This window comes from Physcomitrium patens, chromosome 3, assembly GCF_059467195.1.
Source record: "Physcomitrium patens ecotype Gransden chromosome 3, ASM5946719v1, whole genome shotgun sequence".
NCBI classification, from domain to species: Eukaryota; Viridiplantae; Streptophyta; class Bryopsida; order Funariales; family Funariaceae; genus Physcomitrium; species Physcomitrium patens.
Window position 1 is genome coordinate 8610563 of NC_143412.1, and position 71439 is coordinate 8682001.

A 71439-nucleotide genomic window follows, 5' to 3' on the forward strand; every position below is an offset into this window, starting at 1 on the left:
ATCATTATCGATACAGAAACAATATTATACTTGTCACAAAATCATGTGAAATAATGACTATTGCATTGACATTGTGCTTGTACTCTTGATTGTTAAAAATACCTAGTCACATCAATCAATTTGAAATTTAGCAATGCAATGTCGAATTGACCTTAAATTAGATGACAATGGGAAGAATGCTTAAGCAAACTGTTTGGATTAATACTAAAAATGTAGTGAAGAGGCTTATATAGGTTTAAATTTATGCAAAAAGTTTGAGAAAGATATAAAAGTTGATATTTGTTAAAAAAAAAAAAAATTAATGTAACATTATACAACAATATTTTAACACCAAAATTTTAAAATTGGACACATAGATAAACTTAATTCTTCAATTGTCAATCTCTTCTTTTTAAGTTATTTGCAAGCGAGTTCTCTAGTAAATTTTTCTGAATTATATTTTAGAATTTTTTGTATTTGATGTGTAATTAAAATCATAAATATAGGTATTTTAATGTACTCATTATTGATTTATTTTTTAATAGAAAAGACAAATGTTGTTGTGAAAAAGATTTTTATTATAAAGACTTTTAAGTATCATGTTATTTTGGAAAACAAATAGATCATTTATTTCCATATTATTATTATCTATCAAAATAATTGTTATTATTATCTTTTTTTATAGATTTTTTTAAATTTAATTTATTTTTAATTATTATATTATTAAGCATCTAAAAATCCTTCATATTTTTGCCACACATAATAACAATATTGTTTGCTATTATTTATGTTTTATGTTTTTTAATTGATTTTTTTAATTATTATACTTGTGCTTTGAACATTTATTTAAATCTTTCAATAATTCTACTATCATTTGAATTTGCTTTAATTATATTGTATGATTCCTACATTATTTTAAAAAAATTAAAAATTAAAAAGTAAAAATAAAAACTAAACAACATACTTAAACATGAATCTATTATCATTAGAAAACAAGACTCTTTTGAAGTTAACAACCAATTGTAGCAGATACTAATTTAATCAATTTTTTTAGGAAAATGTTAAATTGATCCCACTTGCCATTATTTTGGCTCCACCATCAATAGTTTGCATCAAAAGTACATCATTACATAAATATAATAATACTTATGTTAATATTAAACTAAAAATAATATTGGCATGATGCAACATCTCACGATAAATATGATTGGATTCAAATGGAATTAATCAAAATAAATTTGTGTGTTAACATAATACATCTATAGAAACATAATTGATAAAGAATTTAGACTTCATAGCAACAATAAAATAATAACAATGGCTTTATAATATTCAAGTTAGTGAACTCTTTGCAGCTCTCATTTTACAATTTTCTCTTTGTCCTTCTTATTATTAAAATCTAATTTTTCAATTTGAAACGAGAGTCACAACCATAGTCTTTTGGCATTGTTGGTAAGCCATCTAATTACATGTCAGCTTTAACTTGCACACAAAGCTCTAACGACTTAGATGCTTATTGGAGATGTAGCTTCAAGGGACATTGTTATTGCTCTACATCTAAGAGACTCTATAAATCTAGTAGTCATGTATACTATCTATAATAGGTTTGTGCCGCTCATCTTCATGGTCATTTGCCAATCTACACCTTAATGAAAAACCTTCATTATGCTTCATTATGCCTACAAAAGTGATGAAACAAACAAGGTTAGTTGTCTTTTTTTTTGCTCATCTTTGATGTATACAATTAGCAAAAAGATATCTATATAATATTGTTATAGATTGCACATACAAGAAAAATTAGTTTTGAATGCCTACACTATATGTCATGGGAGTCATAAGCTTCAACACATCTTTTATTGTTTGGATTGCATTTTTTCAAAAAACACAACTTTTTTTTGTATTGGATAATAATGCAATTAAAATTAGTATATGAAAACTTATTACTTGTCAATATCTGTGCTCACAAAGACTTAGCATTCATAAATGCCATAGAAGATGAATTTCTCACATCCAAGGTTCTTCTTTGCATATGACATATTTAAAAGGTCATTTTGGCTAATCAAAAAATTTCTATCTCTCCAAAGATGAAGATGAGTGGACTATCTTTCTTGCAAAATGGACAATAGTAATAAATTATTCAAGAGAGGAGGATTTTGATGAATAATAGATGATCTTTTTGCCCTATGTATGCTCCCACTCCAACAAAAGAGGCAATTACATATCTTCAAAAAATATGGATTCTCTATAAGGAGTGATTTATCAAAATTTTAAAAAATAAAACTCTTTACCTTGGTTGCATCACTACATTGGGTGCAAAAAAGCAATACTTGCCTTTGAAGTTGCATGTAAAGTTTTATACAAAAGATCTTTGTAATATATAGATTTTTTTGTCATTCTTTTTTGAAAATTCAATCAAAGCAATGAAGGCTCAAGAAAACTCTAAGTGCTATATATATGCCACCATTACAATATCAAGCTTTTTAAGAGAGTTATTGTGCATGTAATAATGTATATATTGAATCTTATGCTTGAGCAATTTTAATTAGCTATAATTGTTTTAGACAACAACACAATTATATATATATATATATATATATATATATAGGTGTATTTACAACATTAATCCTTCCTTATCAACACCAAATTTAGAGGATGTTAAAATATGTAGAAACTTTGGCGATCAATAATTTCTATATTAAAAATGTGTTGGTCAATTTATTTGTGTTGACAACTTAATCTGCTATAAGGAAAATTGATGTTGCTACCAAATTAATTATTGTTCTTAAAGAAGTTGATTAGATATATGAACTTGTTGCATCATATAAATAGGAGAAGTTGGAAGAAAAGATCTTGGAGCTTGCTACAATGATAATAGCTTTCAAAAATTCTCTAGTAAGTTGTCCAAAAGGTTGTCATTGCAATTCAAAAAATAGAAAAAATACTAGTTCAATACAAAGAAATCCATTGCAATTTGAACATGTGAAAAAGGCCCAAGTACCAATGTCCACCATTGCAAAAATTGCAAAAGTATTGGACAAAATATTTGCACTTATCCATCCTAGAATATTCATGCTTCACCTCCATCCGCATCTTGAATGCCAACTATATTTGATTCATTGCCAATTGGACTTAGTGCATTATTGATAGCTTCCTATCTGGTACACTTAGATTAATAGTAGATGTATTGCATTTCAAGTGAATACACTAAAGATTCTAAATGATCTAGTAGCCAAATAGTTTGAACAGAATCAGAATAGAGTTCTATCTTAACAAATTAATATATTCTTCATTCTATTTATGAGCCAATGCAAGTTGTGTACTCATTCAAATGAAAGTGATTTGTATTTGAATACATATAAATTAAGTCAATGTTGAATTAGGTTTTATTTTGACTCTTCTATCTTATCAAAGCTTTGTTTGATATTTATGACCATGCTTATGTTCTCTCTTCTATTATAAGTGTGTAAAATTTGATGTTTGGAAGATCCATTGATGCCTTCTTGTAATATGAAAATGAATCAATATAATTCTTATTGATAATTTGTGACAATTAGCTATACAATATAAAATATCCAAAATATAATTATTTCAAAATAAAATAAAATTATGTTTTAAACAATGCTTAGTTTCATTCACTAATAAATATATACAAGCCAAGACCAAATTTTGTTGTTCAATTTCACTTATTGGAATTAAAACTTCTTCAGTTGGAAATATAAGCCTCAATCAACTCATGTGCCTAATCCTCATGGTGTATGTAGTCTCCATGGCATAATTTTTTTTTTATTAATTTTAAATTTATGATTAAATAGTAGAGATGTCATGGAATATAAATAAAATATTTGTATTGTTGATATATAGGGATGATAGTTGGAACCATGTTTGAGAAGTTTTAGAAGTTTCTAAAATTGGGACTAAGTTAGTAGACTATATAGGACCTACCATGAAACATTTTAGAAAGGACTTAGGATAGTTATCTAAGTAGAACCTCCCATGAAACATTCTAGAAAGGGCTTAGAATGGTTATTAAGATAGGGCTTACCATAGAACATTCTAAAAAGGGCTTAAGGAGATTATCTAAGTATGATCCATCATTAGGAATATTCTAAAAAGTTTCAGGATGATTGGACAAAGTATAAATAAGATTGGCTAGGGTCTTTTGGACATCTGATCAAGTATGGCTTTGGATCTTTTTTCTTGGTAAAGTTTGGTTTTGCATCTTTCTATTTAATTTTGTTCTATTCTATTTTTATTTGTTCAATTTTGTCTTTTGTGTCTTATTATGTTTAGTTTTGTTTAGTTTTATTCTGATTCATTTTGTCCTACTTTGTGGTGAGGTTTTATGTTGTTGTTGATTAAAAAGGTCTTAGACTCTTGAGATAGCTCAGTCCTATTTCAAGAGGTATTTCGTAATAATGAAGAGAAATAAATCTAATAGCTATAATGACAAAATATTAGAATTCAAATATACAAATTGGTCATTGCAAGAATTCAATACTATGAACAAAAACTTAATGCAGAGAAGGGCCAATTTGACTCATCTACATGAAGGCCCATATATACAACTACATGTATTCATAGCATTATATACTTCAGTGATTTAGACGGGTCTTCTTGTAGGTGGAATCTTAAACAACATTACTTCATGTTTAGACAAAGACTAACATGTTTGATAGTAGACTTCTTTGCTTTATATTTTGGACTAAATTCCATTATCAAAATCATGTACTAGAATTGAATTGTGAATCTATGACTTTCAAAGACAAATAGTAGGAGACATTGAGAGTGCAAAAGAGAATAAGAAAACCATGATCAAATTAGAGTAGCATGATATTGAAGATGATGAGAGTTTTTTTTTTTTTTTTTTTATTATTATTATTATTATTATTATTATTATTAGTCTTTCTTATACCTAATGCTAGGATTTAAGGTGATGAAGGCAAGAGAAATGGATTAAAATTAAGGTCGCCAAAATTTGGTTATAATTTTGTATTCTTATCTAAAAAAATCCTAACCATTCTAATTTCATTGAATTAATAGAGTTGTAGATACTGTAGGTATTAGCTAAAAAGTGGATATGAAAAAGATTTTAAATTGTCTAGGTCATGGATGTCATAGATATTGACTGAGCCGAAGACATCATACTTAAGTCACTTTGGTTATATAATGGATATTATTTGTCAACTTTGATGTTATAACACTATTCAATCTTGTATAAAATTCTTATACAATTTTGTGTTTAAATGGAGGTTAAAGCTATTCTAATGCTAGATAGTGCTTTTTGTAGTAAGAATGGTTCTTTGTAGATCGTTCTTGCAATGTGCTCTACTACCCACCATTCATGCCAATCTAGTTAGTCTTTCTTCCATCATTATATTGATGTGATTCAATGCTCATATCTAACAATGCATATTTGATGCAAAAACAAATTTTAAATGGTCTACTATATTAGCCATTAATAGATGAATACTTTAACTTTTCAAAAAAATTTATTGAATGCGTACATAATGTTCACCACCAATTTTTGAGCCATCCAATTTGCATGGTTTTACCAAAAAAGTATACAAGTTGTAGTATTAATTTGAAGTCCAAAAATATATGATGTGTTATGTTTATATTTTAGTTGGTAACACTTTTTTATAATTTCTCAAGTGCAATTGAGAGGCCTATTGTACAACAAATGAGTCAAATAACAAATAAGTTGATCAATTTTGATTTTGCTTTTGTAGCTCCTTCAAATGCAAGAGCATGATTTTCTTGGGTGGTACTATGGACTTAAGTGGGATAAGTGGTGATCATCATACAACCTAGTGAGACTATAGGTCGATATATCACATGTTGGTTTGTTGTATGATTCATCCATCTAAGGTTTCCATTGAAAAATTATGTATTTGCAATACACAAACTTTTGTCATTATCTTCATTGTGGTTCAGAAAGCTTGTTTTTAGTATGGTGAATTATTTCTCCATCTAATGTTTGGATGTTCTAATGTCGCATTACACATCCTTAGCAATGTTGCTTCAATCTAAAGTGAAGACTTTAGTATTGGCTAATGCTCTACAAGGCATAATTGGATTGCATTGAATTATGTTGAGTGCTGCTAGCAATGCTGCAACAAACTATAGAAATGGCATTGATAAAACATCTTTGATAAATTGAGTGTGCATGATTAATCCAATTTCAAAGCCAATGATACATTGCATTGTGCTAATAATGGTAATATTAAACTAGAATGGTAATATGGGTACTACCATATTAGCATAATGATGTACTTTTGGTAGAAATTGATAATGGTGGGGTCAATTTAACTTTTTTTTTATTATTTATTATTTATTTTAATTTACTTATGAACACCATCCTCAATTCTTTGTATTTAAACTTGAATAAACTTGTATTTAAATAAAAAGCATGAATGACATAAGTTTGTGTTATTCATAATGTCCTTTGTCCTTTTTATTTAAATAAAATTTGAATGTAAGATGAATATACAACATGAATGGCCAACTTTAATTGGAATAATTTACTTCTGGTTTAAGATAACAAAAAAATTGAAATTGTTTCTCAATCATGATTCAAAACTTTGAAATCATTCTTTTTTATTTGATTGCATTTCCAGAAGAAATTAAGAAAAAATTGCTCTTCAATTGTTTAGTTGTTAAAATTGACATAGCATTCATGTGTTGCAACAAAAAGAAATGGTTTCTTCTTCCATTCCAATCTCGTCCATTATCTGGGTTAAATTTCACTTTTCATTTCATCAACCTCTTACAACTTTAGGGTCTTAGTTGAAATCTCATAGAATATTAGGAACAAATAGGAGGCACGACCCTGAAGATTGCTCCCAAAAATGACTCTCGGTAAGCATGCTTCGCATTCTCTTTCTGAGTAATTTTCATCAAAATTATGAATAAATCTTTTCAAAAACATCTACATTTTGGACGACTCTTCGTCTGCTTTTGAGGTTTGAAATTCACTTCATTATTCCTCGGCTAAAACACTCAATATTAATTGGATTTGACCTTGATGACTGTAGCGGTCGAAATCCTAGAGGTGACGAAATAATTTGGAGGGGTAAATCTAGTAAAACTTGAAACCTGATAATCCTGGGAAGACGAAGCTGGATAAGGATCTAGGTCCAGCAAGTACACACTGATTTATTACTCGGCAGCTCGCTTACCAGAATATGATCAAGTGATTGACTTGCTCAATCTATTTTTAGCCCAAACCAAAAAAAAGACATGGCGAATCTATAATCTAAACCTGGAAAACCCTAGCAACTGCATCAAAGCGAGGTACTCGAACAATATCCCCCCAAGAGGCCATCGTGAGTGGGGTAGTAATAACCCTGCTGGAGACATCAGCAATGTCTTGCACTGTCAAGGCTTGAACACCCTGGATTAACTCAGCCACAGGCTTGCGGTGTCCGTAAGTCAAAATTTGACGGCCAATGTCTTCAGTAACAACAGCTCGCGACTCCAAGTTCATCAAAACTGCAGAAATGGTGCTATTTTTGGCACGTTGCAATTCAGCCTCTGACACTTTACCAGGAGTTGCAACAAGAGTCAATTGTTCACATGCAAGGTCCACGAGTTTGGGGACGAAGTCACCAGAAGAAGTGGCATGGATACCAAAGAGACCAGTGTCGTTGTAGATGCTGGAGAAGGCAGTGAAAGACTGCACCTGCTCCCACTTGTTCAGAACCTGCAAAAAAAAAAAAAACAAAGTCAATCAATCAATCAATCAAAACAAATCAAAAGGGAATCAATATTATGAATTCATTACAAGCTAACAAATCAGAGTGAGCATTTGATTACCCGAAACATAAACAGACTTCTACGAAATCAATGACCAGAAACTATCTTAAAGAAAGAGTTTTCACGATAAGATACTCCGGATAATATCTTACCCCAGTGTACAATCGAGAATACATTCCCTTTCCAGGACCACCCGCAGAGAAAGACCCTCCTCCTCCAAGAAGCTGCTGTAGGACAGTCACTGCATATGAATCCTTCTCGTTTCTCCATCCCCCAGGAACTTCAAATGCTATAGCAATGTGTGATAACGGAAAGTCCACAGACTGGCGCCAGTCACCACCTACATAATGAGTCTCCACAGGAATAGGCTGGTCGAAAGAAGGGAGATCAGCAAGCAAAGGTTCTGCTACAGAAAGCAGATCTTCGTGGTCCACACCGGAAGCTGCAAAAGTGAAAGATGTTAGGAACTGATGAAAGGATCAGTGACACTGCTCATCCTCAACTAAACCCTAGAATTACTAACAGTAGGTTGTTGGAATGTGAATGGACGTTTTAATAATAAAATTAATAATCATAACAACTACTCGATTCTAGGCTGAGGAATCAAATACACTCGGTTTACGGAGAAACAACATGGATTCTAAACTTCAGTGGTGATCTTAACTGAGGAAGGATCTTTCCACAAAGCCCCCTCGGAACGCTCCAAATATCGACCTAATTCTTCTCACACTAAATATCTAGTTTCTTTTAAACAAACATGGCTCCTCATATCCTTCAGTAATATACGCGCAGAGAAAGCAGTACTCAAAGCTAAACCCGCTGCATGGAACCCTCCTGCACATGCTAAGCGTAATGTTCATGAATTCTATTCCAAGCATACTTATAACCAGAAAACTATGCAAAATTCTTTTAGCTTTCCATAATTACATCGTAAATATAACCAACTGTACAACACCCCAAAGTTCAAAGGAACACTCCACACTAGACCCAAAAGATAAATCTCACGAGGAGCAAGAGCACTCGCTACAATCACAGCTGCCGCTCTCAAGGACAACGGACTCAAAGTGAAAGAGTAATTGACTCCCAGCAGCAAGTTCCAAAGGTAACAAGGGCACTCGAGTTCGACGAACTTAAGAATCTACATACCCGCCACCACAATCCTAGGTGCAGTATAATTCTCCTTCACAAAGTCGTGAAGAACTCCACCATTCAACCGCCCCAGGGAGGACTCAGGAGCCATGAGAGGTTGACCTAAACCCCCGACATATCCAGCCGAGTGTATAGCCTCATAAATCGCAACCTGCGGATTGTTCAACATCTCCGCTGTCTCAGATTTCACCTTAGCTAGCTGCTCTTGCACCTCCCATTCATTAAACAGAGGGTTCCTTACAGTGTCGACCAAAAGCTCAACCATCTCCGGCATAAATGTCTTGATCGCGTCTCCAGTGTAACACATCAACTCCCGGGACGCATTGGCAACGACATTCCCACCAATGGCTTCAACCTCGCGCACGAGACGAAAATGAGAGCGATTGGCGGTGCTCTTGAAGGCCATCCGCTCCAACAGATGCGACGAGCCAGTGCAGTACGGAGTCTCATTCTTCGACCCAGAATCGACGTAGATTCCAATGGTGGACGTAGGCCCAGCGATGTTCTGCGACGCGATCCTCACCCCGTTAGTTAGGGTTGTGACGTTGGTCTCACTGGGCTTGACATCTTCAGGCAAGGCAGGGGGGAGGTGTACGCCTTGCAGGGGCTCGTACAATGCAGGCACAGGCGTGGTGGGGCGCTCACCGAGCAACTTCGACAACAATCCCCCAGAACTGGACGCCTGCGCGGACTCCGTTCTCGGCACGGCATGGTTCACCGCGCTCGTGCGAAGTTGGCGCTGCGAATACTGCTGCGCCACAAGTTTCGCGAGCCGCGCCTTGCGCACTGCCGCACCCCTCATCGCTGCAACACGGCACAATCCAACGGAGCCGCAAAACAACGACAAAGAAAAAGCCGATCAAGGGAAACGGATCTCGCCCCGCCCTCGCGAAGCCAAAGCTACAACAAATACACACACACGCGCGCGCACACAAGCAAACAAAGAGTGCAAGCCGGGCTTCGTTACCTTTTCGTTTCTTAAGGGGACGATTTTCGATTTCGTTCGTCGGGCGTCGCGTGCCCTGACCTAGAGGTTGCTGGCTCAGTGGCACCGACTTTTGCACCTAATTCCACGCCTCGGTGACCCGAAGGGGTGACCTTCGTGTTCACACCGCCCTTGTGGTTGAAAGGGTCCCCCCTCCTCTTTTTCTTGAGCCAAGCTTTTCCTTTTTTATGAAGTAGAAGGATTTCGTTTGTCGATTTCTTTGTTATAATTGAATTCTCTATCTTGTTCCTCTTTCTTTGTTGTCTCTTAATATTAATCTTGGACATGTTGCTCCTAGTTTTGGAATTGGCTTTTACTTCTTATGCATTAGTAACTATCATGTTAAAAATGATGGCCTTGAACATGTAATTTGTATATCTAAATATACTAATTGCATATTATTCATAATACATAAGCTTAATGTATATTATGTTATTAGATTCTAAAGACTTCCATGGTCTTAAGAGACTTGGATGTATTTTTAATCTATTTGATCTTTTAGTCTACTTTTTTTGTTGTTTTAATAGATAAAATATATTTGTTTCACGTAAAATTTATTATTATTACATATTTTTTATATTACATATTTGATTATAAAAAATAGAATTAAGCAATAAAAATAGAACTTATCAATTATATTCTTTCACAATAAATTAACCAATTATATTTTTAATAGAACTAAAATAAAAATATATAATTAATAGAATATTTAATAATTCAAATTATAATCATCTTACAAATTAATGTTTTATTTTAATATTTTTAACACAAATATGTATAATTATAATTAGTATATTTAGATAAAGTATTAGATGTTATATCTAATATTTATAGTAATTAAAAAATCTTAGTCTTATTATTTATGTTATGTAAGCAAAACTATTAAAATTAAAATAATTTTAAAATAATTTATTTATAGATATTTGTTGATAAGATGTAATTTAAAAAATTTAAGATCTTAGTTATTATGTTTTTTTCTAAAAAAAAAATTCTAACTATTGACAAGATCATAAAAAATAGTTATTTTTTAATTGTATGATTGTCATAAATTTCATCTTTAACTTAATTTTATCAAAGTATCAATAGTACTTTTAAATGTCAAGGACATGAACTAAAAGTTGATGCATAAATCAATGAAATCAGTGACAAAGAAAGAGTGACAAAATAGAAATAAAGAAGTGCATATATTGAAAAAAAAACTAGAAAGGCTTATTGACAAAAGACAAGAAAACTTGAGACTCTTGAAACTAGACTAGAAGCAAGAAAGGAGTTGACAAGAGTGAAGAGGGCTTCACTCTTGTCTCTATATTATCTAATTAGGGGCTATGTGGCGATGTTTTATAGGACCTCTAATATGTGTTGACTTTGTAGGACACATGCCTTCACTTACAAGGCAAGTTTTTTTATGTGTGGACCACATAGTTAGCTTGGTCTTCAAGCTAACAACATGTATGGCACATGGTCAATTTGTTGACCACGTTTCCAACCCAAAAAGTCAATTAAAGACACCTAAAAAGTCAAATCAGCATCTATGAAGCTTTTAGAAAGCTTCTATAAAAGTTATTACAAAATTAACTTACTTTTACCTACTTTTACTTACTTCTACTTATTTATACATGTAATTACTAGCTTACATGCATATATCCATGACACTAAAAAAAAAATTAATAATTTAAAATGTTCATATTATAATATAATGCTAAAAGAATACTAATAAAATTAATGTGTAATAATATTAGAAATACTATTTTTCTTTTTTATTATTATAAACCACCACAAAAATAAATTAAAAAAACACAAGATTAGATGGCTAGTATTAAAGCTACATGATTTTTTGTTTCTTCATATTAATAAATAAATGTGATAATTAAGTTTATGTAAGAATATTTTAGATTATAATTAATAATTAGTAATGCATTCAAGATTGGTGTTGAATACAAATTATAAAGTTGGATAGAAATGCTAACAACACCAATACTTTTTTTTTAAAGAATATAATTTATATGAATTGTAATAATCATATAATAATAATAATAATAAATAATTTTATTAATATTAAATAATAAAGCCTTAAAATATAATCTATTTATAGTATATATATACATATTTATGTATATATCTAAATATATATTTATTTATATAACTATTGCCATTTGCTTATAATTTCTATTAGTATAAATTTAAGATTTTTATTTCTTTTGATTTATTAGTTTATAAATATAAGCTTATATTATATTATTTAATATTATAGGTTTTATAAATATAAGCTTATATTATATTATAAATATAAGCTTATATTATATTAAAAGTTTTAATTTTTTTTGTCAATATAAAACCTCAATCCCAAATTAAAAAAAGAACAACAACCAATTCAATTTAAATCTAACTTCAACTCTACTAAACTTAAATGTAATATTATTTTTATTATTTTGATGGTTTAATTTAATTTTTAAAATATTTTTTGCTAAAAATTCAAAATCTAAAATATAATTTATAATACAAATATAGAAAATAAAGATTTTAAAGATAAGATAGAGAGATAAATCCAAAAGAATAATAAATTACCTTATTAACTAATAATCTATGTACATTTTGAATCTAATTCTTATGAAATTGAATTTGAAATCTTATGTAGTTTGTATAGAATTTTTGTGGAGATGATCATTTAAAAACCTCCATTGTAAAAGTGACATAGAGGCATTGTTTACACATTAATAAAACCATTAAAGCCCATGAATGGTTTATATACAAGAAGAAAAAGAAAGCAATGCAAAGGAATTTTGTACTAAAATTTTATGTAGACTTGATCGAGAGAACTTTTTGTACTAAAACTTTCTATTTTATTTATCAATGTTTGTGTAGTCAATGCATAATTTTCTAATATATATATATATATATATATATATATATATGTAAAAATATGATCTTTAAAAAAATGATACAATTCATATTACACATATTTTATAATTTATATAAATAAATAAATGAATTATTTAATTAATAAAATAAAATAAAATATTCAAAAATGCCGAAAGAAAAGAAAGAAAATAAAATAAAAACTACAGATTCTTATCTTCTTTATGTTTCCTTTTCACCTAATTAACCATTCGTCTTGACAAATTTTAGCTTAAAATTGTTTTTTAGAAAATGTTAATTACACACATACGTGATTTGTTTTTGAATTATACCCCATCAATCACCCATTAATCATTGACAGCTTGTAATACATTTAATTCTTCAACTCAGATCTACCAAGTCTAAATAATTTCCATCAAATCAGGATAACTTCCCACATATTTATCATTAATTTGACTTTTCATCTCAACTTATCGAAATTATTTATATGATTCTTTACGACTTATAAGGAATTGTAGATGACTTTTAAAACTCATTGACCAGGCGCATGCGATGCATGAAAAAATAAAAGTAAAAATAAAATGTTAAGCACAGTTCAAAAGGCGATTTTCTGATACCATTTGTTTTTTTTGTTCGATCCAAATTCTCCAAGATAAAAGCACTTTCCTGCAAATTACAAATTACGAATGTGGGATTATGAAATGTGAAATTGTGAAGCTTCTGAATGTTGCAATCTTGCGAAACAGATGAAAAACAAGTTTAAAAGATCTTAGCAAACAGGAAACAAATCCACCAACAAGTGAACACAGTCCTGATCTCACAGTCCGAGAGGTAAATTAGAAAAGTCCTTGCAAATGGCATCCCATTGCTTCGTTTGTACTTCGTTGATACAAGAAGACGCTTCAAGTTAGTTTCTGTACCTAAACAAACTACTAGCAGCTTGTCACTATCTAAGCTGACAAATGGAAGGATTAACCAAGGCCTGAGTCTCCAGCCCCATTAGATGCAGAACGCTCCACGACACGGATGCCTGCGCCCTTGTCCCAATCCTCTGTCTTCATCGTCTCGGCCATAGCTTCTTGGCCTCGCCACAATATCTGTAATACCAGATGATACCACAGATAAGCAACAGACAAAGCAAAACTTAAACGAAATATTCAACAGAAAACCCTGACCATTGCAGGCCTGGCAATCTGATGTATGCGATAGAATTGTGATTAAAATGGTCTTTTAGGTCTTAAATCTTTGGATTCCTACAACATGTTTACGAAGAAGAAAAAGAAATGTTTGTTCTGAAGCAAGCAGAAAAGAAGGTAATTATTTAGATCTATTGATTACGATTAAGAGACGACGATAATATGATTATATCAAAGTCAACCAACCTTATCAGCAACACCAAACTCCACTGCTTTCTTAGGATTCATGTAAAAAGGCCTCTGCATCACTTTAGCAACCTTCTCATAGGGCTGCAAACCAAAAATATATCCAGTCATCAGAACGTCTTGTTCCTGGAGAAATGGATTTGAAATGTAATTCTCAACCAGGAAGCAAAACATATGAAGGTAACAGAATCTAGATACATGTCCGCCTTCATGGAACACACTACAGTTGGCTGGGCGAGGGAGTGGGCGTGGGAGTGAGAGAATTCTTACATTGCCAGTATGTTTTGCTAGTAACCCAACAAGTGTATCCCTGTTATTGATCAACTGCAAACCAGAACACAAAATCCGGGAATCAAACCAAGAAATTGCTAGAATATTTTACCCACGCTGACAAGCCTATACAATAGCAAAGGAAATTACGTCAACTGTCAACGTAAAAATGATCAAAAGAAAACACCTCTTTAGCTCTGATATGAACATCGATGGCAGACATCTGGCCAGTCGACGGTAATCTAGGTTGCTGGATCATAGCTGCACAAAGCTCAAGGCAATATAACAAGTAACAACTTCAGCAACATGTTATCTGTACTCTCCATCAGGAAAATTAACTTAAATGTAAAACATGTGATACAAAAACATGAAGATATTTGAAACTGAATTTTAAAGCGCCAAAAGAGAGCTGTAGCAGCCCAGGCCTACAGAATTTTATTCCAAAGGGAGAAAACACTGAACTGAATGTGCACTTCTCCGTTTAGCAACGGTCAAGCGACGATAAAAACAAATTAACAAATAATTAAATAAAATTCAAGAACAAAAAAAGTAGAAGATGGAATAAGAAAGTAAAATATGGATTAAGGAAAGTTGCGTCGCATAGAGCTCAAGGAGATAACTAACGTACCTGTAGCGTGAGGCATCATGTAGCGCATGCCCTTGTCCCCTGATGCTAAAAGCAAACATGCTTGTCCAATGGCAGCACCTACTGCTACGGTTTGAATCTGCCAAAAAGAAAACGAACTTGTGAGCCTGCGACTCTTGATGACCAAAGGACCGCACATTGAACACCACAATTTAGAGGAGCAACCAAAAGCTAGTGGTGAAGGATACATCTTCACCTGATTCCTAACGTTCATCAAGGTATCATAAATTGCAAATCCCTCTGTCTCCAAGCCAACCTGCGAAACAACACAAATACTCTCACCAAGGTGAGCTCAGAGGCTACAAACACCATTAAGATGTGTGGAGCCACAATGCATAATTTAATAGAAAGATTGAAAATGCACTATTAGAGTAGTCAAAGCAGAATTGAAGCAATTTCTAGTAAAATCGGTTGCAAATAAGATTCTGTGAGTATCTTAGATGCAGTTCACAATTCAAATATCATAAAACAGGTGGTTTACCGTTTCACCATCAGCACGAGAGGTTCCAGTAGAATTAATGTACACATAAATAGGTTGCCGAGGGTCAGCATACTGTAAGTAAAGTAATTCAGCAATCACTAGCTCCGTAACTGCAGGCACAAGCTGCTCCAAAAAAAATCCACATAAGACCAGAGGAATACAAAACACAGCTGAAAAATAACACTACATCTCCCAAAGAATGTGGTTAAGAAAAGTGATTCGAAAAGACTAAAATGAATTCCGCATTGATATTGTTTTAAAAAAGCTGTACGTGGTCTGAAAAATAGTTTGGTAAAGTGATAAACCCTAAATGCCGAAGTCAATACTGTCTATTCCAAGGTATTGCCGAATTCGAAACTCGCCCTAATTCAAGACGTAAGAAACTTACAGGCATTCCAATGTACACAATTCTGCTATGCAGGAGCAACGAGGGAAGATCCGGGGGTGGTCGACGGGGCCTGTGCTCGTTGTAGCCCGATGTCCTCTCCACCTGTTCACAAAGAAAAAATGGTTACACAGGACACGGTAATCCACGTACGTTGGTGCTTGACCTGTCTTATCAAAACCATGAAAAACCCGCTTCAAATAACCCGACGCACCTGAGCTGGAGCTGCCATCATCACCGGGTTCGTCAGAATGTCTAACAACGGAGGTCCATCAGAATCACTCCTGGCGCCAGCCAATTGAGCCTTTCCCATCTCAGTGGATGCCGCAGCCGCAAGCTTGGCAAGAAAAGGGTCATTGGGCGAATGAGGATGCTTCAAACCCAATCCCATAGTCACCCTCGCTGGCCTCGCTCTCGGCAACTTTTGCGACGTCCTCAACACGGAACCCATATTCGTTGCCGGGGTTTGCCATAGCCCCCGCAACATACCACTTTCCAGCACCGCCATGACTTCTCCCCTCACAGATTCGCTTCGTCACTCAACTGGGTCCCTTCTATTCCACTCGCTACACCACGAAGTCAAAAACCTCGTTAGCACACATGCACACAAAAACCGAAATTCCTCCTCCTCCTTATCATTTCACAAGCCCAGTCCTGAACTCACAGTCCTCCCTTACCAAACCACACAACAACGACGCATGCAAGCAAGCAAAAGCGCATTCGCAACGCTTCACAGAATGCTTTTATCCAATTTCACGAAGGTGGGTAGTGAATACCTGTAGAATCGATTGCAAAGCTCGCAATTCCAGCCCCTCCAGCGTCGTAATCCCACCTCCTCCTCAATCTCTCTATCGCTCGAGCTTCTGCGTTGCGTCGGCCGACGCTCGCGATGGTGGTGGCCTTGGGATGATAACGAACAGATTTCATTTTATGGATGAATTAGTTCCGTAATACATTCGTTGATCTTGGAATCGTCTAGATGTCTCCTTCCCCACCAAGTTGCTGGACAATATCCGTATCCTTGGATGGATGGATGGATGGATGGACGTGATGATGAATATATGGATGAATGAATTCTCTCTAACATTGTGTTGTTTAAACAATTGTATTAAACATGTAATTTTGAAATTCATTGTTTAAAATATTAAATAAATAAATAAATATTGAATGACTGTACATGTGCATTGAAAGATGGATGTTTTTTTGGGTTAATATTTGGTGGTATGTTTTATTTTTGCTTTCAACAATGCTTTCGATTCTTACCAAGTCAGAGTTAAAGTTTTTACTTCAATAACTTCGTTGCCTTGGTACTTGAAAAATAAGCTTTAGTACTGTGAGACAATTTTCGTGAATATCAAATTTTGTAAATCATCAATTACGTTGAAATTTTAAAATGGTGTGAAATGTTCAAGAAAAATATATTATAAATTTATTAAAGTATAACTTTTACTTTTATGCCTGTTAATTTGACATATCACAATAGTGTCCAAAAATATAATATAATTTTTTTATAATATAAATAACCATAAATCAAAGTGATGTGAATTATAAAAATTATGATTCTAAAAAATTACTACAATCATTAACTAACCAATTTAATTTATTCTTGTTCTTACTTATGTTGTATACTTTGATTGTATATAATTAAGAAGATGTTTTCCATATACATTACTTATAATCATAAATAAAAATTGTATTTCTATCTTTTAAATTTTGATGTACATTTGGTGCTACTTGCACATATACTTTTGATTCACAAAGAACAAGACATTTTATTTGGATGTGTAGAATCTGTCTATATGCCATTAATCAATCCAAAAATATGTGATTCTTGGTGTTAAAATACAAAATTGCTCACACAATAACGATGTAATGAAAGATTGATTTTATGAACTTTTATCTTTTATCTTTTGAACATACATGCATAATTGCAAATGATTTTTAAAATTATGCAAGAAATTATAGAAGAAATTATAATATATATATATATATATATATATGAAAGGAACCTGGTACACAGATTTAATGATTATCACAATAATTTGTTATCCATTGATGTCTGGTTTCATTACCTTCATTTTTTTTCTTTGGAAATAGAGTGAATGATAATCAATACTGATTTGAAAGAGAAAGTATTTGAATTTCTTTTATGTTAACAAATTCCGAAATCAATAAGAAAGTAAACGAAATAAAATGAAATTATTGAATGTTGTTGACGTAGTGAAAAAAAGCTTCATGTGTTGGATCAAAAAAATGTTTGTAACATTACATCTGTGATTTCCACAAATCCAATATTTGGCTTGACAAATGGTGGATACATATTAAAACAAGTTTAGTGATAGCCACTATAATTAAAATATTAATTTATAAATGTACTTTACACGTACGTAAAAAAAACAATTGCATTGTTAGATTAAAAACATTCACAATTATATTTTTAATTAAAAAACATTACTTTAACATTTTAAAAATATTTAAAAATATTATTTAAAAAGTGTTAATAATAAATAAAAATTTACAATTTAACTGTGATATACGTTTCAAAAACTTTTAGATCCAGATGACAAAAACCAAACAAAATAAAACAATGAATTAGATAGGCATGTTGATAGCAATTACAGAAACCAAGAAAAATTAACTACGTTTGAATACAATAATGACGATCAGAGACAATCAATTGGCCACTAAAATAATTCTAAAAATTTAAGATTTTATTCTTTATGAAATAAATGTATATATATATATATATATATATATATATATAAGTTAATTGGTTGATTCAAAATATTCTGATTTATGCAATTATATAAATATCAAAGTTCTGAATTGCAGCTTCAGCGTGGTGCAAATATACCTTTAATACAGATGGTAAAACTTAAAGATCAATAAGCCACACTATTGAAAATAAAAATAAAAGTCACAATTGGTTTTTCTTAGCTTTGGATAGAGAAACTTGGAAAACTTATGATATGCTCTATGAACATGTAAATCAAATGAATAAAAACCTAGATTACAAATATGTTTAAAAAAAAGTTAAAATGAAATGTATTTGTGTATAAAAGTTTAGTGATAGCCACTATTATGATGTGTTCTTCTTTTATTATTGCTTTATTAAAAATAAGCATGTATATGAACTAGTTTTTTCTTTTCTTTTCATTTTTTTCATTTTTTTTTTTTTTTTTTTTTTTTTTCAATTGAACATGCAAAGCATGAATGGGATGTGATTTATGCTAAGTATTAAGGATTTGCACACCAACCCCTACTTGCAGTTTAATGTTGCCTTTTTTTTTTTTTTTTTTTTTTTTTTTTCTACTTTTGCAGTAATTTCTGACATTTCAGATCAACAAGGCTTCAATATGGACTAATTTTGGAAACCATCTAACAAGATTTTCATGTGAATAAACAAAAATAAAATTTCAATGCTCAACAATGCTGTTGAAGCCATAGTGATTATTTTGTCTTATTATTTTATAATATTTTCTGTTTGTCTGGTTATTCCACATCTATTTGTCCATAAACAGAAAAAAAAAATCAAACAAAGGAAGACCTTTGTCCATCTAAACACACAACTCTAGTGCTTTTTCATGTCCTCTACAACATAAATAAATTATTAAAAATATTACATTCTTTTTTTTCTACCTATTTACAAAATCATTTAAGCAGCAAAGTCACAAATATCAATAAACCAAAATCCAACACTTTACATATTATTGGGTGAATGCAAATCCACAAACACAAAATAATCTCACACTCATGCTCATTCCCACACAATGCACCACTTTTCTCCACCCACGAAAGGACCAAATACAAAACTCTATGAACCACCTTTTGTAAAAAAAAAAGGACTAAAAAAAATGATCTATTGTACACTACTTATATTAAATTGGAAGTCTTTTGGGAAGTTATGCAGGACTTTTTGTTGGTTAATAATTTCTTTGATTTTGATCAATGATAATTCTTCTTTGTTTCTTTTTCTTATACCTAAGGTTCTTTATATATATATATATATATATATACACTAATGGAAACCCTTTCCATTGACCACAAAGTATTTACAAAAAAATACATATTAAAAATTATGATTGAGAGCTTCCAAGCTCCACACCTAGTGATCTTGCACTGCTACTTTGGGCAATATGCAGCAACAACATGCAAATTTTGATCTCTAATTGATCAAAAGTTGAGTTATTGCTTCACTTTTGATGAAAACGATGAGATATGTAGATAATTAGAAAACAATGCATCAATGGCAATGAGCTACACACCTACATAAGTGGCACATAAAAGCTTAGGAGGGAGGGGCATTCGGTGCCCATGACCACACTTGGGCCCTTTCACTGCAACGTCCCGCGCCACGCCGTCGCGACGGTTCACAGCCTGCGTTGCGACTTCGCAGTTAGAGCTGGGTTGGCTTCATGGCGTCCGGTGCCTTGTCGTCGATTGGGCTTCATGGCGAGGCTGGCAGTGATGGGCCGCAATCTGCCACTCAACGTTGCGGAGAAACCACACTTCCGATTTCGGTTTACTGTCCGTCGCAGAGCAAGGTGAATGAGACCGTTGCGCGAGTAGGAAGGGATTATGCTCCCCTGGGAATTCATGGACTCGCGTGAGTTCGTGGAATCGATCTTGAGGGTGCGGGGCACGGGCCGTCGCTCATTCCCGAAGACACGCCGTAAGCTCACAAGTACATCGAGGATGTCGTGCTGAAGGTTGACAGTGGTCCGTGTGTGACTTGTGTTGGCCCCCGAGTCGCTGGACATATTACTAGGATGGTGCATAACGGGTTTGAGTACAGTGACATGGAGGTCATCGTCAAGGCATATGATATGCTTAAGTCCATCGAAGGGTTGCCGAACCTGGAGCTGCATGAGCGTACAATGAGTGAAACAAGGGAGAGCGTGAAAGTTTCCTGATCGAAATTACTGCTGATGTTTTCTACGCACTGGGTGATCAGGCTGAGGAAGAGCTCGTCGATAAGGTTTGGGACAAGAAGGGCATGAAGTAAACGGGCAAACAGACAGACTGCTGAGTTGTCTGTGGTTGCTTCAACCATTGCGACGTCCCTGGACTTGCGATTCTTTCAGGTTAGATACGAATAGAACCAATGCGCGGACACATACACACACTCTCTCGTTTGTTTCATTTTGGTTTTTATCCACCAATATTTCCATTCTTAAGAGTCCAATGCGCAAAAGATTTCGGGTTTATCGAGTGGACTCTAGAGCTAATGCGAATTGTGGTGTTTTCTTCGGCAGAACTTGAATGACATGCAATGGTCTATTCTTCCTCAGCGTTTGCAATGTGAATTAGTGTAGATTTTTGAGTGGTCATTGCCGAGCGACTTTTATGGACTCGGTAATTCTTACGATTGCATCCTACCTAACATTGTCTTATTGATACTTCTCATGTCGACAACTGGCACTGCACATTCTAAAAAGGTTTGAAAAGGGAACTTATGGAGGCTGCCAAAGTTTTTTAAGGAAGTTGGTAATCTTTTAGCTGAGTTATAACTTAATAGAAAAAGATCTAATCGACAACGTCCGAAAGGCATTGTACGCCTCAAAGATTTGCGGTTACGCGCAAGGCATGAACCTCATCCGGGCTAAGTGAATCGTGAAAGGCTGGAATTCAAACCTCGCTAAACTCGCTCGCATTTGGAAAAGTGAGTGCATCATTCCAGCCAAGTTTTTGACTGCATCTAGCAAGCGTATGACAGGAACGCAAAACTAGCAAGCATGTTGACAGACCCCGAATTCGCGAAGGAGATGGGAGAAAGACAAGGCGCATGGAGAAACATCCTGTGCCTGGTAATCGAAGTGAGAGTGAACACCCCAGGCATGAGCGCTAGTCTCGGCTACTTCGACACGTACAGGCAATCTTGGCTTTCAGCAAATCTCTTAACCAGGTTCAGTGACTGCATCGATTCTTACACCTACGAGCGTGAGGTCATGTAAGGCTCCTTCCATGAGGAGTGGTACCAGATTGCGCTGAAGCTGTTGGGCGAGAGGGTGGTCATAGAAAGTGATCTCAAATTTTGTTCCACAGAGCAGAAGCACTAACTAGGTTCACGCACACATGTGCAACAAGCTGCTTGTATATTCACTGCCAATCCTTGTAAACAAATCAACATGGAGCTCGGGATTAGCTGATTCTGAGCCTGATCAGCGTTAGAGCACGCTGAGGGTAGAATTGTGAAAGTCGGTGGGCTTAAGTCCTAATTGCATTGCACCCTAGTTCTGGTACCTGCGCTTGTTGGTTAGCCTTCTGTTTGTCAGAAATGGGTTACATAAACTTGGCTTGTTTTGAGTCTAGTGCTTGTGATATTCCCAGGTTGATCTCACAGTATTGTGGGCACACAGAGACACTTTGGTTGATGGTCTGTGTAAGAAAAGTGTTACGGGCGTTATTAATTCTTTCATAAACATTGCTGTGTATCTTCGTTTCAAGGTTGTCTGCTGTTTCCTCCGAGCAGGGGCTCATGCAGTCAGCGAGACTCCGGTGATTCCAGTGGATTCAACGTACGAAGGATTTCTGGTTCAAATTTCAAAATGTTATTCCCATTTTTGACAATCAATTGCAACGAATAAAACTATGGTATCTGTTAAGGAAATCAAATAATTGGTTCAATGTTTGTGGATTGCAAGTATCACCCAGGTGTATTTTCACGTTTTTTTGTTGCTCAATGAAATCTATTATTTTTTAAAAAAGAGACGAAAAAAGAATGAGATTCTTGGGCATTTCAATAATTCTTTTCACTCATAATGATTTATATTAGTATTGAAAAAACTATGTGCTTAGATTTAGTGAAATATTTATTTGGCTGTTGTTTAGAATGTATAACAATTATTAGGCATTCATTTTTAGAAAGTTACTCAAACTACTTTGACATTGTCAACGTTAAATGTTAAGGTTGCACCTAGAAAATTAGGATTAACTCAGAATATGTAACTCTAGTAATGTAAGTCCTCATGAACTTGTATGTTCTGACAGCTTGAGTTGGCATGACCATAAGAGCAAAAACACCTGAGCGATGATGTAAGAACCAACGTTAAATGAACTTCCAGTCCACAAGCCACTAGGTCAGGATTTCGTATCAAACTAGGCTACCGGTCACAGAACCTGCCACATCCAGGGAAAGCAACGGAATTCGTCCTCGCCATAAGATGGCAAGAAAGATTTTCTGCACTGCGATATTTCCCGATCTACAACCGGATACGTGGAGTGTGGCAATCCTGTCAGCCCTTTCAAGTCCATGGACTTCGAAACTGCATCATCGCCGCAGGAACCAGGACAAGATGCCAGTTCTCCAGAACCAAGACAGTAACGGATTGGTTGCGACCCATTTCAGTGCCTCTGGACATGACATGACAGCATACGTGCCTTCAACCCTTAGAAGACGCTTTTTAACACTTTCCACCGTCACATTTCTCAACCCACTTACCTGTCACTGGTATGTGAGACCACCAATCTTCATAAATACATGAACACACTCATACCCTGTAATTTCATAATGCAGAGGAGAAGTTCAACCAGCTCCAATCATCACGCTACTCAGACTTGGATAGCACAAAGCCCTTGCAGGCATATTTTCAGCTAATCTTAAATTTTGAAGTACTTAGATTCAGGTGGAGATTAGGAAAACCTTAAAAAATGCCAAGATCTGAAACTTTCAGCAACTTAGATTGAACCAAACATGGTCAACCTAGAGCCACCAAATAAATGCAACATCTGCCTCCTAATGAGTTCGTATAGGATGCTAATACCTCACTACATCCTTTCAAGAAGGAAAACATTGCCTTTATCATCACGGCCTATCCGTAGACTGTCATCAATGTATGTGATCTCCAGCCAGCCTTCTGGATTGAAAATACTAAGCAACAGGTCGTAGTTCTTCTGAAACAAAGAAAGGAGTTGGTCTGGCACTAAAGTGGAGTTCTGAAATTTAATATCGACTCTCTGCACAAAACCATGTGAAACTAGTCAATGCAATCCTCAAGGTAGTGTTACATAAGTGACGAGGCTATGAACATTCCGCCCCAGTAGCTAATTAATGCTTCAGAGTGTAAACTTAATACATGCCAATTCGTGAGGAGGAAACAAAGTTAGTATATGCAAGTGGCAGTGTCTTTTATTCCCCTTCTAGAAAGAAAAAAACATCGCACAAATCGAAAGATCTCAAAAGGAACCAAAGTTTCTCACCGTGGGAGAGACAATCTTATATGAGGCTTCAATGGTGAAGGAACCCGATAGCATCCCGAGGCCCGCGACGCTGAAAGTCACTCTGTTTACGGCCTTCTCCTATCGCCATGTACATAGCACATTATCAGCACAATAACACGAAAGACAATCGATCTTCACTTTCACTGAACATAGGATAAGGATACAGAAGGTAAGAGGGGACCTAGAAATATGAATCCAGCTTTGCTTCAAGGTAGTGGGGAGAAGAAGAAGAAAACTTGTCATTCAGCGATAGTTTCACACAACAAACCTGATCAACATCAATAATTTGCACGAAGTCACCAAGATTGATGAAGTCACGCAGGCCGAGTTTTGTCCGCTTAGAGCCTAAAATTGAAATAGTACTGTACAAGAGTTTCCAATCGCCTTTCACCTGGTTAAGGCAGCCACCACACCAAACCCTGTAAGTAAAGTCCAATCTACTATCAACATGAAACGATTCTAAACCATCTCCAACAGAGATAGCCACAGACTACACACTATTTGTTACTAAGGAGCTGCAGTTAGTTAAAGTCCAAGTCCTTGGCTTGAGAGCGTCAAAAAATTCAAGGAGATTATTGTACACCAAAAGTTGAATTTTAACCACCCTGCCCATCAACTTGCCTCTAACCATGTTTGAGAACTGTCATGATTCAACGCCAACAGGCAGCTATGATCCACTCAGATTGCCTATGTCACCACATTCCAACACGCCATAGCAGCCACTATGCAAATTTTCTAGGTCACGCCATGGACTGTAAATTATGTGATGCGCTATCTATCAAACTAGACAAAAGATAATTTCCTGATAATATCAAACAAAACAGTGTTTGGAATGAAACCTTATCCAAATTGTCGGTTGGTCGAGGATCTGGATTAGCGGCCTCAAGAAGTTGCAGCAGACTTGCAATTTCTACCTTGCGAGCATTCTGAACTCCAAAAATGCCCCTGTTCAAGCCTGCGTACATGAGGCATTACACCTGCACTCACCCCACAAGTACATCCTACAACCTTCAAGCTCTCGCGCCATTGTACCCCCTATTTTGAAGCTCTATTTAACTCAACCAGACGGCAGGATGACTTGTAGTGCAGAGTACAAACTATTCGAAATAGCGTGAGCGGAGGCCATATACGACTAGAAAAAACCTATCCAATCGGAACGCAACACACCTCAAAAATTGCAAATGCACCTTAACCTCTACTCTACACTTGATGTTCCTTGCTTAGAGGATAAAACAACTTGGAAGAGGTGCACACCTTCTAGAGAATTAATCAATGCTGCCTTCAACTCTTCCACGGATGAAAAATCATCCATGCTAATACTCTCCGAGGCTGCAGTTTCAGGGCTCCGTGCCGCGACCTTGAAATTCTCGCCTCGCACTCGCACCCTGGAATCCTTGACATTACCCGAATTACCTCGAGCGCGCAGCTCGACAACAGTCTGCACCGCCCCCTTCCTCTGCAGCGCGCAAGAACGACTAGACATGGAAACCAGACCAGTGCCATTCGAAGGGGATACGCGCTGCGAACCATAATGATTGCTAATAGTGGGCGAAGCCTGCGACACTCCAAATCCTGAAATTGCAGCTGCCGTCATTGCTACGAGGGCCATTGCTCCCTCACTCTACCAAATCCCAACCCCACCTGCAACCACAACCCATTTTCAACCCAATTGCTCGCGCGAAAAAAAAAAAAAAAAAAAAAAAAAAAAAAAAAAAACGAGATAACCTCAACGATTCCTAAAACTCACAAATTTCAACGACTCAGGCGAACAAATGAGAAGCGAAAAACACCCAATCAAACAGCGGTACAAATTGTACGGTGGGACAAAGAAACATACCGAGAGAGCAGGGACGACGGGGCCAATGCGAGTCACCACAGCACGAGGGCCGAGCAGACGCGGGGAGGAGTGTGGAAGCAGCAACCAACAGAAGCTGGTCCCGAAGAAGTGGGGGTCCAAAATCGTTTTTCAGCGGACCCCATGAGCATCGTTACTACCACATAACGCGAGCGAAACGACAGCGCGCGATCCTCAGTGGCCACGACGATGACGAATCAGGGGGGCTCGCGCAGGGTGTCACGCGTGGGCGGGGCTCAGCCCGCACGGCCGCGTGCGCGCCAGCCCTTCACACGGGCTCCACCAGGCCACCTAGCCATCGGATGGATGGCCGCGTGTCCAACCGCAATAATGGATGATATCTCTCCGTCCATTTCTCCCTAGAAGGATCTTCCCCATCCATTAATTTATCCACGGCTCTCGACTGGTGCGACCTGCCGCCCTTCACCCGCGACCGGCAGCTGTCGGTGACATGATGTGGAAAAGGATGCAGTGAATATTAACACGTGTTGTGAAAGAATATGATAACTCTGAATTAAAATGCTTCAATGGATTTGTTGTTATTTGTAGATGTGGCACTACACACAACAATATGTGTGTGACTTATTGGTTATTGTGTGTATGCTCCATTGATTGCACATGGGTTCTGCAACCATGAAATTTTCAATATTTATACTTAGATGTTCAAATTTCTTGTTACTAGTTTATGGAATTTAGTTCGTTTTTGTTTAATGATATAAATTTAATTTTAAATAATGTGTTGATCTATGCATTTATATAGGTTAGAAAGTTGTTTGTCACCCACAATTTTTGTACTTCTTATAATTATCATGTGAATATGCTTAACACGATTGAGGAAACCTACTTGATAATGTCACATGGATTTGAACACAAAGCAAGGCTTATAAGTATGTTAATGTCAATAACCACAAGGCCTGAATTTCATTCACACCATTCCATAACTTTTTAAACACTTTTGAAATATGTTCTTTCAGGAATCTTTCATTCTTTTGTTCTCTGTTATTCCAAGAAAAAATTAATACTAAATGAAATAATAATTATCAAAGCACATTTTGTGTTACAGTCCTCAATCCTTCAATATAATATATTTTAAGAAATACTCCAAAAAGATATAAGCAATTTAATCATTTCATAAATTTTTTAAAAATCACCTTTGACTTAAACTACCCAGTTAAGCTATTTGGTTATAGTTCAAGAAACACAAAATTACAAAGATTTGAAAATTTTATAGGGATTCTAATGGTCTTATTTTTCCTAGTGATGGGCACCTTTGGTAACTCTTAACTTTTTATGATGACCTTTTAAAAAAAAATACTTTTGTTTTTTTGTTTTGTTTTGTTTTTGTTATGTTTTCTTTTGCCATTTTAAATGCATGACATCTAAAAGCAATTTTAAAATTCTCACTTACCAGAGGGTGTATTTTACGAAAATATTCAATTTTCTGGAGAAGTTTTCATACGACTTCTTATAAGAATCAACGAAAACAAACAAAAAACTCATCGTTTCATTACCACGTAAGCTTTGTGAGCGTTGACGTGGCCATCAGAGCTCTGAGGTCCCTAGTCCTGGCGCTTCGGGGTGATTGTGGAAACTGGAGGCCGCGGGCAGACGCGTCGCGACGCTGGACGCCAGAAGCCGCAACCGCAGACGCGCTTCAACGGGCGTCACAAAGTGGTCACCACCAGAACGGAAACACGAGGCGACCTTGCGACGCTGTAGAATGTCGCCGAAATTGTGTATGCGGCGCCCACACCGTCGAAGCAAAGCGAATGCGTGGACACGGACCAACACGAGGCTGCAATCCGACGGATGACCCCATGAAGTCCTGATGCTAAAATTCGGTGGAATCCGTCATACGGCCTCCCCACCCCCCGCGACCGGTTATTCTCGTTGCACTGTTGTCAAAATTCGCAATACTTGCCACGCTCATCCGGGTGGACCCGATTCATTGCCTGCGAATGAATCGACTCCGAGGAGTTGCGTTGCGCGTGGGAAAGAGACAGACAAGACAGTCAGCAGAAGCAGGAGCAGCATCAACAGCTGAGACGCGCGCGTTGGCGACGGGCGGAACTCCCAAGGGCGACTTGCAGTTTCCGGCCGACGCTGAGCTTTGGTCAGAACTCCATGACTGCGTCACTCTTCATGCTTTGCTAGTGCCGTGGGTCTTTCCTTGAAGTGCTTCGTTAGTGCTTCGGTTCTTGTGGCCTGTAGCGATGAAGAGGTGGTTGCCTTTTCTTATTTCCGGGGAGTACGTTCGAATTTTGTTAGCTGTTGCAGCTGTGTTAAATTGGGAATTGGGATCGATCACGTCGTTGCTTGGTTGTGAGGTGTCATCTTTATGGCACGAGAAAGGGTTTTTAAGTGGGCAGGTTGAACAAGGCAACGACTGATTCAGCCCTTTGTCCTCCGCAAATTTAGAATGTAAGTGCAAATGGTGTGGTGCCGTTGAACCATCACTGATGAAGATTGGAGTTCAATCAGATGGCACTATTATTTTGCTTGTATTTACATGTGTCTTTCGTTTTATAGAATCATAATCAGCTGAAGAATAAGAAAGTTGTCTTTTGGTTGGCTCTAGCCATGCCCGTGCGAGACGTTCATGTCAAATTGCATTGTTTTCTCGTTTGAAGTTCTGCTTGGGTGTGCTTGAGCAATAAAACCGCTGTTAAAGATTAACCATGTGTCACTCTTGATTAAAGACTTTATTCGTCAGTTTATTTGATTGAGCTCAACGTCAGCCTAATTACTCAAGCAGAACTTGGATCGGTAGATAGATTGGTTCTATTCTGGAAGACAAAAACGCATGGCTGAGCCCATGTATATTTATTTGAACAAGAGTGGACTATCTTTAATAAACTAAAAAGACTTTCGATTAAAAACTTGTAGCAAGGAGCTGGATTAATCCTATTCGTTTTCAATCCAAAAGCAAGAGATCCCAAGAGTTCGAATAAGCTTGAAGCCTTCGTCAAGTCTTGAAAATTATTGTTGATTTCTGCATCATCTTGTGACGGTCCGTTTCCAGGTCTGCATCAATATGGATGCGCCCAAAGTAGCGGAAGAAGTTGGTAATCTTTTGTTTTATGCAAGCAAAGGGAATGCAGCGGGCGTTAAGAAGCTGTTGGATCAAGGCATGCCAGTGGATGCCACGGATTATGACGGTCGCACAGCTTTACATCTTGCAGCAAGTGAAGGTCACACCGACATAGTCAAGTTGTTACTGGAATACAATGCGGACGTCAATCCAATAGATCGAAATGGAGATACAGTACGTTTATAACCTCATCACTTTTTCTCGAAGCACAGTGTTCTTGTTCAATTGTAGATGCCGAAAACTAGATTTGCCTTCCTAAGAAATTAATCCTTGTGGTTAACAAGAAGCAATATGTACTTGAATTTGACATGGGCGTTCTAGTCACACGTTGCTTTCAGCTTATAATCAAATGTGAGTACGATAATTGGAAAGCGTCACTTTTATGACAGAGAAATAGATAGACCAAAAGTTACAAAACTTGCACAGGAAGTATCTAGTAGGTTCTTGAGGATCTATCAGCACTAGGAACCTTGAAAATTCTTGTGCCTTTCAGCAGTTCAGAGCTAATGGAGTGTCCTGGTATGGGGACAGCCGTTGGCGAATGCGAAGGAGTATGATCACAAGGAAATCTGTAAAATTCTTGAAGCCCGACGCGGATATGTTAAGGTAAGAAGTAAATCACATGTTTCCCATCGAGCGGTTCTCTGAGGTGAGAGAAAACTGACTATCTGGGCCGTGTTAGCAAATTTATATTGACTAGCACCTCAATTGATGACCTAAATTCTGCTTGTGAATCAGATTCATGGTCTTGACGAATTCGAGATCTCTATCGCAGAGCTGAACTTGGATCAGGGCAAGTTTATTGGAAAAGTAAGTGCTTACTCCACCATTTCTCATAAGCGACACACTTAGCGCATACTTCGCTAGGTATTAATGCACTGTAGCTGTCCATAGAACGGCATCAGAAAAGGACTGAGTAAAGATGTAATCTGCCGATAAGAATTTCAGATTCGATCTTTGTAATTTTTTGATGTTGATTGTGTTAAGTTGCACTTTGGGCATCGAAGCTCTGCTGGAAAGCATTTTCTGGTCATCAGAGACAAAGTGTAATAATTTAAATGAATTCTTAGGGTGCCTTCGGAGAAATTCGAGTTGTGAAGTGGAGAGGCACAGTGGTCGCTGCCAAGACCATCACTGCTGAATTGTCGAAAGATCCTCAAATTGTGTAAGTTGTCAAGGGAGACGGTCAATATTTATCTTATCCAAGTAACGAAGGCAATTTACAAAACTTAAACACGCTTCACTGTAAGATTTGTGAGTTGCGAAGGAAATTCATTCGCCAGAAGCCGCTGCAGCGGAATTTAGTACCTAGGATGTTCATACGATGCCGTTGTGTTGAGGGTGCACCTAATCCACCTATCTTGATATTTGGGTACTGTGATGTTCAACTGGTTCCCTTGACACCTCAGGTGTTGATGGCAAGCAGGAAGGAGTTTGTAGACGAACTAGCATTGCTGGCAAATCTGTCGCATCCGAACATAGTGCAGTTCCTGGGAGCTGTGACAACACAGCGGCCAATGGTTATGGTCACTGAATATCTTCCAAAAGTAAGGAGTGATTCACTGTACGCTTCTGAAGTCTGAGTTTTGAACAAATTTTACACATCGAATGCGACTTGAAGTGGACTTGAATTCGGTTTATCATCGTATTTAACTATGTTTTGTGTTCACCTAGGGAGATCTACATGATCTTATGCAGAAAAGGGGAAAACTGGATGCGGAAACAGCTATTCGTTTTGCCCTTGATATTGCCAGGTTAAACTTTAACTCAGACATGTTTCTACATAATTTTGTGAAGTAATTATTCCCCTGTGTACTTGTCCTTAATTTCTGAGTGGCTCTCCTTGGAATCTCAGACATGTTTCTTCATAATTTTGCAGAGGCATGAACTATCTTCATGAACATAAGCCGAATGCTATCGTTCATCGTGATTTAAAGCCCAGGTACCTGCACTTCATTACCTGTCACCTGTTTTCCACCCTGTTGAGATCAGTCTAGAGTAGATATTACACTCCGTTATTGTATAAATGACCTTGTTCGTTTGTGGTATCATGATGAGCAGAAATCTCTTGCAACATGATGCCGGTCATCTGAAGGTAGCAGATTTTGGGTTAGGCAAGCTTCTTGATCCACTCACAGCAGATGCCAATGCTCTATACGAAATGACTGGCGAGACTGGATCTTGTAAGTTGATACTCCAATACGAATAGAATTGGTTTTGAATTTCACAACAAATTCCCCCTTTTCTATTTGTTTGGTTGATACATGATGTCAGATCATGGTTTGAAATCCCTAATGCTTATTTCCTTGCCACTCAAGTGCTGTCACTCTAGTTCAACATATGCCCTGAGGTCATGGGCCATTTTATTGAAGTTATTGCTAGATAATTGATTTCCATCATGTTGATTGAGCAGATCGATACATGGCTCCAGAGGTGTTCATGCACAAGCATTATGATAAAAGTGTCGATGTCTTCTCGTTTTCTATCATCGTTCAAGAGGTGCGTAGACCTGTTCAAAGACTCCTTCTATTGCATCATTCTTACCATAATTTCGAAAGGAACTTGAAAGGACTTGATCTGTGACACAGGAATTACATTTGAGAAAAAGCCAAGCTTTTGATGTACATCAAGAATGGAATTCATGAAAATCAACTGATAACAATTTGGTGAACCAGTGATGCAGTGTTGATATGCGTAGTTGTTGAATGTAGATGTTTGAAGGACAAAATGAACAAAAATATCAGCTGCCAAAATCCATTGCCATAGCTCGAGCTAAAAACCAGGAACGTCCAGTTTTCAACGCCCAAACATATCCGCCGGGAATGAAAAAGTGAGTGTTGTCAACTCTGAGCATGATTGTATAACTCGACACATGATTTTATAAACTGACATGTGTTGGCATCAATTGTAATTTTCTCTTCACCGAAGTGAAAGGAGTTGAATATGGGCTTGAGCTATAAAACAACCATCTCTAGAACACCTTCCTTCGCAAAATCGTACCACACAATGCAGATGTTTTTACAACGTATGCATGCTGATTTCCTCTTGTCGTGGCACATTTTTCCAGATTAATATGCGAATGCTGGGACATGAATCCGAGAAAACGACCAACATTTTCGGTCGTCATACAGCGGTTGGAAAAAATCCAACTGGAAGGTGGATTTCTCAACAGTGATGTAAACGAGAAGTTCGAGAAGAAAGTTCCGCAGAGGTGTACAATGATGTAACATTGCATTGAAACGTTGTACAGTCACAGATTACAAAAACAGTAATAATCTTCCAAAGTTCCATAAACGTACTGCGCAGAGCAGAAATGTAACAGTACTCAACGTCAGCATTGTCTTGGGCTTTAACAAATTGATTCAATTTGAGAATTTTCCGACATCGACATGTCTGTTATTTTCCGCCGTGAAACTGGAATTTGTTTTCGAGTTTTCTTTTCGCAGTGGTTTCCATACACCACTTGATTTGTGGCATAGAAAGACGAGAGTACGAAAAATGGGGTCAAGTTCAGAGAATTGTCATTCATCATGGAACTGGATATCCAAATATTCGAAGACGTAAATTCAAGTTAGGTTACATGTTCTGTTCGTAGTTATGTTGTACCTTAGTTATGTCATGAGGCTGCCTTATGATGTAGGGCATGCTAAAGTACTATTGACGTGTGGAGGGGTTCATAATTGGTAGATCGCATTCCGCGACACTAAATGAGTAGGTTGGTGTGTTGTAGCCCCGCGCATGCTTACTTCCGGAGTATCCGTAATCTTGCGCAGGCCAGCTTTACTGTCTCCCAAGCATTTTAAGCTAATGAGGCCATGAAGATGGACACGCCACTTCATGACTTTTAAATTAGTTGGATCTGTTCGAAAAAGAACGTAACCAATCCAGATTGTCATTGGTAGCTAAGCGAAAATGAGCTGCAGTATGTGGAAATGCAATGTACATGGGATTTGCAAATCCACAAGTCTGAAATTGGGCCGCTATCCTCCCTTCTTCCGTTACAATTCAACTATAGGTGAGGATTGTGGTCAAGTGCCAAATCTCATCTCGTCACACCAATGCTACGCTTGTTTGTGCATGGGGGGTCTGCGTTGCGAACTCCTGGTCTAATCGTCATTTCACCTTTTGCTCAACCACGTCGGACTAATCACGGACTGTCAAGTCTGCGAGAAATTGTTTTTGTCCACCAGACGAGAAACGTTGGTAGGTAATGATGCGGAATACCATTAAGGCACGATCCAGTTTGTAGCCCGTTCGTGTTTTGATTCAGAAGCTCTCTTGCTCATAGCTGTTCAATTCCTAGATTGTGGAAAAGTTGGGTATCAATCACGAGGATACTGTAACATTGTTAATTTTGAGGCAGATTGTGCACAATTGGTGTGTAGTTTTCTCCGGCGGCAGCATGTGCAGCAGACTTTAAGCTAACATCTGCAAATTCCAGACTACCTTCTCTGTGACCTGCATCCAGTGGAACTTAACTCCGTGATCACGCTCTCTGGATCTTTTCTTGAGCCCCCGACGTTCATGTCGATAGGTTGGCTGGAAATTTTCAATTTGCACGCTTCAATCGTCTTTATTTTGCAAGCATGAATCACCGTGTCACAACGTTTGGTCCGCCAAATTGAAATGTGGGTCATGGAAAGGGCTCACTCAGTTCCACGGAAAGTGCGAGAAAGTGGGCTGAAGTTGACCATTCTCAATTCCAGCATGGAACAAAACATTAAAAACTGTAATTGAAACTGATGACCTTTTTTCCTTTCCGTCCTTCCGAATTCCACCAGGTAGCTTGCCACATCTACTCACCAAGTGCGTGACTACAGGATTCATTAGTTCCAGCAATTGAAGATACACTACATGTCCTACCCATATATTCACATCTCATACGCAGAAGCTGATCCAGCCTAGAAAGAAGCGACAATCTGTTGCATGTCCTAGTCTTGTACTGCAAGGAAAAATGCTGGAGTACAAGTCTGCTTAACAGAAACATATCCCAGTCAGTGCTGGTGCACATGAGCCGACACAAAATGATCGAGGATCCGGTTGTTGAGCGACCTATCAGGTGGAGCGCGATTCAGCAACCGCTGAAAGTTAGATTCTAGACTTCCATTGCTCAGTGAGCCAAAGCACAGCTTTCGGATCCTAACAGCCTCAATCATCTTTTTCACTGCATCCACTGGTGGGGATCGCCAACCGAATCCACATCATATCAACTTCTGCAGAATCACTTTACATCGCAGCACACAATGGGGTAATCAGTGTGTGGAGTTGGAACTTTAAAGATCGGCACTTGTACTGGAGCATGGCTCAAGACATGCCGAGTAGCTAACCAAGATGTGGGTAGAAACAGCAGCTTGCACATGTACACTATATCCACTGGGCCAGTGTGCACAATGTCATGAGAGACTTGGAGTTTCTGGCGATCAAGGAGCTGCAATTTCTCCATGACTTCGCTTCTCTCATCGAATTGCGACAATCACGAGCTGTCGTCAGATCCGCAGCTGCAATCCCCATTGCAAATTGTGTGAATCTGATGTGGTGACACATTCGGCAGAGTTCATTTATGAGTTGAATTTGACGGATGTGTTTTGCTTTCTTCACAATTACAGTATGCATGTATGAATATATATATATATATATATATGCATATACAATAAAACAGAAATGTACTTAAAGAAATTTATTCTTAAACAAATGTATGTTTACTGTATTGTAGAAGCAAGACGACATGATCTTTAGTTAAAATCGAAGAAAAACCATACTGCACAAGTAATTTTTTGAATCATTACTGGAAATTAATGGAATAAATATTTGTGACAGTTCACGTTGCAACTGAGGCACTTGATGAATAATCTTATTTGTGATACTGAGCAACTACTATAATCACAATCAGAACAAAGCTACTGTGCAAAAATTTGTTTCATAATAAACATATTATACTAAGATTTGTTTTGTGGTGTGCCAAAACTAAAGTCATTCATTACACTGACTTTCCCGACTATTGTGTTGAGCATTCTTTATTACTTACACAATTTTTAGTTAGTCCAAGTTTTTTAAGAAAAGATTGTAAACTAACAAAAATGCAAAAGAAAAATATTATGTTTTATTTTTTAGAATTAAAAAATATTTCAAAATATTTCATGATAAAATGAAAATAAAAAAAATTCCATGCAAGATTTTTCATTATTAAAATAATAATTTAAGAAAAAAATTATATGTATATATATATATATATATATATATATATATATATATATTCCAATTCAAGCAATTATACATACTTTCTTGAAAGGTCATCTATCCTTTATATAACTTTTAAGTGGTTATTATTATTATTATTATTATTATTATTATATTAATAATTATTGGTATTATTATTCAACCATTTATAACTCATTTTTATATTTTTGACCTAGATGTTTAGAGAATTTTGGCATAAATATTATTCAATCATATTGAATATTTATAAAGGCCAATGCTAATGGCTATAGAAAACTTGGCAATAGCATTGTTATATAACATATTGTCTTGCTTGAAAATGCACCTGGCACTTAGTTGTAGAAGGTAAAAAAATAAAAAAAAGCTCCTAATTTTCTCAAGTATTAATTGTTCTTATTGTCCAACCTTGATGTTGATCTTCTAGTAGCAATAACTTATTACTGAATTGTTTACTTGTTCTATTAATTGACAATTTTTTTGTAAACTAAGCTTATTATGCCTTCATAAATTTTTCTTCAATCCAGCTCATATATTACTCAAGATTACAAAAGAAATTGTTGACTTTAATAATCAAATATTCAAGATCCTAATCTAATCAAATTTCAATAATCTTCCATCTAAATATTTAATTGATCTTAATTTTTTTTATAAAAAAAATAAAAAAAGTATATTTATTTCTAAAAATTCTAAAATTTTTGTCATAATTTTATTCTTTGATTAGCCAAAGAATCCTAGAAATTCCGTAGATGTACAATTTTATGCTTTGGAATTTGATTTCAACTCTAATTCACAATCAGCTCTTTCTATGTATTAGTTCTTAGTTTTTTTTTTTAAAGTTTTGCTATAAATTACTCTTAATTCCTTTCTAAAGATGCATATATTATTCATTTTTCTAATCTATTATATTTTGTCTTATTTATAGCCATACAAAGTAAGTAGAAGCTTTTTGTTATAAAAGACATTATTAACATAAATTTTTTTTACTACCTCTTTATCTTTAATCTATGTTTTGCTATTATATTTTTTAATTAGGCTCTTTTATTATAAAAATTATATATAATTTTTTTTTATCATATAGTTGTGTTATAATATGATAATATATTATAGAAATACCTTAAGGTATGCATGGATTAGAAGTAAGGCTTACAAATCTTAACTTTGAAGATTTAAAGATATTAATTATATATATGTATAACGTAAAGTATTAATAGCTTTGGATATACAAGGAAGAAGTTCTATCCTAAGAATTAAGATATTTTTTTTAAATTAAATGCTTTTAGAAAATAATATTAGACAAGATTCTAAAAAAAATACAAAAAATTGTTTTCCTTATCATTTATCTAATAAAAGAGCCATGTAACTAGAGTTGTAGTTATTCCAATCGGACTTAGATATTTTGTATGCTAAAAATAGTACAAATATAGCCACCATATTATTGTGTATTTTGTATCAAGAAGGTTGGCATACAGTAAGTCTTCAATTACAATTAATTAAGCTTTTTGAGAAAGACTTGATATATCTGAGATATAGGCAATAATGATTTTCACCTTAAAATAAGTGAAGGTACTTATATTATTCAACAATGAAGAGTAAGTTTGTTATTTTGATCTTTTAGGTTGAGTATTAATGATATCAATGATGGAGCTCACTTCCACATAATTTATTTCTCTAATAATAATTTTTTTGAAGCCTTAAATCATTCCAAAGCATAGCTAATTGACTTCTTTTGAAACATATCCTACAGATAGTGGATTGAAGAGCTTGATTGAAGAGCTTAATTTAAGTTTTTAATCTTTTTTTTTTCTTTTGTTAGTTGAATTACGATGGTATGGTCATAAACTAGAAAAGAAACTATGTGGATATATACTATTGTCTTACTTAATGTAGATATTATATGTACCTATATATGATTGGTATTTGTTTTAGACCAACAATAAACTTCATTAGCAAAATATAATTATATGATATAAGTCACATCATTCTATGATGTAATATTTAAGTATATTCTTCTAGTTTAGAATAAATCAATTTTGATTATAATAATGACTTCAAGGTTGATTGAGACTTAATAAAGACTACTCCTATTAAGACATAGTAGAATCTTGAGAATAGAGCTTAATATTGTGTGACTATATACTATTGTCTTGCTTTCTATAGATTTTTCATATAGCTACACATAATTAGTATTTATTTTAAATCAAAAATAAATTCTATTAGCAATATATAATGATACAGTAAATTTTACAAAAATTTATTGAAATATTTATTTTACAATAAATTTTATTTTACAATAAATTTTATTTTACAATAAATTTTATTTTACAATAAATTTTATTTTATTTTATTTTATTTTATTTTTTTATTATGTTTTTTTTGGTAAAATTAAGTAAAAAACTATGAATGATGTATATTATGAATTTATATCCAATTAGATTATTTTTATAAAAATAATAATTATGTTAATTCTTCATTTGTAGTTTTTTTTTTTTTTTTTTTTTTTTTTTTTTTTTTTTTATTTATCTTTAAATTTGATGTTAATTTCATAAAAAATTAGATAGCGATTTTTTAATTTTTTTTCTTTTTGAAAAACTTTTGAAAAAAAATACCAACCATTATCTTGAATTTAATTAATAAAAATTTAAAATATATTTTAAATAAACTATTTTTTGAATTATCTAAGTGATAAAGATGTTATTCTAAAATAAAATCATAGTGACTACAAATTTAAACCTTGTCAAATAATATATTTTAGACTTTTTTTGTTTAAAATTTCATAAATTTTATTTTATTATTCAAAAATAAATTATAATTTTTTGAAGTAGATCTTTCAAGTATTAACCTTTATTTTGATACTTAAGTTAAATTTTAATAACTCACTATATTTTATTATTAATAAAAAATTGATCAAAAAAATCTTATCTAACCTATTTTATAATTTATTTTATAAATATTTTAAGTCAAATACAATTTTAGATTAATATCTAAAAATTATAACATATTAAATATATATACATATATATATATATATATCTTAATTTTTTAAAAATTTAAAATACTTAAGATCTTATTATGAAGGTAAATTTCACCTTTCAATCCAAATTACAATATGACCTCAATTAAGAGTTCTTTATAATTGATGGTATGAATTAAAGCAAGTAAATAACAGAAATAAAAGAAGAATAAATATAAAATAAATGAAATAAATTTAATCAAGCAATTATACACTTCAAAACTTAGTCACATTTTATTCACTAGATTTTCATTCAATAAAAAGTAAAAGTAAAAAAATAAAAAATATATTCTTAAATAGATAATTTTATTAGGCTCATGCTATAAGCACATCTTAAGTTGCTACACAAACACATTATATTGCTATATGCACATCCCAAAAATATGAAGGCTTATGATTGATTGGATGCTTTTTTGGAGACTTTGCCACCTAACACAATTGGAGGAGAATTAATTAAGGAGGAAAGATTCTAGCCCTTTGTTTGATAGTCCCATTGATTAGTCAATAAATAGGGTTTAGATGTCGCATCTCTTATAGAAGCCTCCAAAGGCTTCACTTTTGGAAGAAAATTTGAAAGCTATATTTTTAGATGCATAGTCTGTAGTATAGTGTGGTGTTTTTAATTTGGAACACCACACTATACTACAGACTGTGGTATAGTGTGGTGTTTTTAATTTGGAACTTGGAACAAAAAACTTCCAATCCATAGAATCTGATGGAGACAATTCCTTTGATTATAATTTCTCTCCACTGAACTCACAACCTTGCGATAAACAGTGACTGGAAACTTCCATACATCATCAATCTTTCACAACAATTGATAAACTGTGATCCATAAATAATTTTGTAAATCGAATATTGATTCATTAAATCGATTTTTTTCACTAGAATCAACACTAACACAAAAGAAATAAAAAAACTAAGAAGAAGAGATAGCACCAAGCTTATCATGGCTCAGTACTATCATAGTCTGATCCTCGACTCATGACTATCACAGTCTGGCATTTTCTTCCTCTCTCCCATCTTTTTTATACTACCCCGAGATACCAACTCCTATACTACGGATGATAACTACTTTTCCTGACTATTCATCCATTCTACCTGCTGAACTATCTTTTTACTAGTTATCTATCCATGTTTACACTATACACTAGATATCTACATTCTGAAAATAACTACTTATTCTACATAGCACCACTCCTAACTATGTAGCATCTCCGCAAACACAATATTGATAAACAATTTTTTTATTTTTTTTATTTTTTTTATTTTTTATTTTTTATAATTGAATTATTTAATCTCTTCAATTTTTGGCGCTGGCTCCATTTGGTCTTCTTTCAATACTATATCTTCTTCCTTCAACTTATCATGAATCTCTGCCCTTAATTGAGTTGTTAAATCTTCATTATACGCTCCCAACTCTCGAACCTGAGCTTCCAATTGGAGTATTCTAGCATCTTTAGCTTCCAGTTGTTACTGCTGCTGTTGCAATTTCTCCTCTAATTTTCCAATTTTTACTCTCGTTGAGGCAGATGTCTATGATTGATCAATACTAACCAAATCACTCTCCAATTTCGATACTGTTTCCTTCAAAATAGCAATTTTTGCCTGTAGCTCATTTATTTTGTTTCGATATTGGTCACCCAATTGTTTCTTTTCAAGTTTCAATGCCTCTTTCTTCTCTCGTTTCATCTTCAACTGAGCGTTCATCTTCTCCTGCTCCAATCTATATGATTTGCAAGTTTGTAATAATTCTTGTCTTTATTTTTCCAAGATATGCTGAATCCTCTGTTTTTCCTTTGACCAGTTTTCCACTCTCTCATCTAATTCACGCTTCACTTGCATATTGGATTTCGATTCTATCTTAATGACTTGTTCCTGTTCCCTAATTTTATAATTTTTTTCCAATATTGTTTTCTTGCTCGCTTCCACTTGCCTTTTTAAGCTACCCTCATCTTTAAGCATACTCACCGTAAGTTGCAGCTGGGAAATTTGACCTAATATAACTTCATTAAGATTCCACCCTTCCGTTACACCCTGTTGAAACCCTAATTGGTTGCTTTCCCTTGGAACTGGTATTGGTGTCATCATCTCTATTGTCGACCAAATTGGAACTCGCTCTAGTGTAGATATTGGTCTTGCTTCCCATTCTGTCGCTCTATTGGATTCTCCCACTTCATACACCATTATCCCTAGACTAACTGTTCCCATTTGTAAACTTGGAAGTACTAGTTGAGATTCTTGTTTCAATGTATAATCAATCACTGAGTTTACATAATTTGAACATAATAGTGAAGCAAACTTCCCTATCTTCTGCTTAGCTCCCATTTCTACATGTATCCTTGTAGCCACATAAGCTGCCCAATTGAATACCATGCCTTTTAGTGTTCCTATCGCGGAAAACAGTAATCACTTTGTCATGTAGGTGGTATGCCGATTCAATGCTAACCGCTTCTTGACAAAACGCATCCATTCCATAAATTCGGGTGTAAAAACCTCCTACCCTTCCATCCTTGATTTCACTCAAGAGACAACATTCCTCCTTTGAAGTAGCTACTTGGCCTGAAGTCATTTGATGCATCTCCTCCCACCTCAAGCTCTCCGATAAGTAAATGCAAGACCTTGTGTAAGATATTCTCATCTATCCCAATCAGGATTCCTCTTACCACACTCAAACTATCTTCTGGATCATAATTTTCTATATATACTGCCACTCGTTCTACATCAATTGGTGGTAGTTTATCCAATCTTCGCAAAAACGTAAATAACTATATATTTTAAAACTCTTTTTGCCTTATCAATGACCAACAAATATCTAACTTCATCGGTTCTATGTTGGTGATAACTATAAGAGACGGCGATCCCAGATCGCACTTAGACCTCACATTGCGGTGACTTTCTGATCGTTCTAGTGCTCTCTTTGTTCTTTCCATCGACATTGTGAAAATCAAACTCTCAATACTTCCTTGTGCTAACACTATTACTGTCGTAAAGCTTACAGTTTAAAGTATAATGTCTGAAATTTACAACAATGAAACCTTCTATGAGTGCCCCGCTTCTAATTGCTTACTCGGGGTTCGAATGAAGAATGTCTAATCCAGTGTACCTTAATCTCACGTCTAATAAAAAATGTCTAATTTCCTAACTAGTCAGTTTCAGTACCCAAAACTAACCATCAATCGTTTTCTAACTATCACAACCTTTCCAATCTTGTCGGATAATCATTATTACAGAGATTCCCTCTTGCCACTGAGTAAATCCATCCCTGATTTACGTGTAATACAGACGTAACTGGTTCCTATTAACATGTGTTGTAAAGTAGATTCCCAAAAAATCTTCCAATTGAACTGAACCATTAGGAAAACCTTCCACCACCTGATATGGCCCATGTCATTGTACTTGAAATTTACTGGAAAAGTTGTTAAAGTGACTATCATAAAGTAGCACCAGATCATTGGACATAAAATATTTCGGCCATAACTTACTATCGTAATAATTCTTTCTGCGGCGCTGTGTAGCTTCTATGATCAAAAGAGCCATAGCCCGAGCTTCATCTAATTTCTTCAATTGGACTAACCTATATTGAAGAGATTCTCTGTCTCTCATATGTTCATCCAATGCAATTCATAAACTTTGGACCTCCAATTCATTTGGTAGAATTATCTCATGACCGTATATCAATTGAAATGGGATAGAATTAGTAGTTATTTTATACGCAGTACGATATGCCCATAAAGTTACAAATAATTTAATATCCGAATTGGTTTCCGCTGTCATATTGTAAATGCTTACAGTATGTAAAAATTAAGTAAAAAAAATTATATGTTGATAAATCTAGATGTATGTTAGAGTGGCTAGTAGATTAAATTAAAAGGAGTTGGAATAAGAAACTTTACTTTGTTTCTTTATTTCTTTTGATTTTGACATATATATATATATATATATATAGGACCTAAATGTTTAGTATGAAACCTTGGGAAAAGGTGGAAACCTAAGGATGAAAATCTAAACTAGTAGGAAGCTAATTGGGAGGGATGAAAGCAAGGCATGGTCGGATGAAGGCAAGGAATGGGGAACTTCATCCCTATTCGTCGAATACCATGCCCAATGGGCTTTGAGGAGGCTGCCCGCGACCTTATGAAGGGTTTCGGCGACTTCAAAGGAGGCATTCAGAGATTCGAAGCTAGGGTTGTAAAATTTAGGGTTTGGAGAACAATTTAAGTACAAAAATTAGAGGATTTGGAGTTAGGGTGAAAAAGTTATAACCATTTGAAGTTAAGGTATTTATTTAAGACATACTGTTACTCTTTTGAGAGTACAAGGAGTTTTACAGTAGCTTTTGAAGATCGGAAGGTGCAATTGGAACGGCGATTTTAAGGCCTACATTTTTCATGAAAGAATTATTGCTTTTGAAGTTCATATGAAGGAGTTGTAAGGAGTTGAAGACGACGCTTCCAAATCAAAAGCAGTAAGTAAGCGGGTTTGTTTGTAGTAATGGTTGGAGCCATAACTTGAGTTTTCGGACGAATTTTTGGATCAAACTTTTTGGAGAATGTAAAATTTTATGTTAAAAAGCTATACATACAAATTTCGTGGCATTTGAACTTATATTTTGTGAGATATGAAGAAAGTTGCATGCGGATGTATAAAGACAAGGGTTTGAAGCGACTGTTAGGGATTTCAAGATATCTCAAGATCTGCAAGGAATTTGCGGTTGAAAATTGTTGTAGAAGTTAATAAGAATACATCAGTATTTCATGTAAAATTTGAGTTTGTTTGGATGGTCGGATTAAGAGATATGAGGTGTTGAAGTTCGGAAAAATCTCCACATAAGAATAAACAAGGATTTAGAAGATTTTATCATATTTTGGAAGTTGTGGGTTACTTGAGGATTGTGTATTTGGTGTAATTACTCAAAAAGAGAAAAATTATATATAAACTTAGGGTTTCCCTTATTTTCAAGCTTGATTGAATAATTAGTGATAGCGAGAAGCTCAACGTTTTCTTGAGGCAAACTCTCTCTACCTCGACACCACTCCACAAATATTCTTTGTTAAGATATCGTTGGTCTTTTCTATTTGCCCATTGGCTCGTGGATGATAAGGCGTAATTTTGCGGTACTTGATCTCATACTTTGCTGTTAATGCTTCAATTGTTGCATTAATAAAATGTGTTCCGCGATCACTAACCAATTTTTTCAGACAGCCAAAATGAGTGATAATGTTCTCATATAAAAATGTTACTATGATATTGGCATTATCAGTTTTTGTTGCCATAGCCTCTGCCCATTTGGTGACATAATCGGTAGCTACTAGAATATAACATTTATGTCCATTTCGAGAGGCAGGTGCAATGGGTCCTACAAAGTCAATATCCCATTTTTCAAATGGTGCCTGTGCCAAAATTGGTACCAATGGCATTGCAGAAGTTCTAGTAGGGCGACCAATTTGTTGGCAAGGATTACAACGATGAACATATTGGTGTGCATCCGAAAACATTGTTGGCCACTAATATCCAGCCATTAAAGCCTTACGTGCGGTGCTATCACCCACAAAATGTCTTCCATAACTATCCAAATGACATCCTTCCAATATTGTACGAACTTCACTTTGAAAGATGGAACGGCGTAAAATTCCATCCCACCTTTGTTTGTATAAGGCATCTCCAATCATGGTATATGGCCCACTTTTTAAAATCAGATGCTTCTTTAATTTTTCATTATAGGAAATTGAAAAAGACTGAAACGTTAGATATTCGATCAATTCACCATATTCGGGTGTAATGACATCCACAGCGAATAGTTGTGGGTTCGAAAGAGCATCGTTTATCGATTCATTATCTATTATATTAGATAAATGGGATAAGTAATCCGCATTGGCATATTGCTTGCCGGGTCTAACGTTACTCGTAAAGTTGAATTCCTGGAGAAGTAACATCCATCGAGCAATTTGTCCACTCAATTGAGGTTTATTTATCATGTACTTAAGCGCATCATGATCAACGTGGAATACAAATGGATATCCAAGTAGATAGTGGCAGAATTTCTATATAGAGTAGATCATTCCAAGGGCTTTTTGCTCGGTACTATTATAATTTCATTCTACAGCAACGAATTGTCAGCTCGCATTATATATGGAATGATCTAATCCTTTTTCATCCTTTTGAATGAGAATGGATCTAATAGCAATATTAGATGCGTCCACATAGACATGAAATAATTTTATCCAACAAGGTGTTACAAGAATTGGGACAGATATCAATTTCTGTTTCAATTCATCGAATGCGAAAGTATAGTCTTCAATCCATATTGGGCTAGATCCGTTTGATGGGGGTTTCTTTAATAAGTTGGTTAACGGTTGACAAATAACTGCAAAGGATTCAATAAAATGCCAATAGTAGCTGACATGGCCGATAAAACTGCGCACGCCCGACACAGTATTTAGCTTTGATAAACCCAATATACGAATAACTTTATCAGGGTCCATAGCAATACCTTCAATAGATACAATATGTCCCAATAGCTTCCCCGATAGTACACCAAATTGACACTTCTCCGAATTTAAAGATATCCCATACTTGTCGTATTAATTCAAACAGTTATCCAGACATGCTAGATGTTCAGCCATTGTGCTAAATGTACAAAAATCGTCCAGAAATATCTCCATTGATAAACGTAGGTAATCTTGAAACGCTTGTATCATTACCCATTGAAAAGTAGCTAGGACATTACATAATCCAAATGGCATTATTTTATAGGTGAATGTATCGCAATCTGTAGTAAACGTAGTCTTCAACTGGTCCTCTTCGATAATTTTAATTTGATTATACCCCAAAAATCCGTCCAAAAATGAGTAACATTCATGTCCGACCACTGCGTCCAAAATATTATCTATAAATGGTAACAAAAAAATAGTCCTTCTTAGTAGCCACATTTAACTTTCAAAAATCCTAACATATCTTGATTTTTTCATTCTTCTTCAGTACCATCACAATTGGTGACATCCATGCACTATGCGGAATAGGATAAATAAAATCCATGTCGAGAAGTTTATCCACTTCTTCTTTCACTAAAAGGAAATATTTTGGATTAAGCCGGTGTTGTCTTTGACGAACTAGCATAACACCCTCCTCCAAAATAATCTAGTGCTTACACACGTCGGCTGGAATCCCTTTCAAATCGGCATACTACCACGCAAAGGTAGATTTGTGACAGACAAAAAACTATTTCTAAGCATCCAATTCTGTACCTATAATACCGATATATATTTTAATTAGTTATGACTTTCGTTGGTACCCAGGTTAATGGATTGACACACAGGGTCTTCTACAACCTCTGATTTAATTGTCTTCTCCTAATTTGAATATCTTATATTATCCGACATATGAGAACTACCCAATTCTGATTCCAATGTGCTGACCCTATTGACTATAGGATTGTTCATCATTCAACAATAGCATGATCGGAGTTTGCTGCATCGTCCAGATGAACAAAATATTCTCCGAGTCCTCCATATTGATAGGATACTTCTTCCTTACATATGCAAATTGGGTCATTGCCAACTTGCATTGTATTAGTAATTTCATCATGGTTATTCTCAGATTGACCTTCCTCATCAGATATCACTTCTGAGCCTGGAATTTGAGATTCTCCATGATATTGGACTGGATACATTTGCAAAACAATCGTTTTTCTTCCCTTTTTGATAGTTAGCATTCCACGGCCCGAATCATTTTTAGCTTTAGCTTGGTATAACCATGGTCATCCTAATAAAATTGGATATGATAATGTGGAACTTTGTAATCTAAAAATGATATAATCAATTTTATATACAATCCCTACTATAGCAGTGTCAATACTGCAAAGAATATCCATAGGCTTGATTCGATTGTGGTTAACCATTCTTAATACCAATGATGTGGATAATAACTGAGCTAAACCGAGATTTTCTATTATTTCTGCCATCATTAAATTTACACTTAAGCCTCCATCCACTTGAACTCCAGAAATAAGGACTCCATCAATGGATACACCAATAGTCGGTGCTCTTGGATCGGGGTTCAAACTGACTTTCCAAACTTCTTTAGATCGAGCTCTTCATTATATTAATGAAGAATTCAATGTAGATCAACATTCCGGTACTACAGCCAAAAGTTGCTTCATTATAATTGAAGGTTGAATAACATCCAAATCCTTCAGAATGTCGTAGGATTCCATATTGAGAGTAATTTCTAATGCTCTTTTATGTTTCATTGGTTTCAATTTTACTCCGTTTGCTAGCAATTTTTTCTTAGCGATTGGGATTACCACTGGTAACTTTACTAAGTTTTCTACCACTAAAGGTTTTTTTAATGCGTAAGATCTTTTATTGGACTGTACAAGTATTGGTACTTGGTCAATTGAGATCGATCTTGATGGTCTCGATAAATTGGCACTTAGAACCGAATTGGGTTCCTCAGTCTGTTGAAGTCTCAATATTGGGATACGTCCCAATACTGATATTGGTTCATTTAACCCCGTGGACGGCACTACTTGCTCTCCTACGATTGGTTCATCCAGGTCTTGAATTGGATTCTTATCTTTTTGTTGGCCTCTGGTAAGCACTGTGTTCACCACCTCGACACAATGTACTAGTGAGTCCTGTTGAATAGGACCTTTGTCCTCCGTCGGTTGGCTTGTTTACATTTGCTAGTCCCGATTATTATAATTAAAGGGTGCATTGCACTGCTAATAAGTGTGACCGGACTGCTTACAATTTCCACATATTGGAGCATAGTCATCACTGGTCCTTGGATTAAGACATTCACTTGTATAATGTCTGATTTGTCTGTAATGATAGCAACGAAGTGGTCTCCTACCAGCTCCTTCAAGGATATTGGGTGTCTCTACTGGTATATAACGGCTAGGTCTGTTCCATATTGGATGAGTAAAGGATCCCGGTTGTCCAGTTGGTACTGCAAAATCCAAATTTGATTGCTGAAAGGGTTGATATTTAGAATATCCTTGCTGATTTTGTACCATTCCTTGAGCATTGGTTTTGTATTCCTGATTGTATACGGAATTTTGAAATTTGGAAAAATTTCTATTCGACTTATTGGAACGATTCCCGTTCCAGCCAAACCTATTATTCGTTTGTACTTGATTGACATCCCACGAAGTTGGTTGAATCATGGTGTGTTTTCCAACTTGTTGTTTCCTTAAATTCTAGCAATTGGCAGTGGTATGCTTACTTCTACAAAATGTACATTAGACCGTCATTTGAGGTGGTGAAGAGCATTCAATTACCTAATGACCTTGTCCTTTACAATTGTTGTACAAAACATTGGATCACATATTGGTCGGTTCATACCTTTTTTCTTTATCCTTGGCCAGATTCACAGCCAATTCATCCATTTTTTTCATCAATGTTAATAGCAATGATTCATTAGGATCCCTTGATACCAATGCATTTGGCAATTCCTTCATAGGTATTGGTTTTTGATATGCGGAATAAGGCGCATACAGGTGTAATGATGATGGTGGTATAACCTGCAATGGGACAGCATCTACTATTCCCTATGGAATTGTACCATATTCATTCCTTCCCAAATAACTTTCTTATGCGTCATTCCAATTTGTCATTTGATAACCTCCTTGAGATGGAATCATCGTGGCTCCAATTATTAAGTTTTGGTCATAGTGACATTCCTTCTATACTTTTGCTCGCTCAAAAGATGATGCAATGGTGGCTGATTGGGCCTCCTTTACAAACATCTTCAATTCTGGTGGGTGTAGTCCATTAATCAATATGGACAACACAAATGATTTTGGCATTTGGTTATTTGACCATTTTTGAAGTATATCTGCTACACGACCATAATATGACTGTACCGCTTTCCCTAGTACTATTTTGTTGTTCATTAATTTTTCTCTAAGGCATTCTTCAAAACCAATTGGTCGAAAATGGGCTAAAAAAATATTTTTCAATGCCTCCAAATTGATAAATTGTCCCACAAGTTGGCGGTTATACCACTCAAATGCTGTGTCTTTCAATGTTGCTGGCAGCCATCTCACCCAAATATCTTTTGTTCTTCCATTATTGGCTACACACGTAGTCAAGAATTGTCATAAATATTGATCTGTATGGACTCCTGATAAACCTCTAAAAGTAGATAATAGAACCACGCTAGTTGTGCGATCTCCTGCCGCACCCATTTAGACTGCAATTGAAACTGCTGGTCTTTTGGACGCCATTAAAGATGCCAATGTTCTGCTCAATTTCTTATTAAAATAAAAACTGTCTCTCGTAAAAGTCTTTTTTGGACTTCCAGGCCTTCTCGATTGACTATTATTATCTCCAAATAATTTTATTGGTTGAATATGAGGTAAAAACGACGAGTTTTGATATACTATAAATTTATTTTATTAGCAAGTGATTTATGCCGATCTTCAAAACCAGTCTTATTACAATTGGACGTATCTCCAATTGAAAAAATACTCAATGGGGTACCTAATTCTTCTGTGCCTTCTTCACTTTTCATTAACGGCTTTGAGAGGTATGTTGGACTATTAGTAGCGCTCCCTGCGAGTGCTCTTGGCAATTTCTTTAACAATATGTACTTCTAAAATATTAGAGGATGATCGTCTTCAAGGTACGATCAAATATGCTGACAGGCATGCAACCACAACTTAATCCAACTTTGTCGATAGTTCTTTTTTAATTTACGATCTCGCTCGTTACGTAACAAATTTCTTGCTTGCGATCTCTCTGTTCTTTCCTTTGATTGCTTTATTATCTTTACTGTTAAATTCTCATTCTTAATAACCATATTCTTTCATTATTTCTACTGAGTATGCTTCCTAATCTCCTTTACTACTTCAATAGTTAATTCCTAACACTCAATAATGTTGTCAATCTCCGACAGTGGTGTCATATGGTGTGATTTGCTATCTGGGAATAAACTGGGTATCTAGCTGTAGAGAGTGTACCTTAAACCTTTATATGATTCTTTTCTTGGCTTCCAAAACTCCTTTACTTTTGTATAAAACTCCAAATATAACAAAATCCCTTCAAAACATATTTTTCCCGCGAAGGGTTTTTTTCGCCCTGAACTTTAGAACATCATAACTATTGATCTAACCGTTAAATTTTTTTCAAATTTAAAAGATAGGTAGAATTTACCCTTAACTTGTACCACAAAAAAAACCAACCGCAAGTTCACTTCCGATCTTCTGGCATCTAAGAAATCCTAGCAGACACTCCAAACCCTAATTTACAAGCACCCGAAAAATATTTTCCTTATATCTCGAAAATCCGAACTCCAAATATCATAAAACTTATGCACAAAGTTTACTAACATAAAATTAAACATCTCTTGAAATTTTGAGCCAAAACCTTGTCAAATTGCTCAAGATATAGCTCAAGAGACAAACACTAGTAAATCGGTTTACTTACTACCCTTATATTGCATGTGCTGATTTCAAAATCCAATAACTCCTTCATCCCAACTTAGAATCCAGTAAGCAGTATGTAAAAAGTATAGCCGCAAAAGTGCTCTCTCCAGTCGCGGTCGCCGATCCTCAATTTCCATCTGTATGCGTGCGTTATGCCCAAAAGAGTGACAGTAGGTCCAAAACTAACACCTTAACTTTGAGCGCCTATAACTTCTTCATATAAACCCCAAATGCCACAAAACTTGCACCAAAACCTTAACCAAAAACCTAAACCTTCTGACCCTAGCCTTCAAAGTTCGAATGGCTCCGAGAAACTAACCCTAATCCCTAATATGGCCTCGGGCAGCCTCCTCAAAGCCCATTGGTCATGATTTTTGACCAATAGGAATGGAGATTTTTAATTTTCATCTCCATTCATCTATATTGGTGCCCTAATTACTCCCTTTGCTACCAAAATCCTTCTTCAATCCTTTTTCTTATAAGATTTACATAATGTATGCTCTAAACACGAAATAAAAGAACCAAAATAAGTTTTCAAATGTCACCAATGTCTAACAAAAGTGACTCTAAATATTTAGAAGTTACTATCAACCAAAACCAATCTTAAAAGCCACTATCAAAAAGAAATTAAAATTATACAAATTCTATAGTAATCTTTTTAAACAACCTCTTAACAAAGTAATAATCAAATTATATTCTACAACCAACTAAAATCTATTAACACAGCTCTCACCATGTTACTTAATAAATTATATATTAAGTACATAATTACATTATTTTCATATAGTAGCCGAACCACAACATGATAGCGATGCCAAAATGTCATTGTCGTTTTACTTATTGTGGAAGAAACCTTCCAGAATAAACCTGTATAAGAGAATTCAAACACAGGGAAAGACCATGTATATGAGCTCTAATTGTTAAGATCACACAATTAATCACTATTGTTGAATGCTTACAACACCGAAGAACACTTAAATTTTCTTCCTACTATCCACTTTCTCATATCAATACGATAACAACCACGACATCAATTTCAGTACCATGTATAATTCACAAACACACAAGCATAACTCAAACCTTGGAACGAACAACTTTCAATCCACAAAATCTGATCGAGACAATTCCTTTGATTACAATTCCTCTCCACTGAACTCACAACCTTGCGATAAACAGTGACTGGAAACTTCCATATATCATCAATCTTTCACAACAATTGATAAACTGTGATCCATAAACAACTTCATAAATCAAACATTGATTCATTAAATCGATTCTCTTCACTAGAATCAATATTAACACAAAAGAAACAAGAAAACTAAGAAGAAGAGATAGCACCAAGCGTATCATGGCTTAGTACTATCACAGTCTGGCCCTCGACTCATGACTATCACAGTTTGGCATTTTCTTCCTCTCTCCCATCTTCCTTATACTACCCCGAGATATCAACTCCTATACTACGGATGATAACTACTTTTCCTAACTATTCATCCATTCTACCTGTTGAACCACCTTTTTAGCAATTATCTATCCCTGTTTATACTATACACTAGATATCTACATTCTAAAAATAACTACTTATTCTACACAGACACTCTAAATCCTAATTTATATGCACCCGAATACTATTTTCTTAATATTTCAATAATCCAATACTCAAATGTCATAAATCTTATGCATAAAGTTTACTAACATAAAATTACACAATCCTTGAAATTTTGAGCCAAAACCTTATCAAAATGCTCAAGATATAGTTCAAGAGACAACCACTAGCAAATCAGATTACTTACTATCCTTAGATTGCATGCACTGACTTCAAGATCCAAGAACTCCTTCACTTCAACTTGGAATCCAATAAACAGTATGTGAAAAGTATAGCTGTAAAAGTGCTCTCTCCAATCGCGATCGCCGATCCTCAATTGCTGTCTGTATGCGTGTGTTATGCCAAAAAGAGTGACAGTAGCTCTCAAATCAACACCTTAACTTTGAGCGCTTGTATCTCCTTCATATAAATTCCAAACCATAAAAAATTCTTGCACCAAAACCATAGCCAAAAACCTAAACCTTCTGACTCTAGCCTTCAAAGCTCAAATGGCCCCGAGAAACTAATCCTAATCTCTAATATAGCCTCGGGTAGCCTCCTCAAAGTCCATTGGTCATGATTTTTGACCAATAGGAATGGAGATTTTTATTATTCATCTCCATTCATCTATATTGGTGCCCTAATTACTCCCTTTACTACCAAAATCCTTCTTCAATCTTTTTTCTTATAAGATTTACATAGTTTATGCTCTAAACACCAAATAAAAGAACCAAAAGAAGTTTTCAAATGTCACCAATGTCTAACAAAGGTGATTCTAAATATTTAAAAGTTATTATCAACCAAAAACAATCTTAAAAGCTACTATCAAAAAGAAATTAAAATTATACAAATTCTATAGTAATCTTTTTAAACAACCTCTTAACATAGTAATAATCAAATTATATTCTACAACCAATTAAAATCTACTAAGATGGCTCTCACCATGTTACTTAATAAATTATATATTAAGTATATAATTACATTATTTTCATATAATAGCCAAACCACAATAGAACAATGTGTTATAACTCCACTTAGAAATGTAGCCCTTAATTGTTTTCCTTGAATACAACCTTCACAAGAAAGCATTATAGCATTGTGACTTATATGACCAAGATTTAATCTACTTATTATGGATTGAATCTCCTTCATGCTCTTGACATTCAAATGACTAAGGCATCAATGCAAAATGCCAAATTTATCTTGAACTTGAGGAAATTTTATAAATACCTCCACTTCAACTCTATTCACCTTTTTACACTTGATGACGTAGAGGTTGCCATCTCTAAAGCCCTTTGCAACATCATCTCCTTCCAATGTCTTCACAAAACATCCATTCTTATCAAATTATACTTTACAACCATGTAAAAAAAGTTTATTCACCAAGAAGAGGTTTTTCTTCAACTTTGGCACATGTAAGACGTCCTTGAATCTGATCCTCTTAGTTTGGCCTTTCACAACAATCTCTACTATAATAGAGCCCATTCCAATAGCTTGTACTAAGCCATTTTCTTCCATGAGTATATTTGTTGCTGAAATTTCTTCACAAGTCTCAAATAAACACTTGTATGGAGTCATGTACTTGGTGGCACCCAAATCAACAATCTACTTGGACATGGTAGCCATGGAAGTACCTTCACTTGCCATGAATGCATAATCATCACCTCCATATTCATCACGAGCATTGTTTATACTTTTTCTATCTCTTTTCTTAGCCTTGTAGCAATTTTTAGCAAAATGACATGATTTTCTACAAATGAAGCAAGTTCTTGCATTGCCATGTTGGTTAGAATAACTTCCCTTATCTTATCTTGAAAAGAGAGCCGAATCTTCACTTTGAGGCTCTTTTTCTTTCCTCTTAGTTACTTCATGAATAAGTCTAGCTGTTATATAATTCATTGTGAGCTCTTTTAGTTTGATAAACTTCAATGCTACAATGAGGTAGTTTTAGAACTCGTGAAGGCTCTTAAGCAAGGCCATAATAATATCACTCTCTTCTAAAGGCTTGTCAACAATTGCAAGTTGATTAGCAAGGGCCTTTACCTTATTGACATGAGCCATGAGGTCATCACCTTCTTCCATCTTGCAAGTGAAGAATTTCTTCCGTAAGAAGATGATATTGGATAACTTCTTACTCTCATATATATTGCAAAGGATCTTCCATGCTTTTGCTAGTCCTTTATAAGAGATAATGTGAGAAAATTTGGCTTCATCCAAATTGATGGCAATCATGCCAAAAGCCTTCTTTTCACGTCTTGTAAAGTCCTTCTCTTTAGTATCAACATGCATGCTTGGAGGCTCTTCACTTTCATCTACAATGTCCCAAAGGTCCAAAGATGCCAACAAAAGTTCCATTTTTACCTTCCAAGGATAGAAATTATCACCTTTAAACTTCTCAATTATTCTCAAACCTTCATCCTTACTAGAAGCCATGTCTAAGAACATGAATATCAAAAAATATCAAGAAAAAGAGTCTCTATGTACTTAAAATCATCAAAACAATTTTGCACTAGCAAAATCTCAGAATGCCCTCTTATAAAAAAATGAATGTTTCTTCACTCCAAAACACTCTCAACTCAACTTTCAAAGCTTCTAAGAAGTATATGGACTCCAATTAGCCTCACCATTAAGTTTTTTAACTCATAAAACTCACTTTCTCATTAAAAATTCCACAATATCAAAGACCCTATAAAGGTCTTTGTATAAGGTCTTAATTAATCAATTCTAGGAATTAAGAACCTTCAAATACATGTTAGGAATCTATAAGGCCCAAATCAGAACCTCCTCAAGGAAAAATTTAAGATTACATCATACAAATTCTAACATCACCAAACACCATAAGATCTATTCCACACAAGAGTAACAATCAGCAAATAACTTCAACTTACTTGAGAAGCTCAATCAAGTGTGTGTGGGTCCATAATCTATTAAAAAAATATAATAAGTAAGACATAAGTAAGTAGAAATCAGCAAGGTTAGACACAAGAGAAGTGTAGAATGAGATGCCTTTCATTTCCAACACCCTTTCTTATATATAGAATTTACATCCATTGTGGCTCAACTTCATTCTCATTCATCTTTACTGAACCCTAGATTCTACTTAACCTATCGACCACTCCAAACCCTAGCCACTACTAAACGTAGCTGCCATTATAAATCCTAGCTACTACCTTGATAACTTTCCTATTACCTTTTGCTGCCCTTTAATTATTAGCAATTTACGTTAGGTAATATATTTTATTTATCAAACATTTATTTTATTAGTTGCAGTATCAAATTTATATCTCGCATCACAATATCCAACCAATTTTGGATCTACAAATTGTGTGTAGTATAATCCCAAGTATTCATTACCTTTTAAATAATGTAGTAAATATTTGTTGCCATTATAATGTCATAGTATTAGATGTGTACTATGTCTTACAAGAACACGAACTGCAAATACAATATCCGATCTAGTAGCTGTGTCTAAATATGAAGTGCTCCAATCACTGCAAAGTATGGATATTTCTCTCCTAATACTTCTTCTTCCTCTTTGCACGGATAGTATGGTTTATGTCTATTGCGACCACATCCAACCATTGGTATAGATAATAGATAAGTATCAATCATATTGAATCTACATAAGATTCATCTAATATATGTTAGTTGGTAGAGAAAAATGCTACCATTTGTGAGATATATATTTTGAAGACCAATGCAGAAAGTTGTTTTTTCTAGCATTTTTATCTCAAATTCACATATAAATAGGTTAGTAGCTACAACACATGCAGATTTAATATCCACTAGATTAAGATCATCAGCATATACATCAATGATAAAAAAACCAGTTTTATCTTGTTTAATAAATAAACAAGGATTTTATGGATCACTTAGAAACTTATTTATAATTAAATAATCTTAAAGATGTTGATACCAGATGTGTCTAAATTATTTTAGACCATACAAGGCCTTCTATAATTTAATACCACAATATCGTCTTGAAGCAGGTGCATTTGGAATTCCTGTTTTCAAACCAGGTGGAACTTTCATATAAATGTTTGCATCAAGTGAACTATACAAATACGTAGTTACCACATCTATAAGACATATTTCAAGGGTAGCATGAACTACCATTCCAATAATATATCCAAATGTAATTGAATCCATGACTGAAAAATATGTGGATTCATAATCAATGCCAAACCGTTGGATAAATTTTTGAACAATAAGACAAATTTTATAGCAGGTTATTTGACCTTAAGCATCTCACTTACATATTAATACCATCTTATATTCCATAGGATGAGAAGTAAGAGTGTCTACAATTGGACCAAAGACTTTCTTCTTACATAAAGAATCATACTCCTCCTTCATAGCACTTTTTCATTTTAACTAGTCAAAGCTACGCATCACTTCTTTGATGATTTGAGGTTTAGGATCGTCTTCCTTGCAAGAAAGAGCTTCTATAATCATACATACAAAAGATTCATCTACCGTAATAGATGGTCTATCCCAAATATCATCTGTAGCACAATATAGAATAGATAATTCTTTACTTAACTCGATCTTATTCCTTCTAATTTGAAGATTATTTTTCATAGGAATTTAAGGTATATTATGCATGGATATATCATCATGAATTAGTGGTCCTACAAGATGAGTGGAAATTTCTTAAAAAATAATAATAATATTAGTCAATATTATAGCTTTCTTCTTACGTGGTTGTTTATCTGGTCCACAAGTTCTTTTAGTTGTTGTTATTATAACTTGAGGTATTGTAGTCAGTGGCATTGCAATCTAAGTAGGTGCATTCCGAACCTCATTAATAGGAACTCTTGTAATCGTAGGTGCATCATTGAAGCCATCATGTGTTTCATCTGCAATCCATTTTAGATGCAAAATCTTGGCAACTTCACTTTCAATCAAAGATGTCATAGGATCAAGATTCATTATAAACATTTTTGGTGCTTCAAATACAAGTACTTTATTTTTTTGTTGATTGAATATTTATTGTTGAAGAGATGGAAATACATTTTCTTGAAAATGATAATTTTGTAAATATGCACGTAATAATGAGCTACTTGATGGATCAACAATGCAAATAATGCTTGGTGAATTAAAACCAACATATATATCTTCTCGTCAATGAGCTCCAATGGTACACCATTGAGATTCTGGTATTGGAATCCAAGTACGAAAATCAAATATTTATAAGTGAGATATATTTGAAACACAACCCGAAATGAGTTCATGTGGTGAAACAATTTCAAGAGAAGAAGAGCGGAGGCGTATTAATGCTCCAACATGTAAAACTGCATGACTCCACATAGATGTAGGTAAATTTGTGTGAAGGAGGAGTGGCCGAATAATGAGTTGTATATGCTTTATAAATGACTCTGCAAGTCCATTTTGAACATGTTCATATGGAACACAATATGTCAACTCAATTCTTATTGCAATACAATAGTCTTTAAAAAACTTTAATGCATATTCTTTTGTATTATCCATATGCAATATTTTTATAGGATAATAAAAAAAATGTGCCTCAAAACAAATAAGCATAGATATAAGATTGGTTAACACCATGTTTCGAGTTGATAATAATAAAACATAAGATTTTTTATTTGATGCATCAACAAGGACCAAAAAATAATGAAATGGTCCCGATATTGGATTAATAGGACCACAAATATCACCATGCAACCTTTCAAGCATTGATAGTAATTCTTGTAGGAGTTTCAAAATTGAAGGTTGAGTAATCATCTTGCCTTGCATGCATCTTATCTTATATGCAAGTTTACCAAGTTGAAGATTTTTCAATAAACAATCGTCTATCCCACAAGATAGTATGTGTTATTGCAGAATCAATGAGTGCATCATTTGATTCATCATTAGAGGTTTTATCATTCATATAAGCCTCTAAATCATCAACACCAATTGAATCTATGGATGCATCCATGGTATGAACTTTACGAGCCTTAGCTCATACTTTTTTATTTTCTTGGAACATTTTAATAAAATATTTTGAAGTACAACACACATGTACTAAATGCCCAATTATTCCACATTTATAGCAAGAATGCATCTTTGATTTTTATTTTCTTCTATAATTAAAAATAGAATATTTATTCTTTTTATATGGATAGAAATGGTTATGACTATAATTGCCTTAATGCTTATGAGCACCTTTTCCATGTTTATATAATTTTTTCTTAGACTTTGAAATATTAACTGCATGAGATTTTAGAACTGTGGTTCGAATAGGACGAGCTTCTGCATTACATAAGAGTAGATGATTTTGCTTCTCCATAAGAAGTAGATAGGACATGAGATCAAAATGACTCTCCAATTTCATATTCCTATATTGTTGTGCAAACCCAACAAATACATGAGGAAATGTAGAGAGAGTTTTCTCAATCATTTCTTCTTCAAAGATGCTTTGTCCACATAATCGTAATTGTGAGACAATACTATATATTTCACTATTGAAAGCATTTAAATTTGGAAAATCTAAGATATGTAAATGTAATCAATAATGACGTGCATGTGGAAGGAAAATAGTCTTTTGATGATCAAACTTGGATTTAAGATTCTTCCAAAGTTTTATAAGATCTTCTATTTCTAAATATTGATATTGTAATGCAGGTACAAAATAACAAAGAAGGAGAAGAAGTGCTTTCTAACTGATAGTAGGAGGAATAGAAGTACTTATTATAGGAGATTCTTCAAACATAATGATATTCGAGAATTATTTTGTAAATAAATTTATTTTTTCTAGTTTTGTCTATGATAGATAATTATTTCCATCTACAATCAATAGTAGAAATAGAAGAGATTGAAAATGTTGGGATGCAATAGTAATAGTTGGAACCATAGTAGAAGTAGTTGAAGATGTTGAAGCACTTATTATATAAAAATTTGTAAAGAAAATACAAGATCAAGTAAAAAAAATGAGTAAAATATATTTTAAAATATAAAATCAAATAAAATAATAAAATTGAACTTAAAATCAAAAATATTAATTAATTTATTATTATTATTATTATTATTATTTTTGAACAAGGTTGTGGATTGTGGCAACGGAGTAGTAGCAGTAGGGCGGTGTCGTAATACATGAAGTCTTATTTGAGAATGCTCCGGACACCTCGCTATGGAAGGTAGAATGGAAATTGCAACAACAAAATCTTAGTTCTAATAGAATACTAACAATGCTAAACAAGTTTTAATTGAATTTCGAGAAACTTCAAAAGAATTCCAAAGAAATAATAAGAAATCTTAAAGAAATATTAGAATAATTACAAACATATCTCAAATACATCTCAATTCAATCTTAATTTAATCCTAGTTGAAATCTTATTGGACTTCATTCAAACTTTAGGCCAAAAATTAATGAAATCTTAAATCCTAAATAAACTCAAATAAAATCCTAAATTCTAAATCAAATCTTCATCAAACCCTAACCAAATCTTAAATCCTAAACTAAATCTCAAATCATAACCAAACTCTAAACCTTAAACCAAACCCTAAATCTTAAACCAAATCCTAAATCTTAAACCAAATCCTAAACATTAAATCAAATCCTACACCTTAAACTAAATCCTAAACCTTAAACCAAATCCTAAATCCTAAACCAAATCCTAATCAAATCTTAATCCTAAATCAAATCCTAACCAAATCCTAATCCTAAATCAAATTCTAACTAAACTCTAATCCTAAATCAAATCCTAACCAATCCTAACCAAACCCTAAATCCTAAACCAAATCTTAAATAAATCCTAATCCTAAATCAAATCCTAACCAAATCCTAATCCTAATTCTAAACCCTAAATCAAACCCTAATCAAATCTTAATCCTAAATCAAATCCTAATCAAATCTTAACCTCAAATCAAATCCTAACTAAATCCTAATAATTTCTACAATAAATTTAAACCTCAATAACTAATGAATGAACAATTGATTTTAAGTCAAATTTTACATACTTCTTAAAAACTAAGCTGAAAACAAACACAATTTTTTTAAAAAGGATCGAAATTACCAAATAGACAATAATCCCAAAAACATCCTCGAGTATTGGCTGGCCTCTTTCTCCAATCTTGATGCCAATCTCTTAGAGCCAATATCTCTCCTGTAGATCTATTACAAAACTCTTGAAACCATCCAAAATATAAATCCTATTTTATTTTACTAAACCCAAGTTATCTGAAACAAACCTTGACTTTGTAAAGCTCTTACAAAGTCAATATAGATCCAAATCGCTCAAAACCAATGCTCATTAAAATCCTATTAAGTCTATTCTCTAATCCCACTCTTTGATTTGCAAAAGAATCCCGAAGTCATCATCGAGACTCAATTTTGTGCCTCAGGGTCTCATTTTGATCCTGGTTCATAACCGGCCCTCTCTGAGTATCAATATCTAGTTTTTCTAAGTAAATTTTGCTAGAATTTATTCTTAACTTCTTACTTAAAATGCCTATATTATTTTTTTTCCAATCTACTTTGTTTTGCCTTATTTATGGTCCTACTAGTAAGTAGAAGTCACTTTTGTAAAAAAGTAGTACTACTACTAAAAGTTTTATTACCTTCTTATCTTTTATCCATATTTTTTTATTTTATCTTTTAATTTGGCTCTTCTATAATAAGATCCATATTATCATCTTTCACAATATAGTTGTGTTACAATACGATAGCGGTAGTGGCAATCAACAGCGGTAGCAGTAGGTAGCGTTAACATCAGCGACAGAGTTGGCAGCAGGCAATGTCAGCTATCAATGGCAAGCAGCGATGATGTCAATGGCAGGGTCAGCGGCAGGCAATAGTGGCAGTGGCGGCTATTTGGTGGTAGTTGGCAGCTATTTTGGCAGTTGTTTGGTAGTTATTTGATAACTGTTTGGGAACTATTTGGCAACTGTTTGGCGGCTGTTAGACGATTGTTTGGCGGCAACTAGGGGACGCAACATGAGGGAGGTAGGGCTGGAGCGAGTACTTCGAGAAAGCAAACAAGGCAAGGCAATCTAGCAAGCAACTAAGGTGTGAAGGGCCAGCAAGAAGTGTAGCAAGATCATCTGTCACACATCAAAGTAGTAAAAATCACACAAGGAGCAGAAGTAGCAATAGGTTTGAAGATTCAAGACTAGAGCAAAAAATTGTGATAGTGTATAGGAGCAAATTGTATTAATAACGCATTGAGAATGTTTAGAAAGAGTCAAGAGTAGTAGTAAGTAATATACACACAAGAGAGTTTCTAAAGAAAGAGAGAGCTTCACACAAAATCTATTGATATGGTTGTGTCTTGTATACAAAAGGAGTAGGGGAGAAGATAAACAGTTTCTTTCCACTACATTCCAAATTCTATAGCTATAGTGTTTACTATAGACTATAATAAATATTATAGAGAGTGCCAGCTACATTTAATGCTCTCAATGTATTGAAAGCAAGTTAGAAATCATCATTGCTAAGACTCTACAATTTAGGTTGGTCACTTGTCTTGCCCAATGACAAATAGCCATGTGATCTTACTAATCACATTGTCTCTAGCAATTACCTCTTTTAAATAATAAAAGTCAATAAAAATCAATTAACTATTAGAAATCACATATTATGAATTATGCACCATAGAATAGAATTGGTTCCCAAATTTTAAATTAATTATTAGAAGTTATTAGTTTTTTGGGATTAATTAGCAAAAGGAATTCTTGAAAAAAAAACAAACAAAAAATCCTTTATGTTAGTTTTATGAAAGCAACAATCAGCAATAACTATGGATGCAAAAGACTAGTAAACAGTAGTTCACAATCACTTTAATCCAATAAAGAATGATAAGTTTGTACCTTGATGTTGGCTATTCAAATTCTAGATATAAAAGTTCCTAACCATGCCTTACGAATGCTACCACAGAGGAGAAAATGACACTCCGATGCTTGAAAAACAAGTACAGAAGGAGAGAAGGAAAGGAGGAAGAGAAAACGAAGTGGGGGAAGGGGGGAATGAAATCCTGCTGCATCGGAAATGTTGGTTATTGATATGAAAATATTAAAGAAGAAATAAAATAAAAAATAAAAAAATGGCAGTGATTGGTCAGCTTATCCAATGGCCCATCCTGAGCTAGGATGGATGCTTCCGTGGCTGCGGAGTCGCGTGGCGTGACGCACGCGCTACGACTCGCCACGACTCGCCGTGCCTTGCTAAGCAATTCCTCCCGAGCAGTGCAATCTTTCTCACCCATCCTGGCTCAGCTCATGGTCCCCATCACTCGCCGAGACTCCTGGTGCTTGCTTGTCATGCCTGCTGGTTGACTTGCTTGCGCAGCATGTCGTGGGTGGTCAAACAGGCTGATTGATTGCTGCCAGACGTTGTCGCAACGCTCCCATCTCCTCACCGTAGCTGCATCCACTTGTCGTTGTGGGTGCCTCGGTGACCTGGTACATCCTGTTGGTTTAGCTCTTGACACTGTACACCTGAAGCTTTGGTGGCGGCTGAAGGACCCCGTGGGGCTTACAACGAAGGGGTGGACAATTTGACTCTGTGGAGAGGGAGTGAAGATTGTGGCAAGGGATCGTGCCAGAAAGACCAGGGAATTGTTTTTAATATAGCCCTGTCTCTGGGATGAGTCTATGAAGCAGTGCAGGCAATGCGATCAGGACGTGCCGATTTTTCGCTTTATGAGAGTCAGAGCTCACCACTACACTGTGACCGCGTTTGTGTTTGCAGCAAATTTGTGTCGTTTCTCGACGGGTCAATTGCGCCTCTTGCAGTGATTCCCAGCTTTTTGACTAGTAGTGGCCAGGTTAGTGGCATAACTCTTCTGCTGTGGATTTTCTTCTGATGGCGGACTTCTAAACTGGCCGTGGTTAATTGGCTCTGTGAGTGTTTCTGTTAACGGGGAGCTTTGCAGTGGCTGTAGCATGGTGTGATTGCAATTTGTGGACGTGGAACGGGAAAAAATGAGTGCTTCGCACGAGATTTACACTGATACTGCTTAACGGCCAGTTTGTACATTTGCTCACCCGATATTGGGAACAGGAAGCGTGGCCTCCATAAGGGTGACTACTCTCCAGCTGTTGTATCAACGTCGTCGAAATCTGCATACACCACATGTGCGAGGTCCGAATTTCGATTCGGATGTCACACCTCCAACATGCAAGGCCAGCGTGATTAAGTTCTTTGCGGTCGGCAGCGTGGAGGCTGCAGTGGAAGGTATCTTGTGGTGGATGGAACGGTCCAACGAGAACTGTAATGCACGTCACAGTTCGGAGGTTAAGCAACCCAGTTACGAAGACATCGATCAAACTAGCAGGGAAGAGACTGGGGAGCAACAGGCGAAGGAATGGATCACAAGACATCAGGAAAAGACATCATGTACTGTGCTGGGCAATCCAAGAAATGTCCTCGGGGTCATTGGCGCCCTGAAGAAGACGAGAATCTGAGGAAGCTTGTTTCCAGATTTGGGCCCCAAAACTGGAACCTAATCGCCCAGAAACTCCATGGTCGATCAGGTGAACAGTCTTCAGAAGGATTTGCAGCAATATCTTTCCACTGTCGCTGTGATGTATTTCACCTCCGTGCACAGTTTCTCACATTGTGTGTGCGTGTGTGCGTGCGAGCGAGCGGGTTTCATCAGGGAAGAGCTGTAGATTAAGGTGGTTCAATCAGCTAGACCCACGCATCAACCGTCGCCCCTTCACCGACGACGAGGAGGAGCGCCTTCTCGCCGCGCATCGCTTCCACGGCAACAAATGGGCCATGATTGCGCGTCTCTTCCCGGGCCGCACAGACAACGCAGTCAAGAACCACTGGCATGTGGTCATGGCACGCAAGTTTCGGGAGCACTTGCGTTACTCCGATTTTGAAAGGACTCAAGCGCCGCGACGAGGAATTCGACCCAGGCCGTCTCCATGCTATCATGTGAGCTCCCCGAAGGCGTGGATCGTGAAGAACGCTCGAGGAATCTCCAACGGTGAACTCCAGGACGCTTCTCCAGCCCTGCAATACCTGCACAGGCCCTTAACTCCCAGCCGCAACACCACAAATTTTCCAGTTTCTATTACTTCCTCAGTCCAATCCGTCTTCACATTTCCAGAAACTTCCGGATCAGTCCATGACTTATCCACTAACTCTCACAGTCCCCGAGGTACATGTTTCCAACCCTCAACGCTGTCTAGAACCTCTCATAATGTCATGTCAAGCATCCGCGAGAGATTCGAGACTGTACGTAACGGCCTCACTTGTGCTTACCTGGATTTTGGTGCATAGACTTGGCACAGGCCTCGATGTACGACCTCACAGACACTCACCTCAGCACTGGGTTCAAAGACAAATCAGTGGATCGTGCCCCCGCACAGATCACAAAGTCCTTCTCGGCTCGCGAGGAGCAGGCTGAAGGGCGTCGCACGCGCGTCACCGCGGACCCATGCGGTCATACAGTGGTAAATCCATCCACCAGCATCCATCACCACCGAAGACAAGAATGTAAATCATGCTACCGCCTCAGGACGCGTTCTTCAAGCCGAAAGGGTGCCCCCACTGCCTCATTCATCGATTTCCTGGGCGTTGGGGCGATCTGAGAGACTCTTGAACTCTCGTCATGAGCAACGCCAGGACTTCGACACAAGATCGATGGTTTTCCCTGTTGCATATAGAATCAACAAATCCCAATTTCTTACAGTCCATTCCGCAACCCAGTTTTTTTTTAACTGTGTTGTTGTCTGTCCATCGCCGCCTGTGGAGACGATGCAGAGCTTCGGCGATGGTGTGTCTGGATACGGCGCTGCAGCAGCGTCCATCTCCACAAGATTTGAGTTGGTGACTGTAGTTTTGTAATATTTAATGGACACAAAGCTCTCCAAAGCAGAGTTCAATTGCCAATCCAGAAACTTATTTTTATGATCAAAAAACACTTTCTTTGGATAGTAGTTTCTGGGTAATAGTTTCAACTGTTCATGAATGAATGCATGCAGCAAAAGAATTAGGACTGGTAGAGTGCATTACTAGACACATGCTGTTAAATTTGAGGGTGAGGAACGAATAAACGCTGATTCAGAGAGAGCTTTTACCACCATAAAATGGCAAAGTGGTACTAGAAATGCATGAAAATTTGTACCGAAGATGTTGGTGGTTTGAATCTCAGCTATAAAATCCCACCTTGCTTAATGAAAACTAGCACAGAGTCTTCTTGTCGTTGCAAACTGTAATATAATATTAAGAAAATTACATCAACTTCTACTGAAGTCAAGTCTTGAATGTTGAATTATGTGGTGTATTCTTATGCTTTTCTTGCCTTTTAGAGGAACTAGAAAACAAACTATGGATAATTCATGTTGATCTTAATTATGTTTATGGTTTTTAAATAATCACAAAATATTTTAAATCATTCTTAAAATCGATTTTTTTTTCTAATAAGAATATGAATATTATAAATATTAACAATTTCTACACACTTGCAAAATTTTGAATGGCAACAGAAAGGCAAAAAATTTATGTTACTTCTTTTTAAACATTACTATCATGACAAAAAACTAAAACTTTATTATTTTTCGGGAGAGTATATATAGATAGAATGATGACTTTAGTAAGTTTATTGAAACCAAAGTATAAAATTTACGAATTAATATTTTGATATATGGCAATATATTCAAAAAATTACAATAGTTACAATATGATGTACTATTAACATCATATTATTTAATAGAGATTTACGACATAAAAATAAAATATTACCAATTGTTTGGCACTATCCGTATCACTCTCTCAACCAATTAATCAACTTTTTAGAAATAATTTAACACATGTATTCAATCTTACAAGTTGAAATTTATCTTAAATCCATTTTTTTGTACCATTGAATGATACTTTAAGTTATATTTTTTTTATATGACATTTGGTAAATATAAAAAAGTGTATAATAATATATATTTTTATTGTATAATTCGTCAAATTTAATACAGGATGAAGACTTGACATTATTCAGCTTATCTGGAGAGGTATACTCATTTGTTCTTAGACTGAATTTAAATAAATTTCTAAAAATCACATCAATATTCAATGTGAGTTCAATCAAATGTAATTTTAGTCTCTATTACTCAAACACAGTTTTTAACACACTGAACGATCAACTTGACATTAAAACCAACGCTGCAGACATGAGGAACAAATTTTTGTAATTATGACAGTATGAACTACAACTATAATCTCACAGGCAACACTTTTGAAGATAACTTGAATCAAATATGAAATATAAAAAACGACGAAAATGGAAACGACTATGATTCCTTACGGAATGAATCAACAAAATAGATTGTTGATGATAAGAATAAAAAATCACTTGCTGCTATCGCATAGCACGAATGCAGAGCTCTGAATAGCTAAGTTTCAACCCAGATACTTGCACTCTTTCCCAAAGCCTAAGCAGTAATAGAAATTCTAACTGAGGAGCAGGCAGAAGAGGGCAGAAGATGGCAAGAAAAAACATGAGGATTTCCTCTGTAAATCTAAGTATAAAAAACTATCAGTCATACTAATGAAAAACAAATCTCTTTCACTGCACTTTAGAGGGGAATTCAAGGTTCGTTCAGAACGAAAGACGCCACGGAATAAGAAGCAAATAACATGCCATGGAGGCTATACAGAGCATGTCATCCTATAACAGGGCAGGTCATCGACACAAATAAAAGAGAATAAAAAATGGGCATGTCTAGAAGATCTAGATTTCATAGGCATCAGTACATGCAAAATTGAACAAGTTAAAAAAATTATAAAAGTATAAATAAAAAATACCCTACACAAGCTCAATGAATGCCATCGGTGCATTGTCACCCTTTCGTGGCATTGTCCGAATGATCCGTGTGTATCCACCGTTTCTCTCACCATATCTTTCAGGCACTTCAGCGAATAGTGAGTGCACTAACTGCTTATCGTAAAGAAAGCCTAGGGCTTGCCTTCTCTGGTGAAGAGAACCTCCCTTCGCAAGAGTGATCATGTGGTCGACGTACTTGCGCATGGCAGTGGCGCGAGCGCGAGTAGTTTTGATCCTACCGTGACGGAGAATTTCGGTGGTTAGACCTCTGAGAAGAGCGCGTCGCTGGTCAGCAGGCCTGCCGAGGCGGTGAATTTTGCGGCCGTGTCTCATCGCAAACCACTTGGCACCATTGCTGATTCCTAAACCCATTACACCCAAATTGACGTCTGCGGAAGAATAGTAGCACGGGATTAGACCTAGTTCCCTACGCGTGTTTCACCAGTGCACTGAAACGATACATTGCTAGGAGCGGTGTCCATCAAGTCGAAGTGATAAATGCAACACCAACGCACATGTTATCCACAAAGTGTGTAACGTATCAAACATGTACATAGGTTGGAGTACCACATTCACGACAGGCATGGTATAACGGAGCTCAAAATATACTCGTATGACTGAAATTGAGTCGATTTCAGTCAAGCTCTCAAGTATCATCACTACGCACATTGAACCCTCTCTGTGCGCATTCCGGAAACTAATTCGCTTCCTAATTAAAAGATGCAATGAACTCAAACTCCAAGTCGACTTCCTTAATCCAAACTCTCGTCTCCAACCAAAAACCGCAATCAGACCAGGGGTATTACACGGTATGTCAAAAACCATAAGAGATTGATCCATCAACACCCCAAGCAATCACAGAAACACCACTCGATATAAACAATCAACAAAACCAGTGCATCAACCCCACGGATTCGCCCGAGCGGCTCACCCTACAGGCCTGGAACTCACCAGCACGCAGCTGCAACGCATTTTGGTTCCTGAGCCCATCAAAGGGCTGGAATCCAACACACTTCGTCGCGGTCATTGGCTTCAGCGATACGGAAGCGCTTCGCCTCAGGTCCACTCCAGAGGCCGCGCGTGAACAGACGCGTGTGCTTCTGGTCTTGGAGGAGGGGACAGAGGGCAGGGCGGCGTTCAACGCCGCCATAGAGAAGGCGGTGGTCGCATCCATGGCCAAAGCGATGCAAGGAGATGGCGAGTTCAAAGGAATCGATGCTACAGCGGGGCAGCAACGGAGACAAGCCCGTCTACGCTTCAGCGTACTGTGGATATAGAGCGGGGCTCGTAGGACCGCAAAGACGACGCGGTCTTACGCGTCATCGTGGGTGGATAGGGCTCCACTCTGCGAAGGGCAGGGTCTCCTATTACCGTTGAAATCCGATGTTCGTGGCCGTGGGGTGGTTCTCCATCCCGCCCTTCCCCTGAATGGAGTTACGTGGCATGACATCTCATCGCCTTCTGTGCCTACGTGGAGGAAGATACCCTCTAACTTTTGTGTATAGTTGGCGCTTGTTTAATTGCTAGACCATTTGGAGTACGAGCCAACTGATCACATTTTCTTAATGTTGATGAAAGTTTAAATTGATATGATAATTGTGATATTATTGTTAGTTGTAGCAAGTATTGATTTTTGTGGGGTCTATGGTGGACTTGTTATCATTTACATGAATTAATTCCAATTGTTACCTATGATCATTTTAAAGAATTATGGGATGTTATTTTTAGTAGACTTATGTTATTCACATACTGCCAGATTGTAAACTAGCTGGATATTTTTATTGCTTCTGTTTGCTACATACAATTTAGATGAAGCAATGATCTTGCTCATAAACTAGCAATGTATTAAGGTAAATTTTTATTAATATATTTAAAACTTATATGAACATATTTTATAGTAAATTTATTTGTATTTATACATATATTAATAATATGAATCAAATTAACAATAAATTTTAGTAGAAGAAAAATAATATCTTAACAAAATACAACTAAATTTCACATATTAAACTTATAGAAATATTTTATATTTTTCTTTTTTCTTTTCTTAAAAAATAAATCTTTGTCATAATATTTACACCATAAATTAAAGAACTATCAAAGAGACTTCTGTTGTTTTGTAATTTTTCAAAAATACACACATATGTTTGTGGTTGTAAAACATATATACAAAGTACCTATTAACTTATTCATTTACACAAACATCCTTTGTATTCAATTTTTACAAACATCATAATAAACTTATGATAAGATTGAAAAAAACAATATAGTACAAAAAACCACATTGATATCAACTTTGACATGTCTAATCCAAATCATCTAAGTATAAGAATGTAATACAGAGGAATGTATATATTTTAATATGAAAAAAAAATCAGAAAAATAAAAAAAAAATGTTACTGCTAGTCTTGCTATATTTTAATTCAATCTATAAATTTTTATTACAACACAAAAAAAAATTAGATGTGATAATGAATGATATACTTGAAAGAAAAGATGTATATGTAAAAATAATATGATGGCATTATTTACTTGCTAGATTGATAATTTAAACCTACAAGCAATGTGTAAAATGAAACATAAAGAGCTTAGGAACCTTAAAATGTAATTGCAGCATGCTTCAATAGACTGATTACATCCCACGACCTGAGAGCTGCATGCTTTGTTCCTCAGCCACCTCAGCAGCATAGGCAAGGAACTACATCTTGTTCTTGTTCTGTTGAGGTAGTCCAAGTTAACTAGTGCCCCATGTTGAGTGACAAGCTAGCCAAAGCTGTTCCACATCCTACCAGGGTACACCCACAACTTCCATTCATTTCCATCTCAGCAATTTTAAGCACTGTTTAATTCTCTTTTTAAAGTCCTTTTCATCTTTCTCTCAAAGTACTTGATCACTATTGGTATCTTACAAATATTAACCTTAAAAGAGAATTTATCTCCCACTTAAGACTGCATTTTCAAATAACTTCACTCATAGATTGCACCTTGTGGAGCATCAAAAACCAGCCTTGATGAGGTTGTCACCCTCTTGGACATCCTATTCTAAGGAACTTGGGACTAGCACATTGTAGGAGGCACTTCTTTAGACTATAATTTGAGGCGTGAAGCACCTCAATTTTCAAGTTGGACTCTTTCCAATTCCCTTGCCATTACTAAAGAAATCTTGGTTAGTTTCTTATCATTTGCTTAGCAATATGTTTAAACTCATCAGATAGTCTTTTTTAATCAAAGATATGTTGCACGTCATTTTTTTTTTCCTCTTTTAGTGTTTTCAAATAAGAGAAGGAAGGATCTCCTATGGGATCCAAATCTGAGAGATACAAATCACACACTCAACATAATTCTAAGGCAAGCTTGGATCACTTGATTTCGGATCGTGTCACCATGCTATTCAGATTTTTTTTCTTATATTTTAGCCAATCTAATCTTATAAAATAAATTTAGTTGGCTAATTTCACTCAACTCTTCTTAAAATTAAAAGGAGTTGGTGGGTGTTGCAATGACATTATTGCAAAAATGTCCTTTGACAAGCCTTACGCACAATTTACATTCAAAAACTTGATCATTCACAAAATTCTACAATTCACACTACACATTATATTTTGATGAATTCTTCACTACTACAAGAATTAAGATATTTATTGTTGAAAGATTTATTTTATTATTCATAAAATTTCAACTCATAAAACTTCTTCTCCAAAACAAAGAAGAAGCTTCATAGGATCTCAACACAAATTCACTTAAAGAAATGTAAAAATCATTGTTCAATGTATTTTGCGTTTGAACTTATAAGTGTCTTACGCATTTTTACAAAAAAGCTACAAAATAAGTTCAACCACTAAATAAAGTAGTTTTTATAAATAAAATATTCTCAAAAATTTTGTTTTTAATAATTTTCCTTCAACCATATTTGATAAATCTTTTCATGCAAATATTAAATATTTTATTTTTAAAAATCTCTTAAGAATTACTATTAAATCCACCACTCACTTATAATAAAGTACTAAAGGGTATGTTGGGTGCAATCCATTTTAATGCCAAATGTTAGAATAATGTTGATAAATTTCACATTATTCGGCCACATCTTTGTACTTGCCTTTCTACAAATACCTTTCTTTCAATTTAGTTAAAGTTGTCCAAATTCTTTTATGTTTTATCCACAAATTTTTATGAAATTCCTTAAGAATCATTTTTTGAGTTTATAAGTCATATATAATCCATTGTGGTAATTCTCTTCTCTTCTTTGGATGTTCCATAAATATCCATTATGTAAAAAAAATATTTATAGGCTTTCTTATAATTTTATTTAAATTCTTGTTTTATTCAATCTTCTTGTTGCATTAATATAGTTAGATACTTCCCAAAATTTCTCCATTCACCTTCATATAAATCTCTTAAAAGTAATTCTAGTGATGTATTTAAACATACACCTTCTTCTTTTGATAATATATCAATATAAAAATTTGCACTTACATCATCTTTCAAATCAATCATATCTTTTTCATCATGACAACTAAATTATATTTTTTATAATGTACTTAAATTTTGGATTCATAAATTTGATATATGCTATTTAATTTAATATAGAAACATCTAAAATTAAATAATTTATAATCATGCTTAATAAATATAAATATTTTTTTTCTATAACTGCTAATGTACCAACCAATTATTTTTTTTTATATCGACATTTTCAAATCTTTATTGATAAATATAAGAACTTTCGTGCATGTTGCAAAAAAAAATATCAAATTTGTTTATTTATGCTATTGGCATTGCAAATGGTAGAAAGAATTTAAGTAATATTCTAAATAAGTATCTAAATTATAAAGACATTTTTGAAAAGAATAATGGAGATTTTTTTTGTAAGCATTGTCCCTATGATTTTTTAATTGATCTTTAAGAAAGAGCTTAACCACTATTTAGACTAATCTACAGCTTATTATAAAATAAATTGGATACATTCAAGGACAATATTGACAAGAATTTGGTTAAAAACTTCATATGTTATTCAAAATCTCTAATAAAGGCTTCTAACTTATTTTTCAAGAAAAAGAATGGATCATTAGGGATATGTGTAGATTACTATTGACTTAACAAGATCACCATAAAAAATAGGTATTATCTATTCTTGATTTCAAGACTTATTAATCAATTGAATTAAGTCAAGTTCTATACAAAAATAGATCTATGAAGAGCATATAACTTAATATGCATTAAAAAAAATAAATATAAGATTGCATATTAAACCAAGTATAAATATTTTTAATATAATGTTATGGCTTTTGAATTCACAAATATACCAATTACTTTTCAATATTTTATGAATAATGAAATTTTAAAATTTTAAAATTATTTTATTATTTATTATTTTA

At 35.0% G+C, this 71439-nt stretch overlaps 7 protein-coding genes across 11 annotated transcripts; 3 read left to right on the top strand and 4 right to left on the bottom strand.

Moving 5' to 3' along the window:
* Positions 1-6934: 6934 nt before the first annotated feature.
* LOC112280315 (mitochondrial-processing peptidase subunit alpha) lies at positions 6935-9785 on the bottom strand. The gene is made up of 3 exons (XM_024515664.3): positions 8881-9785; positions 7887-8176; positions 6935-7681 (listed from the first exon to the last, which is right to left on the bottom strand). The coding sequence occupies exons 1-3, from the start codon at positions 9683-9685 to the stop codon at positions 7235-7237; spliced, it is 1542 nt and encodes a 513-aa protein (XP_024371432.1). The 5' UTR covers positions 9686-9785; the 3' UTR covers positions 6935-7234.
* Positions 9786-13277: 3492 nt separating this feature from the next.
* Positions 13278-16741, bottom strand: LOC112279289 (ATP-dependent Clp protease proteolytic subunit-related protein 3, chloroplastic). Of its 2 annotated transcripts, XR_002968942.3 has the most exons (11): positions 16665-16741; positions 16103-16454; positions 15892-15993; positions 15504-15626; positions 15219-15278; positions 15005-15101; positions 14564-14637; positions 14377-14430; positions 14107-14190; positions 13645-13821; positions 13278-13390 (listed from the first exon to the last, which is right to left on the bottom strand). XR_002968942.3 is itself a non-coding variant. In XM_024513571.3 (10 exons), the coding sequence occupies exons 2-10, from the start codon at positions 16394-16396 to the stop codon at positions 13696-13698; spliced, it is 1014 nt and encodes a 337-aa protein (XP_024369339.1). In that variant the 5' UTR covers positions 16397-16454; positions 16665-16741; the 3' UTR covers positions 13557-13695. The 2 variants fall into 2 exon arrangements, 1 of the variants encoding a protein (XP_024369339.1); XM_024513571.3 differs by lacking the exon at positions 13278-13390 and having other exon boundaries at positions 13557-13821.
* A 3501-nt stretch (positions 16742-20242) lies between these two features.
* On the top strand, positions 20243-22756 carry LOC112279834 (6-phosphogluconate dehydrogenase, decarboxylating 2-like). 2 transcript variants are annotated; one of them, XM_090248695.1, is made up of 2 exons: positions 20243-20972; positions 21144-22756. In XM_090248695.1, exon 2 carries the CDS (start codon positions 21624-21626, stop codon positions 21840-21842), a length of 219 nt encoding a protein of 72 aa, XP_090104821.1. In that variant the 5' UTR covers positions 20243-20972; positions 21144-21623; the 3' UTR covers positions 21843-22756. The 2 variants fall into 2 exon arrangements, with proteins under 2 accessions (XP_090104821.1, XP_090104822.1); XM_090248696.1 differs by having other exon boundaries at positions 21327-22756.
* A 694-nt stretch (positions 22757-23450) lies between these two features.
* Positions 23451-26035, bottom strand: LOC112279406 (fibrillin protein 5 homolog). The gene is made up of 6 exons (XM_024513806.3): positions 25946-26035; positions 25363-25749; positions 24948-25063; positions 24377-24499; positions 24088-24186; positions 23451-23844 (listed from the first exon to the last, which is right to left on the bottom strand). Exons 2-6 carry the CDS (start codon positions 25715-25717, stop codon positions 23656-23658), a joined length of 882 nt encoding a protein of 293 aa, XP_024369574.1. The 5' UTR covers positions 25718-25749; positions 25946-26035; the 3' UTR covers positions 23451-23655.
* Positions 26036-27942: 1907 nt separating this feature from the next.
* On the top strand, positions 27943-32442 carry LOC112279362 (serine/threonine-protein kinase VIK). 3 transcript variants are annotated; one of them, XM_024513736.3, is made up of 12 exons: positions 27943-28076; positions 28986-29228; positions 29586-29660; positions 29793-29864; positions 30125-30219; positions 30481-30601; positions 30729-30808; positions 30934-30996; positions 31116-31237; positions 31468-31553; positions 31766-31884; positions 32122-32442. In XM_024513736.3, the coding sequence occupies exons 2-12, from the start codon at positions 28998-29000 to the stop codon at positions 32279-32281; spliced, it is 1224 nt and encodes a 407-aa protein (XP_024369504.1). In that variant the 5' UTR covers positions 27943-28076; positions 28986-28997; the 3' UTR covers positions 32282-32442. The 3 variants fall into 3 exon arrangements, 2 of the variants coding, with proteins under 2 accessions (XP_024369504.1, XP_024369503.1); XR_016502060.1 differs by having other exon boundaries at positions 28008-28384; positions 31730-31884; XM_024513735.3 differs by having other exon boundaries at positions 28008-28384.
* Positions 32443-61486: 29044 nt separating this feature from the next.
* On the top strand, positions 61487-64184 carry LOC112279749 (uncharacterized). The gene is made up of 4 exons (XM_024514419.3): positions 61487-62059; positions 62296-62768; positions 62894-63403; positions 63526-64184. Exons 2-4 carry the CDS (start codon positions 62600-62602, stop codon positions 63834-63836), a joined length of 990 nt encoding a protein of 329 aa, XP_024370187.1. The 5' UTR covers positions 61487-62059; positions 62296-62599; the 3' UTR covers positions 63837-64184.
* Positions 64185-65946: 1762 nt separating this feature from the next.
* Positions 65947-67298, bottom strand: LOC112279439 (large ribosomal subunit protein bL17c). The gene is made up of 2 exons (XM_024513866.3): positions 67016-67298; positions 65947-66453 (listed from the first exon to the last, which is right to left on the bottom strand). Exons 1-2 carry the CDS (start codon positions 67236-67238, stop codon positions 66047-66049), a joined length of 630 nt encoding a protein of 209 aa, XP_024369634.1. The 5' UTR covers positions 67239-67298; the 3' UTR covers positions 65947-66046.
* Between the last annotated feature and the right edge of the window lie 4141 nt (positions 67299-71439).

What these genes read in the sequence shown, in the direction of transcription:
- LOC112279439 (XM_024513866.3), bottom strand. Translation starts at nt 67,238, where the DNA reads ATGGATGCGACCACCGCCTTCTCTATGGCGGCGTTGAACGCCGCCCTG. An exon ending in TGCGTTGCAGCTGCGTGCTG is followed by an intron (nt 66,454 to 67,015) that starts GTGAGTTCCAGG and finishes ATTCTTCCGCAG; the next exon opens with ACGTCAATTTGGGTGTAATG.
- LOC112279406 (XM_024513806.3), bottom strand. Translation starts at nt 25,717, where the DNA reads ATGGCCCTCGTAGCAATGACGGCAGCTGCAATTTCAGGATTTGGAGTG. An exon ending in ATTGATTAATTCTCTAGAAG is followed by an intron (nt 25,064 to 25,362) that starts GTGTGCACCTCT and finishes TCATGTACGCAG; the next exon opens with GCTTGAACAGGGGCATTTTT. An exon ending in ATAAGATTGTCTCTCCCACG is followed by an intron (nt 23,845 to 24,087) that starts GTGAGAAACTTT and finishes GGTTTTGTGCAG; the next exon opens with AGAGTCGATATTAAATTTCA.
- LOC112279362 (XM_024513736.3), top strand. Translation starts at nt 28,998, where the DNA reads ATGGATGCGCCCAAAGTAGCGGAAGAAGTTGGTAATCTTTTGTTTTAT. An exon ending in TCGAAAGATCCTCAAATTGT is followed by an intron (nt 30,220 to 30,480) that starts GTAAGTTGTCAA and finishes GATGGCAAGCAG; the next exon opens with GAAGGAGTTTGTAGACGAAC. An exon ending in TCACTGAATATCTTCCAAAA is followed by an intron (nt 30,602 to 30,728) that starts GTAAGGAGTGAT and finishes GTGTTCACCTAG; the next exon opens with GGAGATCTACATGATCTTAT.
- LOC112279749 (XM_024514419.3), top strand. Translation starts at nt 62,600, where the DNA reads ATGGATCACAAGACATCAGGAAAAGACATCATGTACTGTGCTGGGCAA. An exon ending in GAAACTCCATGGTCGATCAG is followed by an intron (nt 62,769 to 62,893) that starts GTGAACAGTCTT and finishes GGGTTTCATCAG; the next exon opens with GGAAGAGCTGTAGATTAAGG. An exon ending in TAACTCTCACAGTCCCCGAG is followed by an intron (nt 63,404 to 63,525) that starts GTACATGTTTCC and finishes TTTGGTGCATAG; the next exon opens with ACTTGGCACAGGCCTCGATG.
- LOC112280315 (XM_024515664.3), bottom strand. Translation starts at nt 9,685, where the DNA reads ATGAGGGGTGCGGCAGTGCGCAAGGCGCGGCTCGCGAAACTTGTGGCG. An exon ending in ACCTAGGATTGTGGTGGCGG is followed by an intron (nt 8,177 to 8,880) that starts GTATGTAGATTC and finishes TCACTTTTGCAG; the next exon opens with CTTCCGGTGTGGACCACGAA. An exon ending in ATTCTCGATTGTACACTGGG is followed by an intron (nt 7,682 to 7,886) that starts GTAAGATATTAT and finishes TTTTTTTTGCAG; the next exon opens with GTTCTGAACAAGTGGGAGCA.
- LOC112279834 (XM_090248695.1), top strand. Translation starts at nt 21,624, where the DNA reads ATGTTGACAGACCCCGAATTCGCGAAGGAGATGGGAGAAAGACAAGGC.
- LOC112279289 (XM_024513571.3), bottom strand. Translation starts at nt 16,396, where the DNA reads ATGGCGGTGCTGGAAAGTGGTATGTTGCGGGGGCTATGGCAAACCCCG. An exon ending in CTCGTGCTGATGGTGAAACG is followed by an intron (nt 15,279 to 15,503) that starts GTAAACCACCTG and finishes GTTGTTTCGCAG; the next exon opens with GTTGGCTTGGAGACAGAGGG. An exon ending in CATGATGCCTCACGCTACAG is followed by an intron (nt 14,638 to 15,004) that starts GTACGTTAGTTA and finishes AGCTTTGTGCAG; the next exon opens with CTATGATCCAGCAACCTAGA.